We start from the raw sequence: 68,697 nt of genomic DNA on the forward strand, positions 1-68,697 counted from the left end.
GGTTGTCCTATGGCATAATATATGGTCTATTTTTTAGAAGGATCCATGTGCTGCTGAGAAAAAAGTATATCCACTTGATGATGGTTGATATATTCTATATATGTCAGTTAAGTCTAGGTTATTGATTGTGATATTGAGTTCTATAGTTTCTTTATTCAACTTTTGTTTGGAGGATCTGTCCAATGGTGAGAGAGGTGTGTTGAAGTCACCCATAATTATTGTGTTGTGGTCTATTTGATTCTTGAACTTGAGGAGAATTTGTTTTATGAATTTCGCAGCACCATTATTTGGTGCATAAATATTGATAATTGTTATATCTTGTTGTTGAATGGTTCCTTTTAACAGTATATAATGTCCTTCCTTATCCCTTTGGATTAACTTAGTCTTGAAGTCGATTTTATTCGATATGAGGATGGCCATCCCTGCTTGCTTGCGAGGACTGTGTGTGTGGTATATTTTTTCCCAACCTTTCACCTTCAGCCTGTGTATGTCTTTTCCAGTCAGATATGTCTCCTGGAGGCAGCATATTGTTGGATTTGTTTTTTTTTTTTAATCCATGTTACCAGTCTATGTCGCTTTATTGGAGTGTTTAAACCATTAACGTTTAGAGTTACTATTGATATATGGTTTGTACTTCCAGCCATGTTTGATTATTTATCTCTCTTCTTTTTTAATTTAGTTTTTTCTCCATGATTAGCTTTCCCCCCTCCATCTGTCTTTACTGAGGTACTTCCCACTGTTGGCTTTGGTTATTGTTTTTCATTTCTTCCTCGTGTAGTGTTTTGCTCAAGATGCTTTGATATGCTGATTTTCTGGCTGCAAATTCTTTTAGCTTTTGTTTATTGTGAAAGATTTTTATTTCATTGTCGTACCTAAAGCTTAATTTTGCTGGATACAGAATTCTTGGTTGGCATCCATTGTCTTTCAGTGTTTGAAATACATTGTTCCAGGATCTTCTCGCTTTCAGCGTCTGTTATGAAAAATCTGTTGTTAACCTTATTGGTTTACCCCTGAATGTAATCTGCCTCCTTTCTCTTGTAGCTTTTAATATTTTCTCTTTGTTCTGTATATTGGATATCTTCATAACAATGTGTCTTGGCATTGGTCTACTGTGATTTTGTATGCTCGGTGTCCTGTATGCATCAACAATTTGTATATCTGTTTCCTTTTTTATTTCTGGAAAGTTTTCTGTAATTATTTCATTTAGTAGGTTACTCATTCCCTTGGGTTGAATCTCTGTACCTTCTTCTATCCCGATGACTAGTAAGTTTGGTTTTTTTATGTTATCACATATCTCTTGGATGTTTCTCTCATGATTTTTAACCAGCCTATCTGAGTTGGCTAGACTCTTTTCAAGATGATACATTTTATCTTCATTATCTGACATTCTGGCTTCTACATGCTCCACTCTGTTAGTGATACTCTCAATTGAGTTTTTAATTTGGTTTATCGTTTCCTTCATTTCTAGAATTATTGTTTGATTCTTTTTTATAATCTCTATCTCCTGATAAAGATGCTTAACTTCTTCTTTTATCTGTTTATGTAATTCATTCTTAATGTGTTCTTTCGCTGCTTGAATTTGCTGTCTCGTATCCTCTTTAAGGTTCTTTTCCATCTGTCTAAGGTGTTCCTTGAGTTCTTTATATGACCATTTTTCTGATGACTCTATATCCTCCTGAATATTTAGGCTGCTCTGCATTGTTTGCACTCCTTTTCTTCCTTGCTTTTTCATGCTGCTTATGTTGCTTCTTGTTCTGTTTGACTGCTGAGTTACTGTTTACTCCTATAAATTTATTTGATGTAATTCCCGGCAGGTCTCCTTTTAGCGGAATTTTGCTAGAAGTTTCTCAGCAGGTCGCATGTAGGTATATTAATGGGTCTCTCTGATCCCATTACTGCGGAGGCATTGAAAGTGCTGCCTCCTCACTGGCCGCCATGTTGGGTCTTAGAAGAAATTTTTAACTCAAGTTTCTTAACCTGATATCTGTCAAATCCATGAACTTTCTAAGATTATATGTAAAGTGTTGCACATATATGTGTTTTTGTGAGGAAAGAGTCCTTAGCTTTCTTCACACCCTCAAAAGTGCTTGCCTGTGTCCTCAAAAAGATTCAGAATCTAGGCTGGGATTGTAGCTCAGAGGTAGAGCGCTCACCTAGCATGCATGAAGCTCTGGGTTTGATCCTCAGCACCAATAAAGTAAAATAAAGACATTGTGTCCACCTATAACTAAAAAATAAATATTATTTTAAAAAATTCAGAATCACTGGTTTCAATAGAGAACAAAATGGGGCACACACCAGCCCACTTCTCTTTCCTTCCTATGCATTCTACATTCTATCTCCTGGCCAAAACCTGAAAAGGGCAAAAAGAAGTTTGAAACATTAAGAGTGTCTTTAGAACCCACCACGTTCTTGGTTACTTTCAATAGTTATTGTTGTATGCACCAGATACGAATGGGAACACAGGTAAGGAGGAGAATCAACTATGACTAAGGACCTACTATGTGCTAGGCACTGTGTTTTTCTAACACTGTGTTACAGCTGTTATTATTGTTGTCTTCATGTGATTGATTGAAAAAAGAAAAACATGAGACTCTAGGGATGGAATGTAAGACTCATGCTGGGTAGAAGGCAAAGCTGCCTGAAGCTATAGACCTGCCTGAAGCTCTTCCCCCTGCTTCCTTCTGCCTTAAGGAAAGCAAGCAAGGGCTCCTCTTGTGTGCCTTGCTCATAACTTTGGCAACCCTTTCCAGGGTGGGTCTTAATGAACGCAGGTCTCTGTTTACATGTGTGTGTAGAACAGAGTGCCCAGGTAAATCCTTGGCTCTGTTGCATCCAAGGGGTGGGGGAAACTCATTATCTGAAATCAAATAAATAAATACTGCAATTATTTGTAGCTCCTAATTCATCACTTTAGCCTGTGAATTACATTGATGAATCCCTATGATAGACATTGGGTAGGGGCTGACATGCTGTCTTGCAGTATTGTCTTCAGTAGACCATATAATCCATGTCCTCAGAAGGCTCACTCTCTTACAGAGATTAAAAGCATGTGAATAAGTCATTATGGTACTGTGGAATAAGAATTAGATGTACTGAGCCTGTGGTGGGATGAAAGAGGTAGGGCCAAGACATTTAGTCTGGACCTTGAAGAATTAGGAGACGCCTGGCATGATGGTGCACACCTGTAATCCCAGCAGCTCAGGAGGCTGATGCAGGAGGATCTTGAGTTCAAAACCAGCCTCATCAACTTAGTGAGACCCTAAGCAACTCAGCAAGATCCTGTCTATAAATAAACACAAAAAAGTGTTGGGGATGTGGCTCAGTGGTTAAGTACCCTGGGTTAAAAAAAAAAAGAGTTCATTTGAAACAAGCACACATTTTATCTTCCACCTTAGCAGAGGAGTTCACAGCTACTAGTGTTAGGAAACAGCATGTGTTCCTGCACAGCACAGTATTTTTGGTGGGGAGAGGGGAACAACTTAATGTTAGGATAATCTGTCATCAAGGTTATTCATAAAAACAGAACCAACGGGATATGGATAGATAGATGACTAAAAACAGAATTAGATGATGGATTGGTAGATGATAGATTATAGATGACAGATAGATAGATAGATAGATAGATAGATAGATAGATAGATTAATAGACAGATGGATAGATTTTAAGGAGCTGGCTCACATATCATTGAGTTTGGAAAGTGCGAACTCAGCGGAGTACCCAGCAGGCTGAGACTCAGGGGAAGAGCTGCAGTCGCAGTCCAAAGGCCACCTGCTGGCAGAATTCCTTCTTGTCCTCTTTCCAGAGACCTCTGGAGACTGCTGAGATAGGTCATGATCCTGTCTCAGCAACTTCTTTGAGCTATAGAATCTTTTTAAAGCTATCTGAATGCTTTAAATCTGAATCTGTGTCGTTAATGAGATTCAAGAGCTCATGAAACCCCTGAATGTGTTTTAAAACTTGTGATTATATGTACAATAAAAGGTCTCCAGCTTTCATCCCATTCTTTTTCTTTCTTTCTTTTTTTTTTTTTTTTTTTTGTATGGGGGATTGAACTCAGGGACACTCAACCACTGAGCTATATCCCCAGCCCTATTTTGTATTTTTTTTATTTAGAGTCAGGGTTTCACTGAGTTGCTTAGCACCTCAATCTTGTTGAGGCTAGCTTTGAACTCATGATCCTCCTGCCTCAGGCTCCCAAACTGCTGGGATTACAGGCAAGCACCATGGTGCCCAGCTCTTGTTCCATTCTTGAAGAGATCTACCCCCATCAAAAAAAAAAAATGAAAAATTTGTGTTTAAAAGGTAAATGATCATTTGGATATAAAAGACCAGAGCTGTAACTCTGTGACTCAGGTAACTTGACAAACACAGTTAATGATGGTCCAGAAATAATAATTGAGAAAAAATTGTAAATAAAATTCCCATGACTTCATTCATTTTTGTTCAATTATGTCTCTTCTCAAAATATTTGGCCAAATGAGCACAAATTTGTTTCTGTCCTTGCTAAAGCAGCATCAGGATGCAGGGCTAGAAAATAGGGAACTTGGACCCAGCCTGGTCTTGGCTCTGACACTCTGATTTGCTTCCTGGCTCATGATTCCCTCCGGTTCCCTGAGTGTCCATCACAGGGGGTTGTGTTGGACCGTGTCTAAGACCTGACTCTCATAGTACTGTCGACAGTGACACTGACTTCCTGTCATCTGCCTGTTGATAACATTGCTTCAGGCCACTTGTCAATGCTTTGGGCAGGTGACATCTCTGTGGGTTTTCCTTCCACCTGACCTTCTAATGGAGCTAGACAACCATGCAGATTAGCAAAGGCCATGAAAATCAGGTTGACTGGGAAAAAAAAATTCTACCCTGCAAAAGGAAGAAATTTAAAGTAATTCAGAATTATGAAGCACAGGTTCTTTGAACTATAGATAGCCACGGCTATTGGAAGAGGCATCACTGAGTGATTAGGAGTGGAGGAAGACCAGGGACAATTTTATACAACAGATTAAAGCTTGTTCCTAATTATTATTTTTTGTCTCACAGGATTCATTAAGGCTGTTAAGACTCTTCCACAAGAAGCGAGCTGCCATCATTTTGATCAGCTATGCCACATCTCATAGACTAGCTATGTCTCACACATCAAGAAATCAGTTGCTGCAATGCAAGAGACAGTTTGATGCAATAAAAAAAAGAAATATATATATATGAGTGGAAGTGCTGAGACTGAGTTGTGATCCCTGTTCCCCCATGAGCCACTATGTATCCAGCTCAAGTAGGATCACCTGGGTAGATCCACTGTCTTGCTGTCCTGCTTGATTGGGAGTTCTTGTGGCCAGAGGCCTCATCTTATTCCATCTTTGTATCCTGGTTTCTAGGATCATATCTGTCACACTGCAAGCTTTCAGTCTGTGTGTTGGCTGAACAAATGGAGACGTAGGTGGTTGAAGGAGCAGAGTTACATTCCCTTCAAGTCCCAATTTTCCTATCCTTTGTAAAATAAGATCTGCCACAAGGTGCTTTGGTCAATCAGATGAGATATTATACTTCAATTTCATTCTGCTCTAGCATCGGGTAAAATGAGCAGTCCAAGAAAAGCCATTTCTACTAAAGGGATAAGGGTTGTGTTGGGTTTTTCCTCCTCTTAGTTTATGTCAGAAGCTTCGAACTTTGATCCAAAGGAGTAAAGTTGGATTCTCCCATCACTGAAGGAGATATCTGGGGGCAGAGGTACTTCTAGATACTAGTGAACACCACCCTGAGCCATGTCTTGTCTCCAAATCTTGCATAGTGCTTTTATCTGAGGTCATTCTAATTCAAGTGATTGACCATCAAAAAAATAAGTTAAATAAATTAAAATTAAAAAGGAAGAGAAGGAAAAAGGAGGGTTGGTGGGAAAGCTGCAAGAGTGGCTTTTGATCTGGGACACATGCCGCCCAATGTGGCCTAGATGGCAGGGAAGGAATCTTTAGGGCTGCCTCTCACTCCCCAGGCAATTCCACATCCTTCAGTCCTCCCCTAGGGCTAGATGGGCCTCCCCTGTGCCTGGGGCCCCTACTGCACCTCCCTCCCTGGCTGGGTGTGCTAAGGATCACAGAAGATCACAGGACAGAGTTAGGGTCATTGAGTAGCATTATCCCACTAGAGCTGGCTGAATAGGCTCGCGTGAGCCCCAAACTGGCCACTGCTTTGACTCTACCTGCCCTCAAGAGAGCAGGGCTGAGGGTGGTGTCCCTCTCTTTCACACCTGGGGAGATGAAACACAGTGGGCACTGAAGAGTCAGCGCACTGACATCACACTTAATGGCTCAGCGTGGACTGGATTCAAACTCACATCCCTTTCTAGCTCAGGGGTTTCTGTCGAAAGTGGTCCTTGCCTGCTAGAGGGTAGCTATAAATTACAGAAACCACCTCCTGTGGGGACCATTCTGTGCAACTGGAAACTAAAAAATCCCCAGCAGTGCCTTAGATGTTTCTGAATGCCCCTCCACTTCTGTCCCCCAGGGCATCTTTGAATACAGACAACAGCGTTCTGCATCGTCTGCATTTCTATTTGGTACAAAATCTTAACCGCTGGTTTGTTCATTCTTTTTTTTTCCCATTTCATTTAAAGCAACTGGGTGACAGTGTATCCTTTTTCTGTATTTTACAGAATTACAAGTGGTATATTTTAGACCAAGGGATTTTGTTGGAAGGAAGAGGGAGGGGCAGGATGGAGGGAGGTGTGTGTCCTTTCATAGACTTTATATAGTGGCCACTTGGCCTATGCAAGTCAGAATGCAAAGTGGTTGTAAAGTAATTATTTCTGATAGATCCCCACCCTCTGGATTCTAGGAATGGGCACTGGAGTTGCAGATCAACATCCGTTACCATGGATCCCTCCATTCCTACTATGTAATATCCCAGATGTTTAGGTTGAATAGACCCCACTCCTAGCTGTAAGAACAGGCCTTGATTGGAACCATTCACAATTTAAGCAATAAATTGAGACATTAAATCAAACAATATATGGCAATCCCTTGACCATGAAGATGGGCCCAATGTTCAAGCTGGGTAAGAAAAAAAAATATGGTTTGGGGAAGACACCTTCTCTCTCCACCCAGAAGAAGTACTGTTCTTGGTTTGTTTGTTGTTGTTGTTGCTGTTGTTCATTTGTTTGTTTAGTACCAGGGATTGAAACCAGGGTGTGCTTAACCACTAAGTCATATTCCAGCCCTTTTCATTTTTTAACTTTGAGACAGGGTCTCGCTCACTTGCTTTGGGCCTGGCTAAGTGGCTGAGGCTGACCTCGAACTTGCAATCCTCCTGCCTGGTCTCCCAAGTTGCTGGAATTAGAGGTGTGCACCACTACGCCCAGCAGAAGTATTATTCCCGATTGCTGCCTGGAGTCATTTGTTCAGGCATTCTTCCCTCCAGCCATGTTTTACGGGAAGCCTATGTTCCAAGTACAGGTCAGTTCTAGGTGCCAGAGATACCAACCCATTGCCATCTTGGATCCCACAAGACAATAAATAAACATATAAATATACTGTATAGTGTCAAGTGACAGGATCTAAGAAGTGAAAGCAAGCTAAGAAAACAGAGAGTTATGGGATATGATATTTTAGGTAGCCAGTAATTTAAGAGAGTTTTGTGATTTAGATCATAAACGTCATCTGAAAGTTCATGTGTGGAAGGGATGGTCACCAAGACAGTAGTGTTTAATGGTGTGGCCTTTGAAAGATGATTGGATCATGAGAGCTCTCACCTCATGATTGGACTAATCCATCTATGGATTCAAAGCTTAGTGGGTTTGGGGGAGAGGCTTTGTTATAAAAGGGAGCCCCCCTTTACTTTCCAGCTGCATGTGCTCAATGCTTTGCTCCCCACCCTCCCCACCATGGTGTCCTGCCTCACCACAGACCCAGAAACAACAGAGCCATGGGTAAAAAAAACCTCTGAAACTGTGAGCCAAAATCAATCTCTCCTACTTTAAATTGTTTATCTCAGGTATTTTGTCACAGTGACGGAAAGCTGATTAACACAGAGATGCAACCAAATAAGCAGAGCTGCTCAGAGGAGAGCGAGAGCACCACTAGCTGAGGCAAAGCTGGGGAGGATTCCCAGGAAAGGGACGTTTCAAAGAATCTGAGAGAAAAAATTTTAAAAGAAGCTGAATATGAAAGACATTTAACAATAAACCCATTACTTAATGACTCATTAGATTTGGAAGTTAGAAGAGAAAGATGATTCAACGATTATTTAAAAGCAATATTTTTGAAAGTGCAATTCATATATCCTTAGTGGGTCATAAATCAATTTAATGTGTCACAACCAGGGTGTTTTGTTTTAAGTGGGGAGTGAAACAGATGAAAATTAGAGTGTATATCACCCATAGTAAGGATAAGTACTATTTTGTGAAATTTTACAGTAATGTTTAATGATATGGCCTTTGGAAGGTGATTGGATCATGGGAGCTCTCACCTCATGATTGGACTAATCCATCTATAGATTCAAAGCTTAGTGGGTTGGGGGGAGAGGCTTGGTTATAAAAGGGAGCCCCCTTTTGCTTTCCAGCTGCATGTGCTCAATGCTCTGCCCCCCACCCCACCCCCACAGAGCCTCACCACAGCCCCAGAAACAACAGAGCCATGGATAGAAACCTCTAAAACTGTGAGCCAAAATCAATCTCCTACACAAATCACGTGTGTGTTTCCCACATGTGGACACACACCAATGCATGCTGTGAAAGGTATTTCCTACAGTGGACTGTGGTTTTTAAAAAATGTAGAACATTGACTTAGAAGTTTTAAATCTGAATCGGTGTAAGACGGTGTGGTACCATTAGTTAAAAAAAAAAGACACATTGACAAATGCCAACAATTATGAAGATAAGGACTTTGAGATTAAGGCTTCAGCTGGATATCTAAATAGAACGGTGCAAAGACAGTTGAAAAAGTGAATGTAGACAAGGGAAATGTCAGAGCTAAAGATATGAATTTGGGATTCCTTTGCCGAGAAAATTTATGTGAAGCTATAGCAATGACTGGTTGCAAAAAAGAAAGTACAGGAAACAGAGGGAGAGGGTGTCAAAGACAAAGACTGAGACCACAATTACATGGGGAGATAGAGGAGAGGGGGAGAAGAGAGGGCCACTAAAGGTTAAGGAAGGAGCCATCAGATGTTCAAGAAAAAGCAGGAGATTTGAAGGATGAGGAGATCCAATAAAGAATAAGATTTTAATAATGCTAAATTTTCTAGAGAGTTCAGCAACTTGGAGAACATTAACAGTTTTCCAGAAAATGATTTCTACAGAGTGGCAGAAATACAGGCCAGGATAATGAAACATTAAGTCGGGGTATTTTGTAGGTGAGGAGAAGCATGTCATCGAAGTATGATCATTCCCTCCAATTTCCACCTTCATCAAATGTTTCCAGTGCCCAATGTCATTGTCACCAAGTCACGGCCATCTTCTCTCCAAGCATTCAATACTTAGACCATTTTTTGAAGCACCTCATATTTTTCTTCAAGGTGCTGCTCACTCAACAGCATCACACACACCCAAAAACTTGCCTCAAAGAGTATGTCTTAATATTTTCAATTCTAATGGATGAACCCTCAGCCTCTGGAGGGCTCCCAGAATCCTAGGAAAGCCAGGATTCATTTCTGAGGAAACACATGAATGGGACCTTTGGGCTCAGTGCCCAATCTGGAAAAAGGGATCAAGACCACAAAGGCCCCAGGCTTCCAAACAGCAACAGAGAGAAGGCTGTCCGCTCTGGAGACAGAGATTGTAAGGCTGTTTCAAGTCTTGGCTTTCTTGGGACTCAGACCATAGAGGCTGTGGTCCCAGATGTGAGAGAAATGGGAGATGAGAGGAAGGAGTGGACCATGGGAAAGTGAGTCCATCGAGATGGCGGACACTGATGGCTAAGGAGAAGGACAGCAGACACAGCATCAGCGACGGGAGATGTCACCAGCAGCAGTCTCAGATACTTGATTTCATGTTGTTTTCTTCCCAAAGCTGTAGTTTTCTTCTAACCTTCAGCCTTCGGTTGCCACAGCCCGGCTGGCTGGGCAGAATAAAGGGGGGGGGGGCGACGAATAACTTGTGTACGTTGATACAGCAGGAGTAGGAGCCCTTTATTGTAGGACAACAGAGCTATTTATACATTTTGCACAGCTTATCTTAATTAGCATAAACTAGATACATCAGTCAACCAATAAGGAATCTCCACACTTAATGGCTCGCTTTTGTTACTTCTCAAACCACTTCCTCTGGCATTTTGCCAGGCACCATCCAGACTTGTTTATGAACTCTAACATTCCCCTGACAAAATACCAGGTGTTATTTTGACTTGTTTACAGACTCTAACATTCGGTAACGTTTCTTAACCATTACAATCTAGGACTGATACCGAACATTCTTTGAGGGCTTACCATGTGTCAGGCATTTTTCTAAGTGCTCTGTATATTAACTTTGTGTATAAACTCAGAGAAACTGAAGTCCAGAGAGGTAAAGTAAGATGTTTAAAGTCATATGCTAGTCAGAGTCACAGCCTGAATTTGAACTCAAGAAGTTTGACTGAGGAGCTGGGATATACCTCATTAGCAGAACTCTTGACTAGCGTGCATGGAGCCCTGGATTCAATTCCCAGCACCAACACACACACACACACACACACACACACAAAAAAAAAAAAAAAAAACACTCTAGGCTGGAGATTTAGCTTTGTAGTAGAGTACTAACCTAGCATGGGCAAGGCCTAGTACCTCAATAAATTAAAACACACACACACACACACTTAAATTTCCTTATGGCAAAGAAGTTTGACTGCAAAGCTCATCATCTTAACAACAGTACTCTACCTCTCTGTGTTGTTGGCTTGGAAGATAGAGGGAGGATCTGCAGTGACATTTTGGGTGGGGTGGAACAGATCAGAAATCTTGGCATGCCACGAAGAGGTGAAGATGAACCTAGCAGAGGAAATCTGGGAGAATCCTGGAACAAGCACTTGGCAGTGACACTATAGGATATGAACTATTCCTAGGGATGCCCAGAAGCCACGGGGAAGGACCCCAAAGATCCTGCAGTACCATGAGTCAGGGGCTCTCACCAAAAAACTTTGCATAAGTAAAAGGATGAACCAAGCTTCTGTGAAACGTGATAACACCCAGGACTGGTTACCACGTACGTGAAGTCCTCCTGCCCCTTTCTGGTACTTTTTCTAGCATCCACCAAAGGACGATCCAGATGGTCACTCAACGACCATGATTCAGTTCTGATTCATTATCTATTATTTGCAGGTGCACAAGTTGCCTTTGTGCTGTGATCTCCCTGTTTTAATCAGTTTTTCTCACATATGTGACTAAAGGACCTGACCAGAACTATTTTAGAGGAGGAAAGTTTATTTAAGGGCTCACAATTTCAGAGGTCTCAATCCACAGGCAGCAGGCTCCATTCCTCAGGCCTCAAGGAGAGATGGAACATCAGAGCAGAAGGGCAGAAGAGTACAGTGGAGGGAAGCAGCTCAAATGATGAATGAGGAAGCAGAGAGAGAGGTCTCCACTCACCAGATACAAAAACATACCCCATAGCCACACCCCCAATGAACCACTTCCTCCACACACCTCACCTGCCTCCACTCACCACTCAGTTAATCCTATCAGGGATGAGGTTAGGGCTAAGACTCAATCATTTCTCCTCCAAACCGTCTTGCATTGTCTCACACATGAGCTTTGGGGGGACACCACATCTAAACCATAACATCCCGTTTCAGCCATTACAACTTCTAAGTCTCCTATATGTGGTAAATAATTATATTTACCCAAAGATAGTAAATCAGAGTGAAATCCATTTTCTTCATTAATGGAGAAATGACTTGTGTGGATATTACTTTTGATCAAGGTAACTGAAAGCAGATGGCGGAATCCGAAGTTTAGATGAGCCATTAGTAGTCAATTCAGCTGAGATGAAAATATGTTAGACTAAGACAAATATCATCACAGCCATATGTGGTCATCCTATGTCTTTGGAAGAGGAATGCCAATGAGAAATTTAGGTGTGGAAAGACAAGATAACTGCCCCCCAACCCCAAAAGAAAATAAGCTGCTTATCAGGCATGATGAGTCTATGGTATACGGTCAGCCTTATTAGCATATCTTAATTGGGAATTAGACTCATCTGCAGAACGCATTGTAAGTTAAAAAAACTTGGGCTGACAAATAATTCATTTGAATTCCACATGCGCCTCTTGTCTCCTACCTATTCCTTGAAGTGCTTTTGTTTCCTTTGTCTTTTCCTGTTTCTTCCTATTATTCATTCTACTTTCTTTTATCTTCCTGTTTGCTGCCCTAATCCCTCCTTCACAACTGTATTTGTGATAGATTTCCACAACTGCCAGGTTATTAACTCATCTCTATTCCTTCCCTGCCTTCTCTTGCTTTCCCTTTATCTCCACCTACCACTATTTATTCTCATTCATCTTTTTCATCGTCTTTCCCTCTTCCCCTCTCCTTCCCTCCCTCTTTTCCTTTCTACCTCTCTGTCTCACGAGCTCAGTCTCATATAGAAATTAACTCTCAGATAAAGACTTTCCTTGCCGGTTGCACATTCCATTCGTGTGGCCGGTGCCCAGGGACTCAGGATTGCGTGAGATTGGCTGCGTCTCACAGCCTGTTGCACTAAGCTGAGAGTTTTTCTTGACCTCTCGCACTTCATGCAACTGGTGGAATGGCATTAGCCCTTATCTCCCCAGAGCAGGGGCAGGAGCAACCTACTGCTGAATGTACCTTCGGCCACAGCTGCGTTCATTTTATGGAAGGTGGCTTTGGCTCTCAGAACCGAGGACATCAGCACCCTCAGCCTCATCCGTTAAATGTGTTTCCATTGCTCTGCTTTGCTTCGCTCAGATCAGAGAGTGCCCTGGTGGGCAGCTCTTCGTCTGAACGTGAGGGAGAATCCTGCAAGCTATTGAACTTGGCTCATATGTAACCTAGGAATGGGTATCCCCAATTACTCTTGGACTGGTAGTAGTGCTGGTGGGTGGAAGGTTTGCAAAAGAATTTCAAATGAGTCAAAGCAACCATATATCATCAGACTAGCAGCAAGAGGACTGTCCTGAGATGTGAAGTGTTCCCAGGGTACAAACATAGTGCTGTGGATGTAGGCGTTGGCATTATTCTCATGGGTGGTAGTGTAAACTGCACAGCAACCTAGAAGGATTTATGTTTGCCAGGAACGTCATATAAATTATGTCTCCTAGGCAGTGGCTGGGACTCTTAAAATAACTCCCATAAGTTCAAGTACATGTGAAAGATCTGCCCCCCAAGTAGATCTTGGGGAGCATGTTTTCCTCGTGATGTTCCTTGAGAATGTCAAGTTCATCTGGTACCCTCAAGACCCCCCCAAGCCTTGGCCCAAAAAGGACTTCAAAAGTCTCTGACGGATCATTGCCAAATAAAAGATGTCCTGCACAGTCAAGGAGAACCCCCAGTTAACTGGTCTTCAAAGTATCTAAGATTCAAGATTGGTCTAGGATTATTCAGAAAGCAGGGAATGTGGAAATCTACTCCAAATCCTCTAGATTCTAGTTAGTCTAAAAAATGTACTTGGATGTGTCGTACACATTGCTCTGAAGTGTTTACTTTAAGGTATGTCTCGCTTTTTAAAATATTTTTTAGTTGTAGATGGACACGATACCTTTATTTTATTTATTTTTTTATTTTTTTAATGTGGTGCTGGGGATCAAACCCATGCCTCACACACGCCAGGTAAGTGCTCTACCATGACCCCAGCCCCTTTCCTTTACCTTCTAAAGAACAGAAACCTAGTACTTACAGCTCTGGAAGGTGGGAAGTCCAAGAGATAGTGGCATGTGACAAGGGCCTTTTTTGCTGTGTCATATAAAGGCAGAGAGCATCACATGGTGAAGAAGCACTCAGGCAAAATAGGGAAAAAATGAGGCTGAATTCAGCCTTATATCAGGAGCCCACTCCCACGGTAACAGCCTCAATCCACTCATGAGGGTGGTGGCACATCTTAAAGGTCCCACCTCTTAATACTAGCACGGTGGTAACTAAATTTCAACATGAGTTCTGGAAGGGAAATTCAAATCATGGCAAAATTGTCTGATTTACACTGAAGTCCAGAATATAGAATTGGAACCAATAAGTGCAAGTTACCCAAAGACAGAATTAAACTCAATATGAGGACAAAGTGTCTTAGAATTCATGGTGGCTCTGTGAGTTTGAGAGGTCTTTGTTACTCAAAGTATTCAAGCAGAGACTGGTTGGTTGTGGTCAGAAAGAAGACTCCCTTGTGTGCGAAGTAGGACTAAATTATCTCCTTGCTCCTTCCAATTCTATGGTTTCTTGAATTTTTTCTCCCCTGGGGAATTGTTCTATTTTGGCCACATGGAAATAAAAGTAGATAGTTATTTCAGGAATAATTTTGTTACCAAAGTAGAGGCTACAGCTCACGTCTTGCTTGTTAAACCACATGGTGCAATCAGAGGTATGGTTGATTCTCTTTGGTTTGGGGGGTTTTCTCTCTTTCTTTTCTTTCTTTCTTTCTTTTCTTTTCTTTTCTTTTTTTTTTTTTTTTTTTTGAGGAAGGGGGTTCATTAGTTTGTTTTGTAAGACATGACCATAAGAAAACCTATTCCTCCATCCAGAAATGGAGCCAGAGACAGGCTCAGTGGCTTACCCACCACAAGACGGCCACCAATCTCTGTAGTGGTTTGGATCTCCTGTTGAGAACAGAACCTTGTGTAACACAGCCCAACTTAACAGTAGATATTCCCAATGTAGACACCTGCTGTTCTATTTTGAACAAAAAGGGGATCTAATATGCAGAGACTAGTTATCTAATCAAAGAATGTGAGAAGTTTTGCTTTTTAAGCCAGGTAAAAATCTTCCCCAATGGCCAAGAAGAAAAACGTGCCCTGTAAGGCTGGTTTTGGGGTGCAGGTCTGTGAGATAGAAAGACAGACCCAAATATGTAACTTCAGATTTAACTTCTAACATTTTTCTAGAAAATGTTCGACTTTGAAGTCTGATTTAATTGGTGTTCACTGAATACTTAATTTATTGGCAATATTGAATGTTAGATATCATGTCCAAATTTTAGATAAGAAAACCAAGTCAAAAGATAGTTGAGATAAGGAGAAAGGAGCAGTGGATCAGGGAGGGGAGGGGAAAGAGAGGTACTAGGGACTGAATTAAAACAAGATGTATTCCATGCTTGCATAATCAGGTCAAGCCAGGCGTGGTGGTACACGTCTGTAATCCCAGCAGCTTTGGAGGCTGAGGCAGGAGGATCATGTGTTCACATCCAGCCTCAGCAAAAGTGAGGTGCTAAGCAACTCAGTGAGACCTGTCTCTGAATAAAATTCAAAATAGGGCTAGGGATGTGGCTCAGTGGTTGAGTGCCCCTGAGTTCAATCCCTGGTACCAAAAAAATAATAATAATTATGTCAAAATGGATTCTACTGTTATGCATAACTAAAAAGGACCCAGAAAAGAAAAAGATCATTGAGAGATGGAACAGAGTGACTCAGGAAAAAGATGAATTCATGTCACTGAGTCTTCCTGACTGTGTTGTGTTCATTAGATATTACATTAGATACTAGATATTACTGAGTCCTTTGTCTCAAAATTTGTCAAGGGATTACATCATTACATCTGGCTTGTTCATCTCCCATACTTGTAATATATGCCTACCTTGAGGCACAAACCAAGGAAATATAAAACCCAACTGAAATTTGGAAAAGAACTAGTGTAAGGAATACGATGTCCCAGACACATATTAATTAATATTCTAATAATATCAACTTTTGCCCTTTACCTCTCATATTGGCATATAGAGTACATAAGCTATTATCCTAATATCCTCACCCTCATCCTCTTGATATAAAGTAGGAGATTCAGAAATAATTCCCCCAAGGAAGCTAAGGCTTACAGAATTTCATTGGCTATTCTACTTCCAGTTTGGGTAATTATGCATCCCAGATTCCCCAAGGCAGTTCCAGTTTCAGAGATTCTGTCCCAACATGTGACCTCTCATTTCTCAGACTAGCCTGACTGGGCTCCAGAAAACATAAATTCCAGCCTGGGCCTTTACCTTAATGTACCCATTCAGCACCTGTTAATGACCTCCTGTGCCACTGTTAAAGTCATTGAGCCACCATAGTGCCAGGTGGAAATGTGAACAGTGGTCCACGGTCGGGGGCCAGGCAGGAGAAAGTTCATTGCAGTCAGAATCTGTGAGCTAGCCTTGGGTGGCATAGGGTTCAGCTGTCAGGGAAGAGTGGGAGAAGCGCTCTTCATGTAGAGAGAACAGGTTGAAGGTTGGCATGGCACATTTCCAGGGGATGGTCAGGATGCTTTGCATTAAGTATGTCATGATGAGGGAATGCAGGGCAAGAGTGGACGAGAACCGGAACTGGAAAGGCAGGTTGAGCCCAGGATTTGGAAGTGTCTGGGAAGCCAGGCTGAGGAGCAGAGAGCTTATTCACATAACAGGAAGCTATTGAATGTTTTTGAGCTGGGTAGTAAGCAGAGAAAAGGTAGAACTTTAGAAAAATGACTGTCTACCTAAAGCAAGAAAATGTGTGCAGGAGGAGAAATCGATTAGAGGCTGATTTTTCAGACAAGAGGAGGCAGGAAGCCAAATAAGATAGATACCAGGGCCTGAATCGAGACCAGACAGTGAGGTCATAGAAAGAGATCTAGATTTCAAGAACAACTGGATATAGAGACCACAATTTCTGTATTCTAGGCTTTTATCTGAACTTGAGGCTAATGTCTCCCCTCTTGAAACTACTTGAAAATGACCCATAAACGGCTCTCCAATAATCTCTTCCCATTCTCCACGGTGTGTCATCTCTGAACTGACCACCAGGGGGCACAATGACACTAACAAATGTAGTGAAGTCCCCCCCCAAAGCAGGCATCCTTAAGGGTGTAAAAGGAGAGAAATAGAGCAGAATATGTAGTAGGTAGGAAAGGTGAGGGGCATACAGTAGCCAGGGGAGAAACTAGAGGTTCAGAATTTTTACAGTTTTAGGAAACGAGTGAATTTGCAAAATGAGTGAAAGACATATATATATATATTTTTTTTTTTCTCCTAGGCACATGTGCTGAGAGTTTCTTTTGTTTCTAAAATACACATGAGTTGCACACAATGACTACACATGGTCTCATTTTATAGCCAACAAAGCCAAGTCTAAGAAGTTCCCACATTGAGACTGTGATTGAGCATCTACTATGTGCCAAACATTCTCCAAAGCACCTGGGATACAGTGAGTGAACATGACAGCCCTGCTCATGAAGCACACCATGACTTGGATGAAAGCAGAGAACCAAAGACCTAGTAAACAGAGAGACAAAGAAGATCAATCAGATAATGGCAGCTGTCGAGCTGCTGGTATGGCAGCACCCAACAGGAAAGGTAGCAATGGGAAGGCCTCCATTTACCACACTGATGGACAGAAGCCTCTTTGAGCACTGGCCTCTGAGTTGAAATCTGAATGCTGAGAATGGACCAGTCGAGCCAAGACCTGGGAAAGAGGATTCCAGGCTGGGAGAACAGCAAGTACAAAAGGCCCGTGGAAAATAACCTTGACATTCTCCAGGGACAGAAGGCCTGAGTGGAGTGAGCCAGGTGCAGTGAATAAGACATGATGGGTAAAGGATGAACCCGGGAGGGAGGCGGGAGCCAGATCCCACAGGGCCTCGAAGATTACAAGGATCGAGAAATGCATTTTAACCCAGAGGAAATTCCAAATCCAGACGTTTGTGGGGCCTAGTACAGGAGCATAAAGGGAAGTCCCAGGCTATGGGGTAAAGGCACTTCATCGTCCACATCTGCCATTCCAGGAAATGTCCTGGAAAGGACATTAGCACTCCTGTCCCCTAATGCCTTGTGGGTAACTGAAGGCCAGTGAGGTTGGGGCAACCTAGACACTGAGCTGGCAGCAGAGTGCATGGGTGAAACGGATTGGGGTGGGGTGGGAGGGTCGCAGCTCATATTCACTCACTACATGTCTGCCTGGAGCAGAGTGGAGACAAGGCAGGCCCAGTGTCCACTGTTGGAGAAAGGACAGGTGAGGAAAATCACCTGTGACTGTTGCTGTGTGACAAACTGTCCCCAACCTAGTGGCATAAAACACCAAAAACTACTTATTATCTCACCGCATTTCTGTGGGTCAGCAACCCAGAAGGGCCTGGCTGGGTGGTTCTGGCTCAGGGTGCTTATGAGGTCCTGGCTGGGCTAGAGGTGCTGATTCAAGAATGGTTTACTCACGCGGCTGGTGTGTCAATGGTGACGGTGGCAGGGGCTTTAACTACCTTAGAAGTCTGTCTTGGCTATGGGGGAGTCCTCATGACATGCACCTGGCTTTCCCTGAATGCAGAATGAAGGAACTACAAGGAAGCAGCTGCTTTGACTTTTGTGCCCAATCAGAAGGTACACTCTGACACCGTGGGGGACATCTTGTTGGTTACCCAGTTGCCATACAGGAACTGCACAAAGACAGTGTCACCAATAGAGAAGGGGCATTATGCTCTTAAATGGCCTCCATAGGAAGAAAGAGCAGGCACCAAGAGTACAGAATCTTATCATAGCTCCTTTTATTATCCCAATACCTGTAGGAACCTGTGACCACTGTTTCTTATTTAAAAACAAAACAAACAAACAAACAAAAAAACTGGCTCAGAGTCGTTAAGTGGAAACTGTCCCAAACTCACACTTATTAAGTGGCAGAGTGAATTGTCAGATGCGGGTCTGACTGACTGCCAGATCTCAAGCTGCTACACCGCACAATGCTCTCTTCCTGTGCGAAAAGAGAAAGGCATAGTTTGTTAGTGAGAGTTCAGGAAGGTCAGAAGAAAAGGTAAGTGAAGCAGAGCCCTGGGATTCCAGCCTTTCCCCACGGAAAGTCTCTGCGCCTCAGTTTGTTTGTCTGTAACGCACAACTGGTGCCAGTACCTACTTAGTAGAGTCATTTAAAGGATGAAACAGATTGATAATTTGCAAAATTCTCAGAGGGATGCCTGCCACATAACACATCCAGGACTCCATCAACAAGTCCATCAATAAATGCCTAGTACTGACAGCTGTCCATATTTTATACCTTTCTGAGTTATCCTCGGATCTGAATTACGCTCTAAAACGGTTTTGTTTGTCCACATCGATCTTTTTAAGCTTCTACTTTTTTTTTAAAGTTGTCCATGAACCTTTATTTTATTTATTTATATGTTATTTCTATGTGGTGCTGAGGATGGAACCCAGTGCCTCACACATGCTAGGCCAGCGCTCTACCACTGAGCCACAACCCCAGCGCCCCCCACATCAATTTTTATCTGAAAGTCCCAAGAGGATTGCTGTAGACAACTGTTGTGGGTATCTATTTATAAATGCTGCCACGGTTTTTCCGCATGGCAGTCTCCTGCCTCCACTGTGAGCCTCCAGAGAAGTTGCCTATTCCTTTTCATGCTGCCTGTGCCTTGCACAACATCCAGCTCACAAACAAGCGAAGGGCACACCCAGGTGGTATTAATAAGGCTATTTTCAGAGATGATATAATCGCTTCCAGAATCACTGAGAGGACTTCTGGAGCCTCTTGCCCCGGGCGGGGCTGCTCCATGTGTCTGAGTGGGCCCTCCTCCCACTGTGGGCTCCTCCTACCCAGGGGCATGCTATTTTTGACCATGGGTGGGTAGATGACCAGTTATTTCCAAAAGGTGGTTGAGAACACGACGGCCATGACCCTTCGGAACAGGGGAAAAAACGTGCACCAGGAGGAAAAGCGTGTGTGTGCCCTTTTCTGTCTGTGTCCTTTACCACCATCCTGCCTGATTGCAGTTTGCTCACGTCGTCTCTCTCAGAAAGGAAAAAAGGAACGAGAGGGGGGGGGGGGTTGAACGTGCCATCCAAGTTCCTTTTCATTACATCAGAAAACCTGCAGAGGAGCTGAGAGCCCTGGGAATCTGGTATCATAAGGCAGGTCAAGATTTAGTGATTCAGCAGTAAAATCACAGTTTCACTTAACATTGTTTAAAACAAAATGCCGTTTTTGCAGAACCAGAGACGACTGCAGAATATCTATCGGAATGGTCCTCTGGGATTTTTCATGTTGTTTTTAACTGGTTTGGCTATTTCCTAATTTACAAATAAAACAGGTCATAAGAACACAACTGCTACATCTTGTGTCCTTCTTTTAAAGTAAAATTCAATATCTTTTAAAATGAAATTGTTAAGAGCAAACTGATAAATCCTCCCTCCCCCCCAAAAAAAAATATATATTTTTTTTAATGAAATGGCCTTGATCTAACTCGTTTTGTACACAAAACAGCCTCGGGAGCGTGGCTAACGAGGCATGAGCAGGGTGGCGAGGTTCGGTGTAAGAATCCTTGTGTCCTGGTGGCTCACGGGGTGAGGTGGAGGTTGGTTGGCAGATTTCAGTACCACTCTCTAGGGCTACCTCCCTGCTGCTGAAACGGTGAGAGACCTGCCAACACTACTAAGTCTTTCCCTGACATCTAGTGTCAACGTGTGAAATGACAGACTGGGAGCCAGACACTCTCTAGGGCAAGGATGATGACCTCACTCCTTAGCCAGGTGGACAAGCAGCAGTCCTGAAGGCTGCCTCTTGGTCCGGCCACCCCGAGGGGTCGATGGGCAAGCAGCCACAACCTCAGACTTCACAGATTGCCTCGAGACAGAGGAGGGAAGGGGAACCTGCAAGAAGGAGAGGCATCATTTTTCTTACTGAGAAGTATGTCTTACTGAACAAAGACTGTTGGAGGATCCTCTGTGCTTATTTACCTGCTAGTTAAAAAGAAATCAGAAATCACTGCTGGTATCTTGATAAAATGTCTTATTCCAAGTTCTCTTATTCTGGGTCTTCTCCAACACTCTCTCTGACCTCACCTGACCTTTTTGTTCTTGATTTCTCTGGGCATATGAAATTTACAAAGAATGCACAATATAGGCCAATGAGTGTCAATACAAAATAAAAGGCGCGTGGAGAGTGGGAATAGCCTCTGACTTCTGTTTCTCAACACTTGCAAGTACCCAGACATACTAATGCACATATATTTTTTGGTGGCAAGGTCTCTGGATTCCTCTCACACTTTAGCCCTTTAAGAACCTCGGCAGTTAGTGCCAAAAATGTGTTTGAGGTGTCTTTGCTCTGACCGAGCATTGGCGATACCATATGTCAGCAATGCTCCAGGACCAGTGATTCTTCATGAAGGGACTGTAAGACCATTATCATCCAGGAAAATAGACAGCCAGTTGGGACACAGGAGTGGGGCACCCTCCAATGAATCCGAATCATCAATGTCAAGGGAAGGAGGAGATCCTGCAGTGGTCAGTCCACGCCCTCCTCCAGGCAGCCCACCGAAATCATTCCAGAATTACTGAACTTCTATCATGATCATGCATCTCCTTGGATCACATGGAACTTCCTCCATCACCCATTACAGACTCATAACAATAGTATTCCCTACCAAAAAATCCCCCTTGCAGGTTACCCTATGTTTCTGATATTTCAACAAGAACCCATTTTTTTTTCTTCGTTTAAAACTAAGATGTCTTTTATTCTCTCACTCATTTCATGTGTTCAATAAATGTTGACTCTGTGTTGACTACAAACCAGGCACACGCTGAACCTTGAGATTTATACAATCAAAGGAGGTACCCTTGGTGTTCATTAGATCTCAGGAATCTTTATGATCAGCCTTAAGTCATGGCCCCTAAACTATCATTTCTTTACCTTAAAGCTCTGACATGATAAGGCTCTGCTGGTTGCCCCCTCCCCCTCTCAGGCTGTCTCTACCTTGGCCCATGAGCCTGTTATCAAGAGGAAGTGAGGGGTCAAGAAGCGTCAATCCTCCCTCTGTATCTGTCATGCCCTACATGATGGGTCCCTGGAGTGGGTGACTTCTCTCTGCAATCTTGACTCTTAAGGGCCCTGCGGTCCTAGAAGGTGCCACGTGGCTGGCTCAGGAAAGCAGCAACAGAAGTGCCGTATGCAAATGGGAGATACAGGTCGCCACAAAGTCTATCGTTTCTTCTGATGATCGATGATATGAAGCAGGGGCCTTAGCCCAAATTTCAGGAAACTAATCCATTCTTTCAGGGGTTGAGGGAAAATAAGGAAAAGGCAAGAAAATCAATTATACTAAAGACCAACAGCTGCTATAAAAACAGCAAAAATATCCTTGAAGATTTTTTTTTCTTTATTATTTTTCAGGTGTGAAATTTCAAATTAAAACATGTCAATATCTGACTTCGTGGGACTTGATGAATTCATCAAAAAACACAATGAAGGGGCTGGGGTTGTGGCTCAGTGGTAGAATGCTTTCGAGGCCCTGGGTTCAATCCTTAGCACCACATAAAAATAAATAAATAAAACAAAGGTATGGTGTCCAACTACAACTTAAAAAAAATAAATATTAAAAAAAAACCATGCAGATTGTTGCTGACTAAATTGGAAGACATGCCCTTTTTTATTAATATTTATTTTTTAGTTTTTTAGGTAGCACAATATTTTTATTTTATTTTTATGTGGTGCTGAGGATCGAACCCAGAGCCTTGCACGTGCTAGATGAGCAATCTACCGCTGAGTCACAATCCCAGCCCAAGAAATAGCTTTAAAAAAAAAAAAAAGACTTTTAGCTTCGTTTTTCCAATTCGGTGGCTCAGGAATGTAGGTTTGTGAGCCAGACGGCACTGAGAAAAACTCCGCTCTTAAAACTCAGTGAAGGAGATTTTCATCATTCTGTGACCCAAAGGCTGTCATTCAACAAAATAACCTGTGCTCGTTATCGTTAGACGAGGTAGATAAATGTGGTGATGAGAGAAGAAAATTCAGGTAGTACCCATGTGAATTACCTGCCACCTTTTTAATTGCCCTGATATATATCCCCACGTATTTAGAATATAGATGGCAAAGATAGAAACTAAAACCCACAGGGAGAAAGGGAATGTATAAACAACTAAAGTTCAAATGGCATGATTGGAAAAACAACATCTGTCCCTCTCATGGAAGCCTTCTCATAATTCACTACAGAGTAGCAGCAAGTATTGATTTCTGCCCTTCAGCTTCCTGAGCAGCCATTTATCACGGTTTACCTCCCAGAGACTCTGAAGTCAGAAGAGCGCTGCTCATCAGGCTTTTGCATAGCGACCCCTGAAGAGTCATAGGAAAAGCAGAGGGTTCAGTTAGCTTCCTTAGGGTTCCAGGTCACCTTCCTCAGCCAGTCAGCACCCAGGACTCACCGAGAGACCCCGGGGTTTCCTCTCCTGGGGCCAAATGCTACATTCTAAAGAGGGAGTCTGGTAGAAATTCTCCCCTCCATCTGGCTCCCTCCAATTTGGGGTGTTGTTGTTCAGCATTATGGAACTTTCTAGGCTGCCTGTGAAGGATTTGTGTGAGAAGGCCACTAAACTTTCACTAGCAACACCCCAAAGATGTGCTGGTCTGTTCATAAGGCCTATCACCACAAATTAAGTCTGTTTCTCATGAAACTCATTGAACCAAGTGATTTAGTAGAATCATGGCCCTGAAAGGAACTTTGAGAAATCATCTGGTAAGCCGGGCACGTTGGCGCACACCTGTAATCCCCAGGGGCTCGGGAGGCTGAGGCAGGAGGATCGCGAGCTCAAAGCCAGCCTCAGCAAAACCAAGGCACTAAGCAACTCAATGAGACCCTGTCTCTAAATAAAACACAAAATAGGACTGGGGATGTGGCTCAGTGGCCAAGTGCCCCTGAGTTCAATCCTTGGTACCTCCCCACCACCACCAAAAAAAAAAAAAAAAAAAAGTGAAAAAGGAGGAGAATAAAATACAAAATAGGGCTGGGCATGTGGCTCAGTGGTCAAGTGCCCCTGAGTTCTGTCCCCAGTACCAAAAAGAGAACGAAAAAGAAATCATCTGGTGATGTCTAAAGCTCAAGTAGAAAATGGTTTTCTTCCTTCGCAAAAATTTCGAAGGACTAGTAAAGGCTGCTTGGAATTCCATCTGGAAGATTCAGAGGGCTGGCTCAAGCCTTCAGGAAAGAATGTTGAGCTTAATCAGGACAGGGTATGGAAACGGTGGCTCTGTCCTCCTTGATCTCAGACTGAGCGTTTTCTCCTCTTGGGGGTTGGCTTCACGGTCTCCCTCCATCATACCCTGCCATGGGCCACCTTTCTGTTAACCATCTCCTGTGTGAATCATGTCCCTCCCTCGTCTTCTCTTCTGGAGACAGCAATGAACCTTTCTTCTTTCATCCTGGGTCCTGTTTCCCAACCCTTTAATCATCTTTCTTGCTTGTCTCCACCGTCACTCCCGTTTCTTCACATCCCTTTGAACCACAGTGACCAACACTGAACAGAGCGCTCTAATTCAGACTATAATCTGACTAATTCAGAATACAAAGGAATTGTTGCCTCTCATCTCCCTATGTCTTCACACCCTCTGATATCACATGGTTCTTTCACAATATCACCTCACTAATCTCCAGACCAGGTCATTCTTACCTGTGCTCAGCAGCATCTGGGAAGAGACAGATGTTCCAAGCATTGGCGTCAAAGTAATTTATCCAAAAGAAGCCTCCATTTGGGGAGGAGGAAAGTTTGGGCCAAAGGAAAAAAAAAAGATGTTTTTTGAAAAGGAAAAAAAAAAAGACAACTATTTTTAAAACAAAAACAGATGTTTAAAAATGTTGGAAAAGGAAATTTTTGTAAAAGGCAACATTTTTGAAAAGCCAATCAGATATTTTAAACAAATTTCACTGGATACCAAATTAAAAGTCCGAGTATGTCCCAGATCCATGCACTGTCCTCCTGTCACCCCTCCATGGCCACCCCTATAAGATCCAGGTTGACAGAAACATCAGGAAAAAAAATGGGATAGTAATTTGAGGAAGTTAAAATTGACAAGAAAACATCCAAATTCAAACAGATATAAGGAAAGTTGGTCTCTAGTAAATCGACCCAAGATGATGGAAGTGCCCTGAAAACCTTGACTGGCCAGTATTTCAACATGGACAATATGCAGCCTTGGAGGTATTCATATTTTCAGTAGCCTCCAGGATCACTCTGGGGAGGAGCCCTTCAAGATTATGCTGGGACATCTTCAGACTTGATATTTAAATGTCCAGTTGGCTCCTTGTGCTTAATACGTCCAGATTAGAGTTTATCCCCTTCCCCCTCAAATTAATTCTTTCCTCAGTTTCCTGTTTTGTTTATGGTTCACCAAAGTCTAATCTTGTATCATCAGAATAACCTTTGACTCCTTCCCCCTTGAAATCTAGCTGAATTCCATGGTGTCTGAATCATGTCTCCTATACCATCTCTTCATTCCCATCCCACCCACTGTACCCAGGTCTTTCTTCTCCCCTCAATTACTGCAATAGGTTTCCTACTGTCCCTTTACCCTCCTTCTCCTCCCCTAGAATCTACTCTATAATCTGCCAAATTTGTCCTCTGAGAGGACACTCCAATTACATCACCCCCTTGCCCCCAAACATCCATGTCTTCCTATTAGCCCTCCAAATCTGTGCAAAATCCTTAACTTTGGGAGTCTAGACCTCAATTCATCTTTCCGAATGAGTCACTTGCTCTGGACAGAGTTTCCATCTCTGTGATTTTGTTGGCCCATCCTTCAACTTCCAACTTTTTTACAAATTCCAAAATTTTATCCACCTTCGAGTTCATTTTAAATGCAAGCTGCTCCGTGGGGCACAGCTGGAGGAGAATCAGAACAGAATATTCTAAAGCTGGGGCCCTTCTTACTAGGTCTACTGCTTAGGAAATCCATGGAGAGTTCTGGGGGATTTGCAAATGTCCTAAGTTTTATGAAAAACATATATGTGTGTATGTGTAAGTTTTAATTTTTTTTTCTGGAAGAAATTTTTAATCAAATTTAATAGTCCTAAAAATATTAAGAAACTCCTATCCAGAGATATTTTTCCTTCCTTCTTCCAGCATCAGCAGCACTTTTCATGCACTGGGACAACTGTCTGCCCACCCCCTAGACAGTAAGCACTGTAGGAGACAGGCTCTGTCACCCACCAAGACATGCCCACACCTTCCCCAGCACCTCTCATCCAGCTGTGCTGAACATCTGTTGACATCATGCTAAACGCTGAGGGTTAGGAAGTGATAAATGAGTTCCCTGCCCTTGTGGAGCTCACAGTCTAGTGAGAAGAATGTGGTTAAACCCACAACTAGAACATTCTGTGAAAAATGGTCTGATGGAATGTGTGACGGAAATATTGACGAAGCCTGGGCAGTCAGGCCACCCTGTCAGCAATGATGGATGCACTGGGTCTTGAGGAATCAGGAGGAGGGAGACAGATACCAGAAGAAGGAAGGACCATCTAGGAAAAAGGAATAGCATGTGGGCAAGCACTCCCCAAAGCATAGAATAAATGTTTTAAGTCAAAGATAGAGTGGGCTTGGGGAGAAAAGGCAGTGTGACAGCCAGGTTGAAGACTCTGAATTTTATCCTGAACAGCATGAAGAAGCCAACAAAGGATTTAAAGCAGGGGAATGGCACGATCGTATTTTCTTTTTTGGAAAATCAGTTTTGCAATCGAGTGGTAAATGAGTTAAAGCAGTGAATTCTAAGAGCCCGTTCATCTGTGTTAGATAAATGCTTTTAAATGTCTTAACTGAGATCATAGCAAAGGGAGTGGAAAGAAAAGGAGCATGTAGAAATACTTGGGAATTCAAATCAATGAGATATGGTGACTCACTAGATGAGAAGAATGAGGGAAAAGGAGGAATCATGAGTGACACTTGGGTCTCTGGTGGCCTGTGCATCAGAGTGGTTAGTTCCTCAGAAAGGAGAGACCAAAGAAAGGGGAGGGAGAAGCCTAGTAGATTCAGGATTCCTATGGGCCCAATTTGAGTCAGAAATGCAGATTCTGGATCCATTACAAGATAGGTGGTCATTAATTCTATGAGTTTTAATTAAGTTACTCGTGCAGACTACAGAGATAAGATGAGCAGAAGGCCAAGAAAAATAAAGAGATGGAGGGAAAAAAGAAAGAAAGTATAGGCTAAGAATATTCCTTGGATTTGAGAAAGTCACTGTCTATTGATCCTTGTGAGAGAGATCACTCTGGAGACTTGAAGGCAGAAGCACATAAGTGGGGTAAGTCAGAGGAGGAGGGGTCAGAAGGGAACCAGGAGCCCAGTGTCCTTCGACAGGGCAGGAGGTGTTTTCTCTGTCCAACTGTCCTCCAGTCACACCCTCCCAGGCACAAGAAGTTCTCCAGCTCAGGGCCAAAGGACATACCCACCTGGAGCCTGCCCCCTCCTTCCAGACTCCATTCTGACACTCCAGGACCCAAACGTCATGCACCTTACTCACTTCTAGGCCCCTTCCCTGAGCGTGGCACACAGAAAGCACACCACAGCTCAGGTGTGTGTCTTCCTAGTCCAAGGGACAGTGGAGGAACAGTCCTCTGCAGGATGAGGAAAGGTGAAGACAAGCCTTGGAGGTGTGCACTGAGTCCCTCGTGATGAGGAATGGATCAGAGAAGCGAACACTAAGGTCGGCAGGCTATGAGCCAGAGACCCAGGACCAACTCTCCCCTGAAAAACCACACACTTCCCCAGAACTCCATGGACGCTGAGCATTTTAAATTGGATCCTGATCTTCTAGATATATTCAGTCATGTGGTGTGCAGACCTCTCTGTTCTTACTCTGGGCCCCACAAATGTCAGGATAGGATCTGGTGGAGGCAGAAATAATAAGCCACATGTTCATGAAGTTGGTCTACGAAGAGATGGCAAGAGGTAAAATATTAGGGTGAAAAAGAGTGGGCTAGCAAGTTTATTTATTTTCTTTTGTTTAGGTATGGATGGCTGAAATGAACTTTAACTGAACAATTAATAATTGTCTGCATTTACCTTTTATCTCCCTAGAGGTTTTGACAAGTATTAAATACAATGAGAAGTGCAGAATTTGAATTACTCAGGGGAAAGAAGTTTAGTAGAGTCTGTTCTGGTGTGCCATATTGAAGTGAATCTCATAGGCTGGTTTATGGAAAGAAGTCTGGATTTAAATATTACTGCCAGAATGGTTTTAACATTTCTTAAGAACAAGATAACTAAATGTCAGATTAATTAGTATAATTCATTTCACTCATAAAGCCAGTACAATAATTTTCAAACTTGATTTTTGCAATGCTAGCTAACTCAAGGACTATTGCAAAATTGTACCTAAATACTCAAAACAAATTTAATCTTGATTCACCTTAAAAATGATAAATACAGCCAGGTGTGGTGGCCCATGCCTGAAACCTCAGCAAGTGGGAAGACTGAGACTCAACAACTTAGTGAGACCCTCAGCAATTTAGCAAGACCTTGTCTTAAAATTAAAAATAAAAAGGACTGGGGCTGTGGCTCCGTGGTAAAGCAACCCTGGGTTCAATCCCCAGAACAAAAAGAAAAAATGATTATAAATATATATGTGCTCTATGTCAGCATTTCGTAAGATAGAGAAATGGTGAAATCAAATTTAAATCAGTAAGATTTCATAATGCCCAAAATTCTGTAAATTACAATGCTAAAGAGTTGGAATCATTCAAAAATTCCTAAGTAAGCTGAATTTAAGTTAAGTGTGAATTTATGCTAATGCAGCAGGAGAACCAAAACTGACTCTTAATCATAAGATTAAGGGAGTGAAATAAGCAGTCCCAGCTCAGGAACGCCCACTTTGCAAAAATACAAAAGTACGCATCTACCCATCCAGACAGGGTCATGCTGGGCACCACACAGCATGGTAAATGTGAGAAAGGTCAGGGGAATCATCCCTTGCCCTAAGTGGTCCTGACTTCCAAATGCACTCTCCATCCTGCCCTCCATCAGATGCACCCCACTTCCCATGAAGGGTTGCAAGGAGCAGAAAAAGGCTCCAGAATTTAAACAAGTTATAGCCCATTGAAAATAACTTTAGTAATTAATTAATCAAGTTTCCTAGATAAATGACCACAGCCTTTTTAGGCCAGATCACAAGGATAATAGCCTGAATTTTTCCTGTGAAAAATACGCCCTGAGTTCCAATAGTTTTTTAGGACCAACTAATCCCTAAATCTGGAAGAGACCAACAATCCATTCTTTCTCACCCTCTTGTTCAACTTATCTCCTGATATCATGAAGTCCCTCATTTGCATATATGAACAGTCATTCTTGAATCTGGGCTCACTTTGTAGACTCTGGTAGAGGGGCAGCTCACCAGCAGATCCAGTATGAACCTACCCTAAGAATGCGTGCATTGACATTTAAGGCTAGCCCCTGGTCCTCCCAGCCTGACAGCCACCACACCCATCCCAACATCAGCATGACGGTCAGGCTGGAGAGACTGTAGATAAAGGCAGGGAGGCTGTTGGAATATTTTTTTACCAGTTAGGATGTGGAATAAGGGAGTAGAATTGGGGGCAAGGAAATATTGGCAAGTGAGAGATGCAGGCAAGGTCAAATCCACATGAGTTGTCAGCTGATTGCGCCTAAGGCACGAGACAGGGTCATGAGGAAGGGCTGAGGATCTGAAAATCCTCCAGGCAGTGGTGCCCCATCTCTTCCACACCCCTGCAGAGCTCCTTCTCTTCCATTCCCTCTGGATATGAAACTGATCCTCAGACTAGACTGTGAGCTGCAGGGAGACAGGAAAGGAGTCTGGCGCATCTCCTATGCCCGCAGCACCTAGGAGCAGCATGTACACCCAGCAGTTATCAGTGCATGTCTTAATGTCACCCCCTGCCCCAGGAGCAGCCCCATGTGGCTCCTTTAGGAAAAGAAGACCAGGTGGGAAACCACCTTCCCTTGGGCTCTGTGTATCCCGCTGCTGTGTGTACAGGGACTTGTGACCCACTCTGGACTGAAGATGAATCTTTAAAATGACTGGCTCCTCTCGGAATGCACTGCAAAATTCCCAAGCAATGGACACCCTAGTTCATTTTCCCTCTGTTCCCCAGAACCCAAACCTTTTTAAAAATGTATTTAAATATTTTCTGCTGGGGCATTTTATCTATATTTTGGTGTATTCTGGCTATTTTTCTTTTCTTTATGGATCCTATTCAATATTCTCTTTGTTGCCACCTTTCTCTTTCAAGGGCTTGCTGAGACACTTTTTTCCCCTTTCTTTCTGTGCCTAAAGGCCAGTGGGGTTCTGAAAAGGGACGGCAGTGGCTGAGTCCAAGCCACTGTCTTCTAACCATTCGGCCGTTGGCGTTGATCACCTTGATGGATGAGCAAGTTAGAAGCCTGTGAGCCCCATTCTTGAGTGGCAACAGAGAGCACTCTAGTTTGTCTTCTCTGTCCTCATGTTTGGACCAATTTCTCCTGAGTATTTACTTCACCACTTAACCATCCTATTTGACTCTAAGAGATTTAACACAGATGTATCAAGCTGCTCTACACCAGGGACTCTGACAGCTTCCTGTCCTTTCAACAGCTCACCTAGCAGGATAACCCGGTCTTGCTGTTTCACTACCTAGAAGACCGCAGTTCAACTGTAAACATAAGGCTTTCCACTGTCTCAACTTCTTTCAAGTCTTTTTTAAAAATGTTTAGTGAGCTGGTACATTATTCATGATAAGAATGCTCCTTCATATCATAATAGTTATTTGTACGTGTCAACTTCTCTGGGCCACATGACCCAGAAATGTGGCCAAACATTATTGTGAGATGTCTCTGAAAGTGTTTTTGGAGATTATAAATCAGTGAACTTTGAATAAAGCAGATTGCCTTCCATAATGGGAGTGGGCCACATCCAATCAGTTGAAGTCTCGAGTAGAACAAAAGACTGGCCTCCCCTAGTGAAAGGGAATGCTCAGCTGACAGCCTTCCAGTTGGAACCATTGCCATGTGGTCTCTTGCCTGGGTCTCTAGCCTAACAGACCACCCTGCTGATTTGGGGCTTGCCTCCCTCCCATAACCCCATGAACCAAGTCCTTAAAATACATCTCTTTGTAAGCTGGGCATGGTAGCAGCACTCTGTAATTCCAGCAATTTAGGAGACTGAGGCGGGAAGACCACAAGTTTGAGGCCAGCCTTAATAACTTAGCAAGACCCTATCTCATAATAAAAAATAAAAGGGACTGGGAATATGGCTCAGTGGGAAAATGCCTCTGGGTTCAACCCATCCCAGGGCAGGCGTTGGGGGTCCCACTTTCTATACTTATCTTGTTGGTTCTATTTCTCTGGAAATCCTGACAACTACATCCCCCAACCAGCATGCAGAGGCTTTCTTGTTGTTGTTGTTGTTGTTGTTTAGGGGGGATCAGGGGAAATACCCTCTTGCAGGGGATAACTTGAGTAGAGCAGGGAGTTTCTGCAGGTCCTAAGTAAAAATTTCTCAGGGGCAGGGGGATGGAGGGATGGCCGAGAGGTTGGATCTATGACTGAAGGGCTGGGGTACAACACACAGGAAAGCAATCCTGGAAGAAGTGAGGGAGGGACACAGACCTCTTAAGATGGTGTCCTAGAAACAATCTACGAACCTCTCAAAAGGCACCAAGAACCAATACAATTTGATCAATTTAAAATGTTGAAATTTTATTTTCAGGATCCATTGTGTGCTTTGGATGCTTTTTTCTGTGCAGTGTTTTCACGCAAGCCCAGAGGGGACTGGAAGATTGCTCATCGTATTGGGGGTGACTTGACACTGGGATTCACAGTATATGCCCTGCTCTCCCACGGTTGATACCAGTCCTTATGGCTCGTGGAAGGAAGGCGGTTAAGCTTGTCTTCACTCACAGAGCTACACGGGGTTGCCCAGGTGATACAATGAATGGGCTTCTGCAAATACGTGTGATGCGTACCTTTGTGAATCCTTTATGTTTTGGAAACACATTAGAGGAACTGATTATTTCAAGGAAACTTTATAAGTGTCTCATTTCTTAATGTCACAAGCCATTCTGATTGAAGTTCATAACCTCTCTCTAATACATTAGCCTATGAAATTCCATTTTTTTTTGCCTAAGAGTTTTAATTAAAGCAAGACAAAACTATACTTAATAACATTCATTTGCCTGAAAGAGTTATTGCAGGAATACTTATGGTATTACCAGAAAGCAGCTTAATGTCTCAAATCAAACTGATAGGCAACTTAATGAGGGATGTCACTATGACCCATATTTTCCCACATTTTTTGAAAGAAAACATCCACACAGTGAAGGGAATCAGAATCTATTTTTATATCCCTAGAGTTATAAACATTTGTATCAAAATATTTACAATTATAGCATATGAAATAGTCTATGAATGAAGAAGCCAAATACAGTACTAGAACAACCCACCAATGTAATGCAAATTACATGAGACATAAATGTCACAGAAAAAAAAGTAAAAGACAAGGGAATTCATGGTTTGCTCCAGTCATAGTTCAACTTTTTAACAAAATGAAAGATGTCTTTTGGGTAGATCTGATATGTAGGTATGATTCTGCACCTAAGACAGCCCTCTACAATTATGTGATGATCAAATCATAATTGAAAAGTTCATTATTCCTCAGATTTTTTTTTTCTGGCCAATGTCTCTACTCTCAGTCCAGGTATCATGGTGGTCTGCCTTCCACATTCCCTTAACTAGAATAAACACAGAGAAATATACTTAGTAATAGTCCCTTTACATAAATACCAGCAATTATGGCATAACAAATCCCCAAAAAGGAAAGTTATATAAGAAATGGATGAGGAGAAAGCTAGAAGAAAGAAAGTGGGCAAGATGTCTCAGACTCTTCCTGGGGGAGATCTTCCTCTAAGGGCAATAAAGGAAAAGTCTTCCAAAAGAAAAAGAACTCCTCTGGGTAGAATCTGAGACGGCTTAAAGTAGCTGCTCTAGGGCAGAACCCTGCCTGCTGAACCAGGAATAACATACTACTTCTAAATCCTATATAGAAACGCTCCTGTGGCTGCAGATAGCTCGGTTACCATCTGACTGGGTACCCCAAGAGTTTTTGTTCTTTAAGAAAGTATCTTCCCATCACCTGTATTTTTATTTATCTCATGGGATTTTTATTTTCCTGGGAGCAGGCACTCTGTTCTTATTATGACTAAAATATAGTATGATTAATACTTTGCAATTATATAGCACCTTTCACCCAAGGACCTGTTGTTTGGTTTTGGTGTATGTGTGTGTGTGTGTGTGTGTGTGTGTGTGTGTGTGTGTGTGTGTATGTGTGAATTTGCTCCCAGAATTGCTATGCCTCACCTGGGAAGTGGGATGGGCAAGGCCTCTGAGAGGTGACCACTCCAGCCAAAGCTAGAGTGACCCCTGACCTTGAAGCTGTGGACCCCCCCCCGCCCGCCAGTATGGATAATTAGACAGAACTTCCTCCAGAGTTCATAATTTAGAAAAAGGATAGCAGGAGTGTATTACATGAAATCATGCCCATTTCTCTCCTGTTAGGACTGCATTGAGGGGAATCCTAAAAACATAACCCTGGCCTAGCACTGTGGCAAGAGTGTCCCTTGATCCCACCATCTGCATGGGGCTTTCACTACTGAGTTGGTCATTAATTGCTCTAGAGAAACTCCAGAAGAGCTGCCTTCGCTTTCAATGAGAGCCTAGCAGAGTCTGTGGCAAGAGGTGTCCATGAGGGACAGCAATGTAGGAGGTCTGGCCTGGGCTCTGCCCATCCCCCAGGCCTTCCATGGTGAAAAGCTTTTTTTTTCTTCCCCGCCCCGCCCCTGATTTAGCCAACCCACCAACTTGGCCCCATAAACTCTCTCTCTTCCCTGCTATAGTCACAAATGCCACCCAATTCTATGGAGCTAAGCACCTCCACCAAAGAGGGACGATGATTCCCCGGCCAAAGCCTTCTTGTAGGCACTTCATATGGTAAAGTGATCATTTGCTTTGGGTCAGAGGGCAGGGTGGTTTTCAGACTTAGATAGTCAGCACAGAGAGAGTATCTGCTCCAGCCAGAACTTGTACCGCTTTGGTGTAGTAGGTCTGCAAGATCTCCAGTGTGTGACCCAGATTCACCCTCAGAAGTGGAGCCAATAGAACGGCAGCTGATGGGACCTCAGGAGGTGCATGTAACTGAGGCCAAGCTGGAGGCCAAGTCTGGTGGCTGGAGGGAGGCCCTCTGGCCCCTATCAGGGAGCATCAAAGTACAAGTCATTGACTTTCTCCCAAGGGCAGGGGCTTGACCATAGAGAATCTTCCCAGTCATGGTTTGAGCTTAGACCTCTCCCACCCTTCCTTCCCCTTCCCCATTCCCTCCCCTCTCTTGGTTTTTCCGGCCCAATGACTTCCACTTCCCTCCCAGATTCAACTGCTTCCTCCTCCCACCCCACCCCCAGGTCCCCATACACTCGTTCAGCTTTATTTCTTTCTCAGGACAAGATAGAGAATGCCAATGATGAAGCTGAAGCAGAAGCAGATCCAGGTCAGGATGAAGCAGTAGCCGTGGTGGCTGCCCGAGAAAAAGTTCATAGTGTAATTGGCATAATGATGAGTGTAGATGGACACTCCGACCATGATGCACAGCCCTGCCGGAAGACAAAGTGTTGTTATTATTCTTGTTTTAACCAAGAAAAAAATGGGTTTTAGAATTAATAATCAGGAAAGATCATATATAGGTAGATGGATCTATCTACCTATTATATAGCAATGGAAAAGTGAACACTGGTTGTCTCTGAACAGGAGTGCTTTTGGTTTGCTGTGGACTAAGCTTGTTGATGGTGTTGATAAAATAGAGATGGGTGGGCTCTCACTCCAGTTTGTGAGGCTGCAAGTGTGAAGCAAAACATTGAATACTATCAACACCTGGCTTTCCTGTCTGAAACCCCCCTGTCTAGGCAGACTGTTCAGAGGTACAAAAGGACATAGACTTCCATCAAACTGAGTGTACTCGGGATGAGAGAACACTGAGAACTGCAATAATTGCTTGCAGGGTTGCAGAAGTTGCATCTTCCTAGGATTCCCACCTTCCCACCTTCTTCAAAAGTCCCCTATGCAAGCACTACTGATAGGCATGTGCCAGCTTCGGTAGCTGCCAGGAACACTAGTTTTTTTGTACAGTATAGCAGATGAGGAGTTCTCAATCTAAGCAATCCAAGGAGAAAAAATGTAGAAGGCAATTTCATAGAGCCATATGTTAATCTGTTGAAGTATCCAGAAGAACCCACAGGAAGATTCACTTAAAAGCGCTTCCCACATAAACCAGAGTCTGCCCCCAAGATACTCACAGCACACCAGCATGGTGGCACCTGAGAGGAAGAACCGGTTTCCCTTCTCCATGGTGAAGAGCTGGAACACGAAGACCAGGAGGGAGATGACAGAGAAGATGATGGAGAGGATCATGAAGGCCTGCACAGCCTTGAGGGCATCTGCAGACACAGGGCGGGGAGAGCAAGGGCATTAGGCCACTCGAGACACTGGGCATTCCCCTGACCACACCCATTGTTGGCAGTGGATTGACATCTTGCTACATACCTTCATTGCCATACATAAGATCTTGGCCACAGTTACCCCCGGTACAGTTCTTCCAAAGACCTACGGATGATGTAATATCATCTGAAACTACCCAAACCTGAAGCCAGAAAGAAGCAAAAAGGTGAATAAAAACTGACCCTCTACTTTAAAAAAAAGAGAAAATAAAATAACAGATCAACTTACATCACAACCAAATCTTAATCAAGACACCCCCTCTGTAGCCATAAATACAGCTAAGCAGACTACCTCTTGGTGGAAATAAGGTCCAATTAAAGTTGCCTGAAATTACAAAAGCTCCAAGAGATAAGAGAGAGAGAGAGAATGCATGAGCCAGAAAAAAGGTCCTCTAGTCTCTTTGGACTTTACATTCCTTGTGGCTTGAAAAAAACAAAATTAAATGTAAATAATTTCACTCATAGTAGTTTAACATTTTAAGGTTCTCAGAAACAAAAACCCTAGATGAGGAAACTGGTATTAAGTATGTACAATTTATCCACTCTCTCAAGATCGTCTCATTTAAGGGTCTGGCTCACAAGAAACTCAAGGGTTAAGAAAAAAAAAATGTCTGACTGAAGACAACTAAGAAACAGGGTGGCTCCTGGGAAAATAATAACGAATCTGGGTCGTCAATATGCCATTTTCACTTACACAGAAGGTTCCAACTTCAACTTTCACAACTTGCAAAGTAAATACAAAGTAAAACAATGCAGCAAGAGCTTTATTGTGGGGGCAGATAAAAACAGAAGAGGGACTAGAATATCTCCCCCCAGGTTCACCATGGTACCAGCATCCCTTCCTGCCCAGCCCAAGGAAAACAGTGACCCTTCTGAAATAGAAAACCCATGCAGAAGGCTGGGGTTGGAGCTCCGTGGTAGAGTGATTGCCTAGCACATGTGAGGCACTGGGTTTGATCCTTAGCATCATATAAAAGTAAATAAATAAATAAAATTAAAGTATTGTGTCTGTCTACAACTAAAAAAGTAGATATTTAAAAAAGAAAAGCAATGCAGAATCCTGTCTACAAACACATAAAACATCCACATACTGGAAAAGCAAAACCAAGGATGTGCCGTCACCTGCTCTCCCTAAGCTCCTGTGTGCCAAGCCCTATCTTAAGGCCCAGATATGAAACACGTGGGCATCCCTTAACATGAAGTTTATCAGACTTCTTATCCTGAGAGATGTAGGGATGCAGATGACTAAATTACAAAATCTGAAAGAGGCAGAATGAGTCGGGGGTTGGCTTACCACCGTTATGATTAAGTTAGCTTTGCTTATACTCACACCTACCAACACTTGCAAAGCTCTTCTCTGTAACTTTTAAAACCTAATTATTCCTTAACTGTGGCTGAGACTTAAACAGATTCTGGAACCATCATTCGCAGATTGATTGCCTTTGTGTTTAAATCCAACTGTCTTGTTTGAGACCAGCCACAATAAAAGCAAATTGAGTGCTAAAAATGACCACTAGAGGGCAGAGTAGCCCAAGGTTCGGAGAGAGAGAAAAGTCACCACCTTAGTTTGATGATTTTATGTGTGACCAAGTTAATTCAGGGTCACCAGGTAAATGGTGCAAAATCCCATTTCACACGCTACTCTCTACCCAAAACTTGAATTCATCAGTCTGGCAAAAGTCCCTATCGTCTCACTTCCATGCCCTCTTTCAATCAAGGTTCCCAGAAGGTCGGGAAGGTCTGCTCCAACCAGATGGGTGTCCTGATCCTCAGAACAAAGCACATTCTTCCTAGGGACGCACCTTTTCCTAGCACTCCTGCCTCAAATGCATCCCTGGGTCCTTGCACTGTCCATTTTTCCCTGGAGAAACCCCACTCATCTCTCAGTTCTCCAAGTGCATGGCACAGGGTGCCTCTGCTGAGAGGAAAGTTCCTCTAAAGCCTGAGGAAGCTCCTTGCATCCTCCTGCCTCCACACCATCAGCCCTGGCGGGATCACTCGTGCAGCCTAGTGATTGGTGGCCTTTAGCTATTGAATTGTTTGAAGTGTGAGGGTGTGTTTATTTTATTTCTTCAACCAAGCTGGAAGTTCATAAAGGGCAGGCATTGTGGCTTAAATGTCTTTTGTAGCACTTTATGTGAATATTCAAATAATTCCTCGATGGATGAATGAACAAAAGAACATGACTCACGTTGGCAATGGTGGAAACAAACAACATAATGACAGTGGCGATGTGGACCACAAAGATACCAGCCAGTAGCACCAACATTTTGGCTTTTCTGGTGATTTGTGAGCGAAGAGAGTTCTGAAAAGAAAAAAAACAAAAGGGACCAAAAGGTTACTGTCAGAGTCGATAAGAAAATTCAGTTTTTCCACGTGTGTGGGCTTCTCTGCTAAAATGAGGAAACGCTGCCATACACCATCACTGTTTCATCATAAATCCTGAAAACACCTTATCAACCTGGTTCCCAATATGCCTGCTTTACCTGTTCATCCACTCATATGCACCCAAATGTAAGCATAATTCTGGGGTTTTTTTCCCTCAGGGATTTATATACTCATTTCTCTAATACAGCCTGTTTCTAAAAATAGAATGTTTTATAACAACTGTTTACATTTCATTTTGTGTTTTAGAGACCAAAAGTAAGGCTTTGTTTGTTTTGTTTTGGGGGATTGAGAGGCTGTTTATTTTATCGGACTTTTTGGTTGTTTTGTTTTGTTGGTAGGCCTTTGAAATTTCCAGGTCTCCGTGCAACATCATCAGGTCAATTTCCATTTTCCACTAGAGAAGTGTCCGGGCTTCCATCAAACAGCTCACCCAGCAACTTTCATCAAAGTGATGCCTCCTGCAGACCAGCAGCTATTACTCAATGCCCTTATATTGAATAGGCTACTAATCTGATCCCAGATGAGATATAAAATGGGAACGATACAACTTCTATTATTATAATGCCTTTTGGTATTCAATAATTATAACACCTAATTATAGTTTAATGGTCTGATCACCTACTGATTGAACATTTCAGGCTAGCATTGCCACCCTCTGATCTTTGGCCTGTGTGTACCTCGTGACAGGGGCACTGCTGTTCATCTGGGCCAGTGTTCTGTTTCCTACAGCTCAAGGTGACAGCTCTGGGGCCTTTAAAAGTGTGTAGCTTGAGACAGCTCCAGATGTGCTTTCTACTCCTGCGTAACCTTTACACAAATTCCAATTCTTCGGAACTCAACACAGAAGACAGGCAAATGCATAAATCACAGGGTGGGAGACCTGGGATCTAATACAGATTAAGAATGTGCATGCGTTAACAAAAGCTTTCAGCCATAATCTCAGCAGAGAAGAAGGGAGCCCACTGTCATAAAACCTAGGAACCAAAAGAGTGGGCAGGGTGCACATTGGCGGTGGCTATTCTGATTTATGTCCACTGCAGGGGTGCTTTGTCATGCCCAGGACAGTTATGATGCAGTGCAGGCTCAGAGGGACATCAAAAGGAAAGAGCTGGAGGTTATTCACACCCTAGGCAGGAAGGGTACGTGGATGTCCCCACCACAAGAGAAGATGAGTGTGCACAGCCTGCAATTGCCCCACTTCTCTTTCTCACTCCACCTAATTTAATTGACGCTTTGAGGGTGCTTGTGCCACTTTCATGCCACACCAGGTATTTATTAGACAGCACTGATACTATCATTGTTCTAACACTTCAAATATCTTTTATCTCCTCTCACTTTCCTCATGAGGCATTCAAAACCTAGCATGATCTCATGTACACCAGGGTCCTCTGCATCCTCTGCAGGCAAAGGATGACAGGCAGACACCAGCTTCCACCACCGTCCCCAGCCCTCTCTCACAACCCTTTTCCCATCTGGGCACTCTCCTGCAACCGGGCTATTTTTTTTAGGCATGCATTCAATTTAACTGGGAATGATAAAAAATAATGAAGTTTATCCTGCTGCCTCAAGGGAGAGCTTGGAGCCTTTGCGCCTGCTGTGAGCAATCTCTCCATTTGTTCAAATTCATTTTTGCTCTTCTCAGGTTCTTGCACACCTCCACAATTTTCTGCTTGACTTCCACAGTAAGAAGAGGGTTTTGAGGAGAAAGAATTAGAATCGTATAAAATTATTTGACATGCCTCAGTTTCCTCGTGTATAGAGCAGATGCTTCAATGCCAATCATGCAGGGAAGAGTAATGATTAAATTAGATTGCATATGGGCTGGGGTTGTAGCTCAGTGGTAGAACGTTTGCCTTGCATGTGAGAAGCAATGGGTTCGATCCTCAGCACCACATAAAAAAATAAGTGAATAAAATAAAGATATTGTGTCCATCTACAACTAAAAAAATATTTTAAAAAATTAGATTGCATACCTAGCATGGGGTCTGGCACGTGGCCAGTACTGATAATGGGTTTGCTTTGGTTGTGGTCGTCATTATTATTGTTATTATTATCATCATCATCCATACCTGAAGCTGAGTAGATGTTGCCAACCCAACTCAGTTACCTAAAACCAGGTTGCCCCACGTTAAGTGCAAGGAATAAAATATCAGCGAGCTGGTTCATGAAGCAGTGTGTATAAAGTCATTTTAGTCCTCTTAGAAATTGACATTTTGCCTAACCTTGCTCCTGGAGTGGGGAGGCTATAGATACACCCTCAGGGATGACCAGGAGAAAGGTGACTCATCTCAGCCCATTCTCCTAATACCCACACGTTCATACCTCACTGGATCCTGACCTTGCCCTTCCTGGTTAAAAAAAATAGGTTGAGGGAGGGAAATCACAAATGTTACATAATGAGGTCTTGTGTTTAATCCTCCTTGGGCTCTTTAAACAACTCTTTTATCCCTTTTGTTTGTAATTTTACAAATATCCTCCTCCTAAGAGTGAAAGTCATGAGTGGCCAAGAATGGAATATAATACACCAAGTGAGGCCACCTAAGGGAAACCATTGTGGGCTCTTTCCCTGACAGGTCCTTGGATTTCAGCAGCACTTTCTGTCTCCTTGGATGGCTCTGTAGCCCTCGGGTGGAATCCACTCCGTTTCACTGCCGCTCAGTCTCCACTGGGAAGGCCCCTCTCACCCCACCTCCATGGTGTGCATCCTCCATATGCACAGGGCGGGTGAGTTCCTGGTCCCTGGATCTCACTTTTGATCTAAGCCACATCCCCACCTGATTATTAGATTCTCTGCCTGTTGCAGCCGGAGGACTGGGTGGAGGAACCAAGCTAAGAGGCAACTGTCTTTCATCTTAGATTTCAGTGATGGTGCCGTGTCTTTTCACCATGGACTGGAGTCATGTGTCTTGGATTAGCAAGTGTTATTATTGCACAAAACAATTCTCCCTGCTTCTGACTGCTGTGTCCAGCCAGAAGTAGGGGCTGTGTAGCTGTAACTATTGCATAATGCATGTAACTTCATCTTTTCACTGCCCCGGATTTGTCAGGTTTTATCAGTATCATCCAGTGTCAGCTTCGAGGGGCTGCCATTATTTTAATGGTCCTCTCCCAATACATTTGGAAACAAAATGAACTCTCTTCTTAAATTCCTGTTCTGGATTATTCCTATTACCCAATGTCTATATTAGAAATCCTGCTCCTCACCCCCCATCAGATAAACCCTCAATCCAGAGGAGGCAACCCTTGCAGTCTTTATGGGGGAAAAAAAAGAATGGATATCTGGGAATCCACCAAACAGAGGAGTAGAATGGGTATAAATAACAGAAGATCCTGCTCTTGAGACTTCTACACATCCATTAGAGTAACTTGAGGGGAGACTCATTCTCTGCTCCACTGTGGATCTTGCTTTATCCTATGGCACGAAAGACCATTTCTGAGCATGTAGGTCATTGGAGGTTATGCTACCCCCCGCTCCGGCCTCTCTCTCTCTGTAGGTTTCACTAAAACAATAACATATTTCTTCACCATGCCTCTCTAAAATGCTTCTTGTGGCCCTCTACAGTGGAAAGCATTCCATCACCCAGGTTGGGTAACTTGAACCAGGAAGCAGAGAACAATACCATTGGAACTCTGTGGTGCACAGGGATCCCGGAGTGTGGCATTCATTGTTGGAGACTCTCACAACAAGGTTACCGGTGGCCCAGGCCACTGGAGGTGATGGATTTACACTGTTCTGCAGGGGTAAAACATGCACTGGCTCCATGGGGAGGCCAGGAACACATTTCTGCACCCGCAGGAATGTGAACAGAGCAGAACCCTCACCTACCTGCTGTGCTCACACAGTGATGATCTGGGGAAATGAGAAGGTATAGGAGGTATACAAGTTGCCTCTGAAAAGAAGCAACTATTAGGAGAAATGGATTCGAGGCTTGGAGCCTCCCTCAGGTCTCGGTCATCCCTTTTCTAGTCTTCTTTCTATCCTCATGGGACAGACCTGCTCGTTCCCCTTCCACACTGCCACACTGACAACTGTTTCTCCTTTTCTTCCCACATAACCTGAATCACATGACAGCTTCTATTTCTAATGCAGGCCTCCCCCCCCCAACCATTGGCTATTCTGTATCTGCATTAATTTCTATTTGCTCATAGAAAATGTATTATGGTTAGCATAATACTAGGCTCACAGTTGCTGGTGAGCCTAGCCATAAATGACCAACTGGTGCCAGGGAGGGGAGGAGTGGATGGAGATGACACAGTCTCCATCCACTTAAATCTTTACTGGCTTCTTGCTTCCCTTTTACATTTACTTCCCACAAAGAAAGAAAGAATACAAGACAGACAGAGACAGAGGGTGAGAGAAGAGGAGAGGAGAGGACAGAACAGAGTTTAAAATAAATAAATAAATAACCCTGAGACTGCCTTGCTTTGCTTCTTTACCTTTTTTTTTTCAGGTGGCCTAATAAGGTGCTGTGAGCATGAGAAATTAATTAGGACCCTGAGCGTGAATTTCCTTTGATGACCTGTAACTAATTCTGCAGAGACTGAGAAATTATCTTCTCAGAAACAATAGAGAAATTCAGATGTGCTTAGTTTGGCTACAAGATGGCTAAACTAGGGATCAGATAACTTCCTGTTGTGGAGTCTGTGTGTTTACTGAACAGCCAGAGGAGTCTGGAGGAAGCAGTTCTCTAAGGGTGGTCTAAGCCACCATAATTGGGAGCAATGAAATAGAATAAAGCCACCAAAAAACCCACTTCTTCAGCATAGGAAGTGGTGGAAATCCTGGCACTTGAGTCACTGAGGAATCAGTCTCAGGCTGAGGACTCAGAACCAGGAGCTAGGAACTCTGTGAACAGTGGGGGAGTCCCACAGCACTCAAATTTCCATGATTCATGTGAAAGTGGGTGAGATTCTCCTGAATGAAGGCCAAAGCGGAGACATTCTCTACAGGAAGACAAGATGGCGCAAGAGCCTTCCTGAGCAGCGCTTGCTGGACCAGGTGGGCTAGCTGAAGCCAGTTCAGGCATTTCCCTGGCATCCTAAGATAGCTCAGGCTTTACTAGGGGGGAAAAGAGAGCAAAAATGGCCAGTTGCCAAGTTCCCTATTTCCCCTTCCCCTTCACATTCGGATCTTGAGTTTCTACCTCCTGACTGTTCACTCCCATTGCCAGAGTCCAGCCCAGGACCTAGTCTGGATCCCTCCCCTGATTCTCTCTCAACTCCCCCACCCCATCCATCTTCTATGCTGTCCCTGGATTTTTCAACCATGCCTCTCTACTCCAAAGTCTCCGGGTCCTCCCCTCCCACCTGCCTCCCACACACATGCCATCAACACAAATCACCAGGAAAGAAGATTTGAACACCCCAGACGGGCCCTTGGAATCCCAGGACTTTGATTTCCAAAACTCAAAGCTCTGCTTTTATGTCCTTCTGCCAGTAATTCTTACATTTTTTTTTTCCCACCAAATGCGAACCTTGCCTCCTCTAAGAAGCCTCCCCAGATACAGGAGTCAGAAGTAGTCTCTCCATTATGCTATGACCCTTACACAGCCCTTTAGCAAAGCCACTGGTGACAGCCTGCCTGGTAACAAAGTTATTCACAGACGTGTTTGGCTTCCCTACCACAAAGAGTCCAAGTCCCTGAGAGTCTTGTTTATGACAGGTACCAAATAAATATTGCTCAATTAAATAAATTAATTGAGAAAGGAAATATTTTCCTCTGTATGGAAAAATAAGCAACATTGAAGTGACTGAAGACTTTGTAACAGACGCAGAATTCAAGAAGGAAGATGTTTTCTTTTTGAACATGCATGCACCTTATTATTTTTAAAAATTACCTAATATATTATAATGACTATGTATTGAACATTTCATTATATGTAAATTTTATGTTATATATTCACATCCACTATTTTTTTTTCACTGTGGAAATATGCATCTATTTCTTGAGGACCCTTGGTATTTAGATATATATATATATATATGCATATATATATATATATATATATGTGTTGCGTTTTGTTCAAGAAGAGCTAAAAAAAATGAATGCAAAGAGAAGATCTTAAATTTCTAAACATTAATCTGGCTGCATATTTAAATTTTCTACCTACTTTTTTGGATTATAGAAACTCCAGACTAAAGGAGGGCTTTACAATTCCTTCCCAACACATGAAGCTCATCTACAAAACTGCACCAAAAAACTATCTGAACCATGATTCAACTGCTCCAGTCCTGGGAAGCTCACTGTCTACCAAGGCCCCATTAGGAGAGTCCTGATGGTGCACCAGAGTCTGCTTTGAACATCCACCAGCCATCTTAGCTCCACCCATGAGGTTGGCCTAGATGGATGCTTCCTCTTTCTCCCGTGGCCACCTTTGCAGTGGATTCAGAGAAATCTGCAGCGCTGTCAGAGAATTCACCAAAGGACCTCAGTTAGATCCTAAAAATCTCAGTCAAGATATAATCTAATCCTCAGATGACTCTACTGCTAGAGCAGTTCAGCAATTTTTACATTGGGTGATGTTTTTCCAACTGTGAAAGGCTCATCCTTCTGGATAACTGCAAATTTTGAAAAAAAGCTTCTCACACCATCTGATCAAAGACCTGGCACTCCCTGGAAGCAAGGCAAAGATGAAAGGCAAGCTGCTCCTGGTCATGTGACCTCCATGAGTCAGCCTCTGGCTCTATCCTCCTCTGGGCAACACCCCAGCAAAGCTGCGGTTGCCTCCTCTCCTGAGGACACAGTCTAGGGTGCCCCAATCGCCCCTCTACCCTTACAAGTCAGGACCACTTTGCTTTTGATGTGCTTGTTTCCCATTGAGGATCATTTTGGTTGGCAAAATCCACGTCCGCAGAACACAAAAGCATAAAAGGGACATACTCTCTTTTGGAAGCAGCCAGAGGATGTATCTGGAGGAGGAAGAGGCTGGGATTAAAGGCAGCTGAGTGGATGAGACCTTGGATGAGCTTTTCTGGCTGTTGTTATATTTCAATTATACTTTTCCATTCTCAATATTGTTCTTACGTAGGCGTGGGAGGGGGACATTAATTTCTAGGTGAGAAACATGGAGAAAAAGGATCCTGAAGGATCATTCCCTCCTGTCTCTCCATGTCTGATGTTGGTGTGGAAAGAAAGAACTTCAGGTTGCCCTTCACTCTATGCTCATCATACTAGGGGCTGATGCTCGGAGGACAGAGTAGCTTTTATGCCCAGGAGAGACATCGGCAATCAAGCGGCAAAAGAAACATGAACCTAGAGCGTCCAGGGAAAACACCTATTTTTCTTCTAGGTCCTGGGGGAAGGAAACTACATCTACATGGCAAATGTGGGCTATCATAAATAAAGGTGACTATAGAAAAACAGTGTATATCCAGCCTTGGTGTAGAATAGCATGGACTCTCACATAGTTAGGGATAAAGTCAAGGGGAGTGGTTGAAGGGCAGGGCAAACATGTTATCAGGAAGGAAAGGAAAGGAAAATAAAGGAAAGGAAAGACAGGAAGAAAGAGGGGAGAGGTGGGTCAAGCAAACAAGCACTTACTGGAGAAGCAGATGCTCATAGAAATTCTGCCTCTGCCAAACGGCTGATATTGGAAAATTTGCATAACCTCTCTGGTCAGTGGCTCATAGAGAGGCAGAGTGTCAAATGATACAGAGCATAGGTTCTGGCTTTGAATCCTGCCTCCACCAGTTCCCAACTGTCGGCTCTAGACCTCATAGGGTTAACTCATGACTGACAGAGAGCAAGGGCAATATGGTATTTGGTTATTATATTAATTCTTTCATAGAGAATGAGAGACTTGGGCCAGTGAAATGGGCTTTAAGCGTCTCTGGCAGAATCTGAGGGACAACATCTATGCCAGAGGCAAACAACCCAGCATGAATATTATTTTTGCAGATGCTCCCCAAGAGAGTAACCTCTCCTTCTCTCTTACTTCCGCTTCTCCTCCTTTGTGTCCAGCGGAGGGGATGGATCTGGGCAACATCTGCAAGGCTGAGGCCAGACCAGGGCTGTGAAGCCTGAGCTCAGCCCACACCCCAAGCCCACGCCCCAAGCCCGCAGCTGGTCAAGGGATGGGGCGAGTCCCCTGGGTAAGGACGGAAGCTTCCGACAAAGGAGAAGTATTCCCGCTGCCAGAGTGTCTTCAAGGGAGAAGTTGCCAAAATCACAACTCGGGTTTGGGAAGAAAGTCAAGGTGTGGCCCCACCCGGCAGCGCTGGGGTGGGTCTGACAGCAGATGGCAGCAACAGCCTTCAGCCTGGAAGGGGGCAGGGAGCCTGGAGGGCCGCCACTCAGGCAGAGGCGCACCCCAAGAGCATTGGGTGGGCTGCAGGCTTTGTTTCTGTTTTTTAGAGCAGTTGATTAGAGGTCTCGAGGCATTGGGTCATTCAGTCCCACCCCTTGACCAAGAAAGAAATGCACATCCCCTTGTAAAGCACAGTCAGACCCGAGGCCACCATCTTGCATCTTCCAGCCAGGGCTCTTCCACTCTAGCACGATTTTCCCTCTCTCCTGTCTTTTGTCTTAGCCTTTGGCAGTTACTCATCACTCTGTTCCTCCCACCACCTCTGAGTTACTCAGACAGTCGTCACAGCCCCTCAAAACAGTACCAATGGTATCAACAAAGGGTCTTTCAAAGGCCACTGCTTCTTCCTGTCATATTTCTGAGAAGGCCCACCCAGCAGAGCCAGTCCAGAGGTCACTAAAGGCCTGCAACAGATTCCCTCTTTGCAAACCCTGGGAGAAGCTTCCAATATTCTATCCCGGGCCCCACCCTCTGCATAGGAGTCCCCTCCCTATGGAAGCTCAGAGAGCATCTTTCAGCAAAGAGAAAGCTCTGGGGCTCAGCTTCAGATTTTTTAGATCAGTGGGAACACTCCATCTTACCCCAAACTCATTGTTTCAGGGAAGGAAGCCTCTCTCCAATTCCCCTCCTCCAGCCCTCTGGGGAGGGGCTTTGATTATTTGAAACAAGAGGTCTAAGAATCAAGGGTCTCACTTTGCTCCCAGTTCTGATCTTACCTCTGAAAGACTGAGGAACAGTGGGAGAGGTCACCCCCTTGTGGCACAGACACTTAATGAAAACACAAATGGCACCAAGCATGTATTGACCAAACCAAAAAAAAAAAAATTAGATGTGGCTGAGCAACAAACCATGCTTCACAGGAACAAGTATCAGAATTTTGACCTAATGATGATGTCCTGGGACACTGAGGGTGGGTGGCCCCCAAACAAGAGGAGAAGGAGTTAGGAGTGGAAATGTTCTCAACATGTTGTCCTTGCTCTTTGGCTCTCTCCTGGTCCTTGTCCACCCATCTTTCTGTCCCTTCTACGCCTGTCCCGTTTGCCTTCTCCCCCAACACTCAGGGTCCGCCTACCCTCCCTCCCTCCGGTCCTCCGGGAACCTTCCCTTTCCTCCTCTTAATTTGTTTTTCCTTGGCTCCACACCTTTAGGGCCACACCCTCATGCTGCAGGATCTCCATCCTTGAGAATAGGGTGGAGTTTCTTTCCCAGGGAGAGCTCAGTTTCTCCCTGAGCCCAATTTCATTCCTGACAAATTCCTCGCTATTGTCAGTGTCTTAACAGGCTTAGCTGGCAGGGAACCCTATGTTTCATAAATCAAACCTCTCCTTCCTTTCCAAGTGCTGGGTGATGTTCTCTGCTGCCTAAAGGTAAGTCCTGGAAGTAAGCAATCTCTAGGGGGATGGGGCACAGGATGCCACCTGTGTCCTCATGTCAGCCGGAAGCCAAGCATTCTCTGCAAATGCCCATTTCAATGCAAGATTTTGCCTCATTCCACTTTTCTACCAATTTCTAACCAGCTTTTACTGTGAACTCAAGGAATTTCTCAAAATAAGAATGGTAGGATCTTAGAATTTCAGAGTTTCGGAGGCCTTGAAGGCCATCAAGTTTAATTTCCTCAAGCAAGGAAACTGTGAGTGACTTTCCCCTGGCCATACTGCAGAGTCCCGACAAGACAACAGCCCCTATGTCTTTCTATCAGCATCTCACATCTCATACTACCTACCTCACATCTCACAGCCATAGTTAAATTCCATGCCAAAAGGATTCTCTTCCTTTTTGAAAGAAGAATTCATGAAATTGACTCAAGAAATACATCAACTGCCACAGCCACATAAGGCCAAGCCACAACCAGAGAGGAGTTCCTTTAGGTTCCAGAGAAATGCCCTCTCTATGACAGGGAAGAAAATATTGACCCCAAGATTTTTGTTTAAAAGAAAGAGAGAAGAAGCAATCCCCACGGATGTTTGTATTTCTATGCAGCATCAGTGAATCTTCCAGTTAAATTGAGAAAAACTGCTTCACCAATCAGCACCAGGAACTGAAGTATTAAAAAGAGTTGTCTTGGGGATATGTGTGTTTTAGGGGTGAGGTGTTGCAAATTCAAATAAGCCCCTAATTGGAACTATATGTGGCCTTCCTTAATTACTGAATGGCAAGCACAGTCCCAGAAATTTAGGATCAACTGGGCTGAACTGAGAAGAATCCTGAAAAAGAAAGGCTTATGCTCAGAAAATTCCAGTCCTACACTCGTTAAAGATTATGAGTTCTTCTCAAGGGATTGATACACCAACTTCCAGCAATTAGACAGGCTACCTTTGATTGGCAGCTTATTCCTTTAGTTAGCATGACAGGTGGTTAACCCTGTCCAAGCATGGACCACATGCACTGTGGGCCAGATTATGGGACAATCTCCAAAACACCAAGTTAAATAAGTGTTTCTCATATTGGATTGATTTAACCATGACCCACCAGGTGGCAATACAAAGGGTGTCCCTCTGAGTATGTGCATCTGAGTCTCAAATGTCTCTGGAGCTTTTGTGTTAAGGCTGCAGAGTATAGAGATGTGGGAAGTTAAAGAAGGAACCATATCCATGTGTCTAAAAAATGAAATACCTCAGAGTCCAACTCTATGGATATGCTTGACTATGGTGCCTATTCTAAAATTTCATAAATGCTCTTTCTAAAACATAGGAGGAATAAAGTAAGAAAAGTAAAAGAGATAATGCAATGCAGATTCACCAAGCAGTCTTAATTAAATATTTACTAAGAGTTTAGTGTCTAAAAGATGAGGAGCATTGGGTGGGGCAACAAAAAAATCCTGTATAGATATTTCCTGGGTTGTTTCAGCCCTGCAGAACCAGGAACTTACAGGGAAGATGATTTTGTTCAATTTAAGGAACCCTGATAGTTTAGAGCTACCCCTCCTAGGGGGATAAGCAGGAGATACAACTCTGAGGTACTGAGCCCCTCCTGGTTGGGGATTTTTAGAAGCTATAAAATATCCATCTGACCAAAATTAGACTCACAAATATGGTGGAAGAACAAATGAGCTGATCTTCAAGATCCCTCCCAAATTCAGAATTCTAGGAATAAAATGAAGCATGTATTGGAACTAATTTGCTTTGTGCCCTTTTCCGTGGCCACTTTTCATGTACATACCCCATTAGGCTCCAGCGAGTTTAGAGAAAATCAGTTTTGCTTCCTGCATAAACCATCCTGGGCCTCTGTGTTCTTTCTCCAGAGCCCCCATAGGTCTCACACTCCCCCGAAAATCCCAAGAGCCACCAGAATGAGCCAAGAGGGTCTGCATTCCCAGCCAGATCTCTATGAAGCCCATTCAAGGCTGGGAAACGATTAGGCCTAATTGGTCTCCAGAAGAACGCTCGGAGGATTGAGCAAACCAGTCAGTCCTTTCCCAGGTTTGCAAAAGGAATGTCTTTCCTCTCCTCAGAGGGCCACCCAGGATTCCTGGGAGGTAGTAGCCAGGTTCTGAGGATGTGATCTGCTCGGGGCTGGTCTCTTGATGGCGTTATGCCAACTCCCCAAACAGTTTAGTACCCCTGAACAATGTGAAATCGGGGGGCCCTTCTCACCAGGGCAGCAGCCCGGATGTCCAGCAGCCCTGGATGGCTCTCCACCCCCGCCCCATTCTTTAGAGTCTGGGTGGAATTGGATCCACCTCTGAGGGTGGGAGGCCACAGGGGGAAAATAGCCCTCCCGTTTTAGGGTTGTCGAAGGCCTACAGCTGAAGTCCCAGAAACCTCTCCCAACTGAGGCGCTCGCCCCCTCCTTGCAGGAAAAGTAGACAGCAGGAATCTGAGTCGCCTTAGGTTGCCTCCAACTCCAGCAAATAACCGACAGCATGTTTTTGCATTCCTAAAGCCACAGAGGGATGTGAAATGCTTCCCAAATAACAAGGATCATGGTGTTTACACCCTCTGGATTGTCGGTGTTTTCCATTTGCTGACTGGTGAGCGTTTGCTTGTTAGTTTTAACCTACACAAAACTGACGGCAAGTCTGTATTATTTTCATAAACTACCAGGGTTTAATCTGGCTCTTCTTGTGCACGTCCATGTAATCTGGAAGTCATAAACGACTGAAGCAAACGTGGGAGTTCTCTGCATCTTGAGAAGTTGCCCTTGAGTTCGCTTAACCACCCCCTCGGGGGCAGTTTTACAAGGAGTTTTGCCTGCTCAACTTGCAGGCTGATTACATTTAAATCTCCCAACCAACAGGCGAACTGCATTTCTGAAGGAAAAGCCTAACTTCACAGACAAGCTGAATCCTGTCATTCTCATCTTGTTTACGTGGGGAGAAAAAAAAAATATACCAGTATCTATGTCAAAACAGCCACACCCCTGTCGACACTCAACCCAAATGTTAACCCAATAAAACAAAAGCAAACAGCAAAGGTGCCTCTCTTCTCCCCAGATGCACTTCATGCTTCGCGTTTGCATTTGTACAACCACATTCTGCCCAAGAGCGAAAAGATAAACATTCCAAAAATGATCACTGCCTTCCCCGCCACAAAATTCTACACCCGCTTAGGAATTTCTGTTGTGAGCTTTTACTTTGCACTGAAATGCAGCTGTTCCTGGGGTGGAAGTTCGAAGCCACTCAATAGTTTCTTATAGGAACAAAGTTCCCCTGCCCCTCCCGCTCCTCCAGGCCCTATTTCCCCTCCTGCCTCCCCCGCCTCCACATCTGGACCAGAAGAGGAGTCTGGAATCCACATCAGGCTCCTGATTCCACCAAACGAACCCTCCCACGTTTTGGTTTTTTTTTTTTTTTTTTTGAAACACCATTTGCCTCTCTCTCTCTCTCTCTCCTCTCTGTTTCCCTAACGGTTTTCTTTAAACAAACCAATTCTCCTTTTCCCCACCCCAACAGGGGCGGAGGGAGAAAAAAAAAAAGAACTTAAATTTAAACAGAAGTGAATGGACAAGGAAAAGGGCAGTAAAAGAGCAAAAATAAACTGAAAACCACACATTTATACACCCTCACCCCGAAAGACCAGCAAATAACCCACAAGCCAAGAAACAACTCAAATCCTGAAGCGATTTGAATCAAAACAGAGGAGTTGAAAACATCTGGCAAGTTCCATTTCAGAGGTAGGTATTGTTTCCTCCATAAAGAATATGCTATCCAGATCTGTTCCAAAGTCCCTGCTCCCTCCACATCTTTAGAGTTGGAACGCAGTTAATTCAAGAAATGAGTACAGACCCGTCCTGTTGATTTCCCCCTGATCCCTCCACCAAACACATTCTTAACTTTGAGGGAAAGGTTGTCTCAGCATCCACTTGACTAAACCTTTCAAGGACTTGATTCTGAGAGAACCATGGAAAAGTAGCAAAGGAAAATAGTAAAAGCAATGCTTAGATGAACTCTCAGAAGAAGGAGCACAGTGAAAGGGAGACAGAAGGCAGAGCTTCCCCAGAGCTGGGAGCTGTCCTACCGTGAGAGTCCCAGCGACAGAGGCAGACGCCCTGAGTGGCAGGAGCTGGCAGCAGCCTGGGTCCGCTCTTCTGGAGGTATGTGACCACAGTGAGGGGAGGGACTGCCTCCCGAGGTTATAAGTTTCCTCCGCTGGTGTGCTGGGGTGTGTGATGGGCGGTTTCTTTTCCCTGTGTTTTAAAGGAGTTTCTATGAATCAGTCTAGCTTTAAAAAAAAAAAAAAATGTTGGTAAGCTACGCCCTGCTAAGTTGGCAGTCAGTCAAAAGTGACTGGGAGTGAGCCATCAATTCAAAGAACCCTGTTGTAGGCTCCCTCTGACTCAGACACACAGACCACAGTGGAAAAAAGGAGTGACATGGCTTCAAATGAGTAATAGGAGTCACACAAATAGGTCTGTTTACTGAAGCCCATTCCTCCTCACCAGAAAGAGACTTCGGTTACTATGGACATAAGACAAAACACAGGTTTTAGTGGAGAGGGGGAGGAAGGGGAAAGAGGAGGGGAAGGGGAACCCCTGTTAATTAAAATCCCAGCTAATCATCAAATGAGATTCCTGTTCTTCCTTCTCCATCAAATGCATCAGCTGCTGCTCATTGCCAGGAAGGATCAGATTTATCTCTGACTCCTTTGACCCACCCTTGGACACCTTTCTGTGGTAAGCGACCCGGGAAGCAGAAAAGAGGACCCACCAAGTGCCTTGGTGACCTGCCTCTGAAGGAAGGAGCACTGATTGACAACAGACAATCCCTGCTCTTCAATCATGCACTCTGAATGCCTGTGTGGGCTCTTGGAGGAAATCTTCTAGACTTTGCTCTCTGATCTCCATATAATAATTACCTGGACCTTGTTCCACAATTGACTTTCTTGAACCCAGCTATTGGCGTGATCATCATTGCCACCTTTCCGCACCACTCCTCTCTAACTTAATCCTGGAGCTGGGAGGGGACTTTGAAGGCATCTCATCCCACAGTCCAGGCATTCATCTGAGTGGGTCACAGCCTGGATGCCCAAGTTCAAGCCCAGCTCTCCACTTAGGAGCTGTGACTTTGAGCAAATCACTTACCCTCTCCATGCCTGTTTCCTCATGCATCAGATCGAGATAGTGGATAGCCATCTCATAAGTTATGGTGAGAAAGATATACATAGAGTTTATAATCATGCATTCGATAGATGCGCAATCAGTGTTTGCTGTGATGATTATTTTACTGAAGAAAATGCTCAGGCCCAGAGAAAGGTGAAGTGATTTCTTCAAGAACATACAGTAAGTTGGCAGTAGCAGCTTGGATTTGAGTCTGCCAAACCCAAGCAATTCTACTGTACATAAGTAGGTTCATACAGTTATTTATTCATTCATTCAACCAATATCTACTGCATGTCAACCTGCCCTGAACCCTGTTCAGAAGATCAGATCACAGAAGTGAACAAGATCCCTGCCCTCTTAGAACTCAAATGCCATAAAAGGATAGGGAATGAACTGATGATGTTGCAATAAAAGGTGGATAAAATTAGATGGTAAAATCGTGGGTGAATTTTAGTTGCTTCTGGTTACATGTCTGTTGTTTGTCGTTGTTTTTAAAATTTTTCTGCAATAAACATGTTGCTTTGGTTTTTAGGAGAAAGTAGGTTCACATAGAAGAGAATATTTCTAAAGTGGATGATGAAACCCACACACACAGCCTCTCCACAAGTCCCTAAGAACTGAATTCCATCTCTGTAAAGATAACAAAGTCTCGATTTTTCATTAAAAACTGTTGATGTGACAAAGATGGCATCAGTTTCTCACATATGTCTTCACCTCCCCCTTCTCCATCACTCACTTGATAGTAAAAATGCCTGTCTGGGAGGAGCCACTAAGAGAGGAGAGGGCTCTGCTGGTGAGCCAAGGGAACCCTCTTTGCTGGGTATCTGTCTCACCTGTGCCCAGGGTTGCCTTTGCCCTCCAAGGCCTTCTGCCTGTGTGGAACTCTCTTTTCCCACCCATGGGTAGGGGACAGCTGGGCTCCAGAGGTGGAGGCTTCACTCAGCAGCTGGGGAGCTGTGGTGTGGCTTGCATTTTTTAAAGGGAAACCTGGAGCTAGGGAATATGGGGAGGGAGATGTTCTCCTTCCCACTTGTCCTCTCAGGTTAACAAAGGAAAAAAGCAGAAACTTTTCTTAAGGTCCTTGAGGAGAGGAGTCATTTGATTCTTCTGGATTCTCACACTGGATTCCAGAGATGGCGGATGGAGGGAAGGGCTCTGAAAGCAGGAGTTCTAGTTTTTCCTCTCCTACTGCCTGCCAGGGGTAGGGAGCAAGGGACCTGCCCTCCTGCATTTCTGCCATAAAGTGAACAGATGTCGTTGCCTTCAAATGCACCTAATAAATCTCACTTTCCTGTGCACTTTTGGTGATGTTTAGGTTTGGAGAGAAAATGTTAAAAGTGTTGAACTCTTAAAATGTGCAGACTCAGTGGTACTATATAAAGCCAAATACTTGGTGTGAATTGGTTTTCCTTTTTCTTTTCTTTTCTTTTTCTTTCTTTTGTACAGGAGATTGAACCAGAGGCACTTTACCACTGAGCCCCATCCTCAGCCCTTTTCATGTTTTATATTTTGAGACAAGGTCTTGCTGAGTTACTTAGGGCCTCTCTAAGTTGCTGAGGCTTGGTGTGAATATTTTTAAAAGATTGATGCCCGTCCAGGATTTCTAAAGTCTCATAATTAACTCTTGGAATACCACTGAGCTGATTTTTTAAGTTGCCAAGTCTGGGAAGGAAACCGGATCTGCTCTGGCTGAAGCTGCATTTTATTGTGCCTCTGGATATGATTAAAGCACTAAGCCTGATTCTTTCCATGGTGGTGAGCAGACAATTTTTAAGACTTGGGGTGGTGATGTGTTCAGGGGTCTACAACCCCGTGGAGCTGGGCAGTACAGCTCACTCTGGGATCCGGGCCTCTCCAAACAGTCAGAGTAACCTGCCTTTCTGTTCTGCTCCCGTGCTCTCCTCCTTTGGAAGGTAGATGCACGCATTCATTTTCCACATGGGCAGAGAGCCGAGCCAAGTTTCACTCGACCCGTCAAGCCATATATTCTTAGGAAGGAATGTCCCCTCTTGCCCAGTGAAACAGTGCTACTCTGGCACAGGAATATGTCCCTCCTTCTGTAGCAACAAGTATCCACTTCTGGCCACATGCCATTTGGGGTAGATTTTCTAGTCTGAACAAGGGTAAACACTTTTAATGAATATATGAATTGAGGGCTTTTAATGACTTGATACAAGAAGTCTCCTAAGGTAGGTCTGGCCCCCTAACACCCACAGAGAGCTAGCAAGAGCTTGAACTTGCTTTTGTTCAAACTCAGCCAGAAAGCATCCCGATTGGTGCAGCATGTTCCCCAAAGCTATTATTAGTGCAGGGATGTCAGGATCAGGACTAGCAAACACTGTTTGAAAGGTAAATAGATTGCAAGAAGAAAGTTATACAGTTTCTCCCAAAGTCCAGTGAAGGTGTGTTCCTTGCCACTCCTCTGAAATTCGAGAGTTGAGCAGAAATTCTGTATTCCTTCCACCCTTTCCCCTCCTTTCCCTTCTTTCTACAGCACTCGTCTCTTTCTTTGTTTTCTTTCTTAAACTCCCCTCAGTAAATGTGATTTTAATACAGTTTCACAAAATGGCAAGTGTCTAAAAACCTCCTTCATTCCCCCGTTTCTTATCTCTGAGCTAGTCTGTGCTGAAACTGCTTTGGAAATAAAATACTGATGAAATTCCAAGAGCACCCAAGAACCCCGGCCCAGTGGCCTGACACCCTCCAGCTGAGCAGAGATGGTCTCACTGATGATGTAGTGCCTGTAGGTAAAACGGAAAGATGGAGCTATTAACAATGACAACCTAAATCAGCAGAATAGAGAAATCCCTGCCATGGGAACAGTTGCCAGATCTATGCTAAGTGTTGCCATCAAGTTCTTCAGGCAATTGGGATGTGTATGGATGGTTAACTTGGATAAAAGGGAAAACTTCTGACCCGTATCCACTAGCGATATGGCTTCAAAGCCAGAGAAGAACAACAAGCACACAAAGAAGCGGCGGTTGCCACCAAAATAAAAAGTGAAAATATCAGGTCTTTCCCCAGCTAACTGCAGTACTAGAAGGTGGGTATTAAAGAAATATTGAATAAATGGCTTTTCTTTTGCACTTTGCATCTCATGTTACCAAGAGCATTGTTCCTACTGCTTCATGGGCCATTTCAGGTAAACAACTGGATATTCATAAGTGATTAAAGATCGACCACCTCTCCCTATACATGTAGGGGCAGAAGAACCAGGAAGAAGATGCTGGCTACATAGCAGCACTCAACTAAAAAATAAGATGTTTAATCAAAAAGTATCTAATACCCAAGTCAAAGACTCTCATGTTCTCCTTCAAGATCTTTCCCTCAAACTCAGATGCTGGGCAGAGCACCCCTCTATAGCTGTGGGGAAAGCAGTTAGTATACATCTTTACATTTGCCCAAGGAAAATTGTCATGCCAGGGAGCTTAAAGCCAAGCAAACCAGCATAGGGACCTTACCAACATTCCTACTGGGACCACATGGACAGCAAAGCACAAAGACCCGGGAACTTGCTAGACGTGATCTCTGCAACCTACTTAACACTTTGAAAGATTGTTTCTTGGCAAAAATAAACACTAAGGAGAGTGACTTAATTTATTCCGCCTCACAGGAAATTGGGGTATTCTTTCTGGTTAAATTATAGGATATTTGGTTAATTTTTAAGCATTATGGGGCAAAACAAGACCTTTTTCAAGACGTGCATACACATAAGTTGGCATTTGCAATTTCATGCACACCTGCACCCAGTCCAGCCAGCCCCTTGCAAGGGTGACATGTGTGGAGATGTCTCAGCACTCTGCAGCCTGACAGAGTTCATGGCCAGAACTCATAGCCATACAGCCCACAGGGCTGGATAAACGCTGGTGAGCACATAGACGTCCCTTCTCTAGACCATGCTGATCAACCCCCATTGGTGAACACACTATATCTGCAGCCAATGACAGCACCGTCCAGCGAGTTTCTGTTTCATCTTTCCAGTTGTGATTTCAGTCTAGTCATGCTTGCCCATGACCACATCCCGTCATCTTAATTAGAGACAGGGGTTTGTAAAACTCCTCTGCCACCCATTAGTGATTATTTGTAGGGTAATCACATCCACAGAGGCTCAAAACAACTGTTCTATCCTTGCCGATCCTTACTCTTAAGGGAGACTTTATCTTGAAGTTCTGGGGACATCTTAACCGACCTCTTTACTGACCATTTCCATCTGAAGATCCAGGGCATCCTGACCTCCATTATGCCCTTCCTTTGGTTTGTATGCTGGGCAGGACTTGCCTGTTATTGAGATGAAGCAACTATATGCCCATTGGATGTGGGAAGCTCACCCCAGCATTCTGCAAATCTCTGAAACTATACCCTGGGATGCATGACAAAAATAAATCTCTCTTTTATTATTTCATTTCTGATTATAGAAACAGATACCTGGATATAAAATCAATCTAAATGTCCATTAATGGATGAACAAATTTAAAAATTCAATACACACACACACAGAGGAATATTATTTAGCCTTTAAAAAGAAGGAAGACCTGGAATTTGCAGCAACATGGATGAACCTGGAGGACATAATGCTATGTGATGTAAACCATACACAGAAAGACAAATACAGTACTGCAAGATCTCACTCATGTGTGGAACTAATTGCACTCATACAATATGTAAGCAGAATGGTGGCTACCAGAGCCTAGAGATGAGTGAAGAGATGTTGGTCAAAAGGGACAAAATTTCAGTGAAACAGGATAAATAAGTTCAAGAGCTCTATTGTATAGCACAGTTGCTATAGTTAGTAATGTATACTTGAAAACTGCTAAGAGAGTAGATCAAAATGTTCTCATAAAAAAATAAGTACATATGGTTATGGACATGTTAATAAATTGATTTAACCACTTAACAATGGACATGTACATCAAAGTATCACATTATATACCAGAAAGACGTATCACTTTTTTTTCCATTTTTTTAATTGATTGTTCAAAACATTACAGAGCTCATGATATATCATCTTTCATACATTTGACTCAGTTGGGTTTTGAACTCCCCAAATACATAATGCAGACTCACTTCTGTTACATACTCACATTTTTACATAATGGCATATTAGTGACTGTTGTATTCTGCTACCTTTCCTATCCCCTACTATCCCCCCTCCCCTCCCCAAGACGTATCACTTTTATTTGACAAGTATTTGAACAAAACTCTAACAATGCATGCAAATGTAAATAGAAAGCTTAAATAATCCAAGACCTGCCAGGCATAATGGTACATGCCTATAATCCCAGCATATTGGGAGGCTGAGGCAGGAAGATGGCAAGTTCAAAGCCAGCCTTAGCAATTCAGTGAGGCCTTAAGCAACTCAGCAAGACCCTGTCTCTAAGTAAAATATATTTTTTTAAAAAAGGACTGGGGAGATGTCTCAGTGGCTAAGAGTCCTGGGGTTCAATCCGTGGTACCAAATCATCATCATCATCATCATCACCATCATTCAAGACCTGATCTCTGAAGTAATTATTATAAATATCCTCTCTTCTGTATGTATGCATATACATCTATAAACATTTACCAAGATGATATATATGGCTGCATTGACATTGGCTATTACCATACACAGAAGGTCACAAGTGTCCCCAAAGTTAAGCCCCTTAATATCCCAATAAATATACACCTACATCATTTGTAATGACTACAGGTTCTCCCTTTAAGTGCATATACTATAAAGTATTTAGATAATTCTCTATTTAATGGATAACATATACTTATGTTGCTTGTTTTTTACCACTCTAAACAACTCTGTGGAGAAACTCTTTGTATCTAACATATCTGTACACGTAATGACATGTTCATCAACTCATTAACTGTTCTGTCATTTATTGGACAAGCATATTGTACTGATTTCATCACTCAGAAGTGTTTAATCTTAGAAAACTTACTTGCACACTCTAGATTTCTGTTTCTTCCAAGAGGTTGTTTCTCATTATATTGAGTGTTCCTTCTAGAATTAACATTTTATGGTCACTTTTCCTATTCTAAAAACCCATGGGAAGCATTATAAATGGATGCCAATCAGCTCTCTCTGAACATCTTCCTTTTTGTCTCAGGAAAAATGATTGACAGTTCAACTTGTTACCCTTCTGATCTCTCATCTGGGAACATGAAGCCACATAGGACTGCCTAACCCTAAAGATATAAGTCCAGTTGGTTGCCAGGAATCTGAGATTTAAATTATCCTTTAGTTCTAACTAAATCTCCATGGACTGCTCCATTAGTGTTCTCAATTTGAGCACACCCACTTCCCAAAATTCCAGACTTATGGCATCACTGTATCCTCATTTAATGCCTTAGTCCCCAAGGCTCAGGATGTGACCTAGTCCATTCCACAGGCTGGAGCCCACACTGAAACTCGGATGTACTAGCGATCTGTCCCCACTGAGCATCGAGTTCCTAGTATCCTGATACAATGGGGTACCTGCCACAACCTGGGTGTGATGAAGCAGACAAGTCTCAGCTGGCGGGGTCCTTGCCAAGGAATTTCCAGCCCCAGCGCAAAAGCAATAACATGCAATAACATTGCTAGCTGATGGCGATGGGGCAGCTGCACAGATTCCTCAGCCCAATGCTGGCTGATTAATGGGCGAGGCAGGGAGTGCCTCACTGGGGACCCGTTCTTGGACTGTCCTTGCCCTTCAAGGGAACAGCCCTTGGAGCAGCCCCGAGAATTCAGGTCCAGATTAGTGTAAGCTCCAGAAGGGAAGCCTGCTAAAAATAACAATAACCATGATAGCAACAATGGTAAAAACAACTGACATTTGCATGGCACCTTATGGACACATATTTCTTGTATGTCAGCTTTTTTTAAATACCTTTATTTTATTTATTTATTGTTTTCTTTAAGTGGTGCTGTGAATCAAACCCAGGGCCTTGAACATGCTAGGCGAACACTCTACTGCTGAGCCACTACCCCAGCATCCCCTCTTTTTTTAAATCTTATTGCAAAGGTAAAGTTGAGACTCAGAAAAAAATAACCACTTTACTAAGACCACAGAACTATTAAGGAACAGCATGTAGGTTCTCAATTTTTTTTAACTTTTTGCTGTAACTTTTCTTTCTATATTACTTGCCTTTTTGTGGTTCTGGGGGAATGATAAAGGGGCCTGCCACAGACCCAGGATGATCCAAACAGATAGAGGACTTCCAGGTCTATGCGGTGGTCTTGAATTTCTCCAGTTGGGTGCCATCCAAATCAGAGGTCCCTAGCTCCTCACGGGTGGTTTATGACCTCAAGAGATCTCTGCACCCTTATTCTCTGAACAAGGAATTCACCCCACCCAAATGATGCCCCCAAAGTGGCCGCTGGGTTCCTTATCCCAGGCTTGTCTTTGTGGATAAAGGACCTGATTTTAGGATAGAGTGACATTATCTTCTCCAAAATAAAACATAAACAATGATTCGAATAATGACTTTTCAAATGTGGGCCAAGCACTTCAGATTCTATTGAGATAGTGGAGCTCCAGTTGCTGAGAGGCTGCCATGCTGTGGGATATCTGTACCAGGAGAGAGGAAGGGAAGGTCTTGAATAATAAAGAGAGCACAGCCCCACCTTCTCAGAGGAGGGGGGGGGCTGAATAGATGGGGGGGGCACCCATCTGTAAACATCCTGAAAGAGCAACCCAGTGCGGGGCGCAGGGGGTAGGGGGGGTGAGGGGGCAGCCACATCATCTAGGCTGCAGGAAAGCAAGGCTTCCTGAGCACAGGAGTCCCTCTTTATTCAGTCAAGCATCCCAAACAACTAGAACAGAACCTAGCACACGGAAAGTGTCCCCCAAATACGTGTAGAATGACTGAAGCAAAACCTCACCTAGGTTTGAAATAAGAATGTATGGCACTCTCAGGAAGAGGGCAGAGTGATTAACCACATAGAATGTTTTCACCATAACTAATCCACCATACAATAATAATACCTGAAGGAAAGCAGATCATCCACCACAATAGCAATAAGTAAACAATCAAAAAAAATCAATCAATAAGCCTAGGGTCATCTTACAAATATTGCAACACTTAACATGAATGTCAAAAGGGCAGGACCTGGGAAGGGTGTGGACAGCAGCAGGAGCTCCAGCATCTGCTGCGCTCTCACGGGGCACACTCACACTGAGCATTTCAAGAGGATGCAGGCAAAATCTGACTGCAAGAAAGGACTCTGTCCCGGGAGGGAGCAAGACACCTGGATTTTCAAAATGCCATGAATTAAAAGTATGAAGAGGGAATCAGATTCCAAAACTAAAGATGAAGCTAAGACTCTGCTCAGTAAATCCAAAACCCAATTCCTGGCCTGCTCTTCACACCTTCGCTTCTGCTGTATTCCTTCAGCAGAGCCTTTCCTGACACCCTGCTCCCCAAGAGCGGTGGGGTGCAGGTCCCAAATTTCCCTGTGCTGTCTTCTAGCAAACGTTCCAACTAAGTTCTGAGCGCCTTCACAGCAAGGTTCTGTATCTTATTCCTTCCTGAGTCTTAGCTCCTAACATAATATCTTAGATATAGTAGATACTCAGTAAATGACTGTCCAAAAATTAAGTGAATTAATAGCTCCATCATGTACCCAATAAGTCTAGACTCCTCCCTTCGGTGTGCTCATGTCCAGAGTCACCACATACTATGTAGTCTATCTCTTCATTCCTACCGTCAGGGTGTTTGCTGGGATCTTCTTCCTTTGTATACACTGTCACACTGGGTTCCTAACATTGGTCTCCTTGCCTCTAAGCTGTCTTTATTTCAATCCATCCTCCCTAACAGAAGTGGTCAACTTGTAGCCCACACACATCCCTTGCTTAGTCCTGAGGGTACTCAAAAAAAAAAATAAAAAACATTTTTAATTAGTTTCTTACATGTTTAATTCAGGAGATTTTGCATGACATTTTGCTTTTCCAAAGTTTCTTTAAAAATCAAAGGGACTGAAGCCAGTCACAGTGGCACACACCTGTAATTTCAGTGACTCGGGAAGCTGAGGCAGGAGGATCACAAGTTTGAGGCCAGCCTGGGCAACTTTTTGAGACCCTCAGCAACTTAGCAAGACCCTCTCTCAAAATAAAAATAAGAAGGGCTGGAATGTAGCTCAGTGGGAAAGAACCCCTGGGTTGAATCCCCTGTACCCCCTACCCCCGCCAAAAAAAATCATAGAATTAGCAACAAAGGGACTTCATTCCCACATTGCTGCAGTCAGCTGGGAGGAGCTGGGGAGCTGGGCACTTTCAGCAGAGATAACCCTCTGTCTCACCTGGCCTGCGTCCCTCCTGTGCCCTATGGGCTGGCCCCCATAGGCACTGATGACAGAGGCTCCCACTCTGATCTATCATGAGAGTTATCTATAGGAAACACAGACCTGGTCAAATCAGATCACATGACTGCTATCTAACTATGCTAGGGAAATAAAATCATGCAAAACCTATCATTCACTGGCCCCAGACACCTTCCCATCTCTGAGGTCTTGGTCAAGTTCTGTGCGATGGCCAAAAGAATGAGCTGGAACCAGACTTCCTAGGTGAAAATCCTCTCCAAGCCTTCATTTCCTCATCTATAAAATGGAGATGATACTTGTTGATACCTCATGGGTTTTGGGGAGGAGCAAATTAATAATACATAGCAAGGACTTAACGAGTGACACTGTGGTCATTGTCCCTGCCCTTCTCTCCCTGGGGAAATTCTTCCTCCATTGCCAGTTCAACTGTCACATTCTCTGTGAAGCTGGCCCCATCCCTCCACCCTGCCCAAACCAGAATGATTAGTCACTCCCCATGAGCCAGAGTGCTCTGTCCATACCTTGGGGATGGCTCCCCACACATACCATCTCACCTTCAGCTCCACTGTGCCCATCCTTCTGTCTACCACTTGCTCCCCACAGGTCAGATGGGCATCTTGGAACATCCAGGAGGTACTTCAAGTGGTTTTTAAATGGGTTGGGTTGGATGTCAAAGCAAAAACAGCCAGGGAGTCAAACAGTTTGTTTCTCTGAAGTCCTACTCACCAAATACTGTCATGTGATGTCATTGGCCACCTGAGTACAGGGTCAATAAATTAAGAAGTAAAAAAGATAAATTCAGAGCATTCAGACCAAGCCAGGCACTTCATTGAATGACTTCAGATTCTCTGAATCTGGTTTTATCAACTACAATATGGGGATAATAATTCTGTTCCCCTCTTACTGGAATATATGAGAATATAAAGAGAGTAACATCAATGAAAACATAAACTAAAAATTTTTTAAAAATTAAAAAAAAAAAACCTTTCCCAGGATGGCCTCCACCTACCGGCAACACCCACTGGAGTCAGGCTTGGCCCAGACCCACCTGCTGACCTGTGCGGGAGCCAGGGCCCAGGGTAGGCCCGGGTCCAACCAGCTACTGACAGAGCCCCACTGGAGCTCAGGCCTGGCCCAGACCCACCTCACTAACCTGTGCAGGAGCCAGGGCCCGGAGTAAGTTTGGATCCACCAACTCCCACCACCACCTGGGAGCCCAGGTCTAACCCACTTCCATCTTGAGATTTTTACTGTAGCCATCCCCATAGCTTCCCCCATGCAGTAGCCTCTACCTTGAGATGAAAGGGCCTGGAAGCAGTTGCATCTTGGAGCACACATCCTAAACTAGTGTAAGGCCCACCTTTCAGCCCCATTCCCAAAAGATATTGCATCCATCTTGGGGCACCTCTACTGCCATCTCAAGTTATCTCCTGCCATTGCTGCCACCTCCTGTAGTTGCAGTAGCATCCATCCTGGGACACTGGCTGGGTCTGGAAGCCCAACACCAAGGCGAGGTACAGATAATCTTCGCAGATACTATAAGATTATAGGGTAGAAGTTATAATACCTCAGATCCACACTCAAGAAAGGAAATCACATAGACAACATGAAAAAACAAGGGAGGAAAGTGCCCCTATACTACAGTAACAGAACTCATGGGCAGCGTAGTAGATGAAATGTCAGAGAAGGAGTTCAGAGTGTTCATAATTAAAATGATCTCTGAATTAAAGAATGACCTAAATGAGCAAATACAGACAAAAATCGATCACTCTGACAAAGAGATAAGAGAGTATATACAGGTAGCAAAAGATTCCTTCAAGAAAGAGATAGAGATTCTGAAAAAAAAAATCAGAAATCTTTGAAATTAAGGAAACAATAAACAAAATAAAAAAACTCAATAGAAAGCATCACCAACAGACTAGATCACTTGGAAGACAGAACGTGATAATGAAGACAAAGTATACAACCTGGAAAATAAAGTTGAACACACAGTGAAGATAGTAAGGAACCATGAGCAGAACACCCAAGAATTATGGAGCAGCATCAAAAGACCAAATCTAAGAGTTATTAGGATAGAGGAAGGCACAGAGTTTCAAACCAAAGGAATGCACAATCTTTTCAATGAGATAATGTCAGAAAATTTCCCAAACATGAAGAATGAATTGGAAAATCAAATACAAGAGGCTTACAGGATACCAAATGTACAAAATTACAACAGATATACACCAAGGCACATTATAATGAAATGCCTAGCATACAGAATAATGATAGAATCTCAAAGGTCACAAGAGAGAGGAATCAGATCACATGTAGGGGGAGACCAATTTATATCTCAGCAGATTTTTCAACCCAGACCCTCAAAGCCAGGAGATTCTGGGATAGCATATACCAAGCTCTGAAATAAAATGGATGCCAACCAAGAATCTTATATCCAGCAAAATGAAGCTTTAGATTTGATGATAAAATAAAAATCTTGCATAGTAAACAAATTTAAAAGAATTTACAACTAGAAAGCCTGCACTACAGAACATCCTTGGAAAAATATTCCATGAAGAGGAATTGAAAAACAACAATGAAAATCAGCAAAGGGAGGTATTACACTAAAGGAAAAACTAATCAAAGGAGAAACCAAGTCAAGTTAAATACCAAAAATAAACAAAAATGTCTGGGAATACAAATCATGTCTCAATAATAACCCTGAATGTTAATGGCTTAAACTCACCAATCAAAAGGCATAGACTAGAAGATTAGATTTTTAAAAAATCCAACAATATGCTGCCTCCAAGAGACTCATCTCATAGGAAAAGACATCCACAGATTGAAGGCGAAAAATTAGGAAAAATCATACCACTCACATGGACTGTAGAAACAAGCAGGGGTTTTCATCCTCATATCAAATAAAGTAGACTCCAAGAAAAAGTCAATCAAAAGGGATAAAGAAGGATATTTCATACTGCTTAAGGGTTAGAAAGACAACAATAATAAACAATATGCCCCAAACAATGGAGTGTCTATATTCAACAAACAAATTCTCAAGAATTTGACAAGAGTCAAATAGACCACAATACAATAATTCTGGGTGACTTTAACACACCTCTTTTACCACTACATAGATCTTCCAAACAAAAGCTGAACTAAGAAATTATAATACAATCAATAACTTAGACTTCACTGACATATATAGAATATTTCATCCTTCAACAAGTGAATACACTTTCTTTTCAGCAGCACATGGATCCTTCTCTAAAATAGATCAATATTAGGCCACAAAGCAACTCTTAGCAAATATAAATAGTAGAGATATTACCCTGCATTCTATCAGATCATAATGGAATGAAATTAGAAATCAATTATAAAATAAAAAATAAATGCTATTCCAACACATGGAGATTAAATAATATGCTATTGAGTGAACAATAGATTGCAAAAGACTTAGAGGAGGAGATTTAAAATTCTTAGAAGTGAATGAGAACACAGATACAACATATCGAAATCTTTGGGACACTATGAAGGCAATACTAAGAGGAAATTTCATTGCATGGAGTTTATTCCTTAAAAGAAGAAAAAGTCAACAAATAAAGGACTTAACATTACATCTCAAAGTCCTAGAAAAAGAAGAACAAATCAACACCAAAAGCAGTAGAAGACAAGAAATAATTAAAATTAGAGCTGAAATCAATGAAATTGAAACAATTGAAAAAATTGACATAATAAAAAATTGGTTCTGGGCTGCGGATGTGGCTCAGAGGTAGCGCGCTCGCCTGGCATGCGTGCGGCCCGGGTTTGATCCTCAGCACCACATATAAACAAAAGATGTTGTGCCTGCCGAAAACTAAAAAATAAAGATTTAAAAATTCAAAAAAATTGGTTTTTTGAAAAAATAAATAAAATTGATAGACCCTTAGCCATGCTAATGAAGAAAAGGAGAGAGAAAACTCAAATTACTAACATACATGATGAAAAATGAAATATCACAACAGTACACTACAGAAATACAGAGGATAATTAGAAATTATTTTGAAAACTTGTACTCCAATAAAATAGAAAATATCAAAGGCATCAACAAATTTCTAGAGTGATATGATTTGCCCAAATTGAATCAAGATCATATACACAATTTAAACAGATAAATTTCAAGTGATGAAATAGAAGATGTCATCAGAAGTCTACCAACCAAGAAAAGCCCAGGACAGGATGGATTCACAGCTGAGTTCTACAAGATCTTTAAAGAACAACTAATACCAATACTCTTCAATTTATTTCAGGAAATAGAAGAAGAGGGAGCACTTCCAAACTCATTCTATGAGACCCATATCTCCCTGATTCCAAAACCAGACAAAGACACATCAAAGAAAGAAAACCTCAGACCAATATCTCTAATGAACATAGATGCTAAAATTCTGGCAAATCGAATACAAAAAGATAATACTCCACAATCAAGCGGGGTTCATCCCAGGAATACAAAGTTGATCCAACATACAGAAATCAATAAATGTAATTCATCACATCAATAGACTTAAAGATAAGAACCATATGACCATCGCAATAGATGCAGAAAAAGCTCTTGACAAAATATAGCACCCCTTCATGTTCAAAACACTAGAAAAACTAGGGATAACAGGAGCATATCTCAATATTGTAAAGGCTATCTATGCTAAGCTCCAGGCCAACATCATTGTAAATGGAGAAAAACTGAAGGCATTCCCTATAAAAACTGGAAGAAGACAGGGATGCCCTCTCTCACCACTTCTATTTAACATATTTCTTGAAACACTGGCCAGAGCAATGAGACAGATGAAATAAATTAAAGTAATACAGATAGGTAAAGAAGAACACAAATTAGTACTATTTGCCAACAATATGATTCTATACCTAGAAGACCCAAAAAAATTCTACCAGAAAACATCTGGAACTAGTAAGTGAATTCAGCAAAGTAGCAGGATACAAAATCAACACCCAAAAATAAAATACATTTCTGTATATTAGTGACAAATCCTCTAAAAGGAAAATGAGAAAAACTACCCCATTTACAATAGCTGCAAAAATAAATAAATAAATAAATAAAATACTTGGTAATCAACGAAAGAGGTGAAAGACCTCTACAATGAAAACTACAGAATGCTAAAGAAAGAAATTAAAGAAAACCTTAGAAGATGAAAAGATCTAGCTTGTTCTTAGATAGGCAGAATTAATACTGTCAAAATGACCATACTACCAAAAGCACTATAAAGATTTCATGCAATTCCAATCAAAATCCCAATGACATTCCTCATATAAATAGAAAAAGTAGTCATGACATTCATTTGGAAAAATAAGAGACCCAGAATAGCCAAAGCAATCCTTAGCAAGAACAGTGAAGCAGGTGGCATTACTATACCAGATCTTAAAGTATACTTCAGAGCAATAGTAACAAAAACAGCATGGTATTGGCACCAAAATAGATTTGTAGACCAATGGTACAAAATAGAAGGAACAGAGACTAAACACAGAGACTAAACAGCCTTTCTTATATCAGACAAAGTCACCAAAAACATACATTGGAGAAAGTATCGCTTCTTCAACAAATGGTGCTGGGAAAACTGGAAATCCATATGCAACAAATGAAATTAAACCCCCATCTCTCACCATGCACAAAACTCAACTCAAAGTGGATCAAGGACCTAGGAATTAAACCACAGACACTGCATCTATTAGAAGAAAAAGTAGGCCTAAACCTCAATCATGTCAGATTAGGCCCCAACTTCCTTAATAAGACTACTATAGCCCAAGAATTAATACAAGATTCAACAAATGGGATGGATTCAAACTAAAAAGCTTCTTTTCAGCAAAAGAAACAGTGAAGTGAATAGAGAGCCTACAATTTGGGAACAAATTTTTACCACACACATCAAATAGAGTACTCTAGGATATATAAAGAAAACGCAAAAATCTTAACACCAAAAAAACAAATAACCCAATCAATAAATGGGCCAAGGAACTAAATAGACACTTCTCAGAAGATGATATACAATCAATCAACAAATATATGAAAAAAATATTCAACATCTCTAGCAATTAGAGAAATGCAAATCAAAACTACTCTAAGATTTCATCTCACTCCAGTCAGAATGGCAGCTATTAAGAATACAAACAACAATAAGTGTTGGCGAGGATGTGGGGGAAAGGTACACTCATACATTGCTAGTGGGACTACAAATTGGTACAGCCAATATGGAAAGCAGTATAGAGAATCCTTGGAAAACTGGGAATGGAAACCATCATTTGACCCAGCTATCCCACTCTTCAGTCTATACCCAAAGGACTTAAAAACAGCCACATCAGTGCTTATTGCAGCACAATTCACAATAGCTAAACTGTGGAATCAACCTAGATGCCCTTCAGTAGATGAATGGATAAAGAAACTGAGGTATCTATACACAATGGAATATTATTCAGCATTAAAAGAGAATAAAATTGTAGCATTTGCAGGTAAATGGATGGAATTTTGCTAAGTGAAGTTAGCCAATCCCCCAAAAAACAAATGCCAGCTGTTTTCTCTGATTTAAGGCTGCTGATTCATAATGGGAAGGAGGGAATGGGAGAATTAGATGAATTCTAGATAGGGCAAAGGGGAACAGGGAGGGAGGGGAAGGGAATGGCCACGGGGATAGAAAAGACGGTGGAATGAGATGGACATCATTACCCTAAGTACGTATATGAAGACAAATGGTGTAACTCTACCTTGTATACAACCAGAGATATGAAAAATTGTGCTCTATATGTGTAATATGAATTGTAATGCATTCTGATGTCAT

The 68,697-nt window shown here is 42.9% G+C and overlaps 1 protein-coding gene across 1 annotated transcript; it reads right to left on the reverse strand.

Annotated features, from left to right (window-relative positions):
* Positions 1-32,155: 32,155 nt before the first annotated feature.
* Emp1 (epithelial membrane protein 1) lies at positions 32,156-51,710 on the reverse strand. The gene is made up of 5 exons (XM_078015204.1): positions 51,531-51,710; positions 37,572-37,685; positions 35,427-35,523; positions 35,180-35,320; positions 32,156-34,480 (listed from the first exon to the last, which is right to left on the reverse strand). Exons 2-5 carry the CDS (start codon positions 37,647-37,649, stop codon positions 34,314-34,316), a joined length of 483 nt encoding a protein of 160 aa, XP_077871330.1. The 5' UTR covers positions 37,650-37,685; positions 51,531-51,710; the 3' UTR covers positions 32,156-34,313.
* Between the last annotated feature and the right edge of the window lie 16,987 nt (positions 51,711-68,697).

The sequence above is a fragment of the Ictidomys tridecemlineatus genome, chromosome 6 (genome assembly GCF_052094955.1).
Source record: "Ictidomys tridecemlineatus isolate mIctTri1 chromosome 6, mIctTri1.hap1, whole genome shotgun sequence".
Lineage (NCBI taxonomy): Eukaryota > Metazoa > Chordata > Mammalia > Rodentia > Sciuridae > Ictidomys > Ictidomys tridecemlineatus.

What these genes read in the sequence shown, in the direction of transcription:
- Emp1 (XM_078015204.1), bottom strand. Translation starts at nt 37,649, where the DNA reads ATGTTGGTGCTACTGGCTGGTATCTTTGTGGTCCACATCGCCACTGTC. An exon ending in TTGTTTCCACCATTGCCAAC is followed by an intron (nt 35,524 to 37,571) that starts GTGAGTCATGTT and finishes TTCTGGCTTCAG; the next exon opens with GTTTGGGTAGTTTCAGATGA. An exon ending in TCTTATGTATGGCAATGAAG is followed by an intron (nt 35,321 to 35,426) that starts GTATGTAGCAAG and finishes CTGTGTCTGCAG; the next exon opens with ATGCCCTCAAGGCTGTGCAG.